Genomic DNA, 72,089 nt, shown 5'->3' on the forward strand with positions numbered 1-72,089 from the left:
TGTCAATCAAAGGCTCCTTGTTCCTGCTCCGGCTCATGTACCGCTCCAAATCCTGGTCTAACTCTGTCCCTGGGGTAGCTGGCTCCTGCTCCGAAATACGAAGGGGTACCGGAAGGCCGCTGAGCTCCCTGCTGATAGGGGGGATACTGATAAGCCTGCGGGGTCGTCATAAACCGGCGCTGCACCTCGAAGTCATAGGCCGAGCGCCTCAGCTCCATCTCATGCCAATAAGCCCAAGATTCTGCACTCCAAGGCTGGGAGCAACTCGCTCCGAAATAAGCACCACGGGGAGGCGTGAAAGGCATTGTAGGGGGTTTTTTTGTGTCAAAACTTGTTTCCCGTTCTACAAGAGGGGCGGTTCTTTAGAAAACCGTACAATTTTTGTACCTCAAAGGAGTCGCCACCAAACATTGTTTAAAGTCTCGTTTGGAAAGACCGCAAGTGACTCAATGTTGGATAAGGCCTTGAATCCTTGAAACGGATGGGTGAGATCCGGGCACGGGAACAAAAATGCATATTCGGCGAGCTTTAGAAATAGGAAAATTTGTAATTATTTATCCAACCTTTGCCCGATTTTCTTTAATTAAGCCTACCTATGCAATATTTTTAAATAATCCAACCTTTATGACCCAACTACTATTATTAAACCTAACAAGTTATTAACCTGCTATAGGCGGTATTCACCCTTACGTGGCATATAACAATTATAATTTTTTTTCCCCCTTATTTTCTTTAATTGCGATTTTAATTTTCGTTCCTCTCTCCTCTGCGATTTTCTACTTCATCTCTGCACTCCTCTCCATTATTTATCTCTACCTCTTCTCCACCATTGTCGATCCCTCATACGGTCATACCTCTGCATTCGATGTTCATCAAAATTAATCAGCAATTGTTATGGCTGGGGTAAAGCAATTTCCTGTTGGATCTGGTCTTCTTCAAATTCCATGTTTTTTTTTCTTTCTAAATTTTCAACAAGACCACAACATCCCACAACATAAAAAAAAACTATATTATTGCAACAGCTTGGGTTTTTACGAACTGACCATCAAGGAAGCCCAAAATTCAAAATTTACCAAAAAAGGAACAAAAACGCTAAGGTCCGTAAGTTCACCTTCAATTGTACGATTTTGGAGACGAAATTTGAATGCGCGTGGATGAAGTCACCTATTTCCACAAGAAAATCGTTGATGATGTCATGAACCAGTATAATTGTGGTTGAAGCAGCAGTAATGGAGGAGAGAGGAATTGGAACACGGTACAGAGAAGAGAAGGGTTAAGGGTTTTTTGAAAAAAAAATGAAATCCTTGTTTAGGTGGCAAGTGATGATGACGTGTCCAATATTTTAGGAGGGAAACCAACTTTAGGTTGTCAACGTTTTACGTTGACTTTGTAGCAGGTAACCGGTCATCTAGGCTTAATAATAGTAGTTGGGTCATAAAGGTTGGATTATTTAGAAATATCGCATAGGTAGGCTTAATTAAAGAAAATCGGGCAAAGGTTGGATTAATAATTACAAATTTTCCTTGACTTTGTAGCAGGTAACCGGTCATCCAGGCTTAATAATAGTAGTTGGGTCATAAAGGTTCGATTATTTAGAAATATCGCATAGGTAGGCTTAATTAAAGAAAACCGGGCAAAGGTTGGATTAATTATTACAAATTTTCCTTAGAAATATTCAAGTACGTTGGCACAACATTGTTTTCGAAAATAAACCCTAGATTAGACTATGTGGGTTTGTATTTAGAGCAAATTGAATCTCTAATTGTATGGTGGTCACTTTTGCTTTAAAGATTGATTTAAGGAACCTAAGGCCGGTTTGTCCAAAAAATATCTTTGTTAAGCGTGATGTAACCTTTGTATTTTGTTGTATTTAGCATGTTGGTGATGAAAGCAATAAAGCAAATAAAGCAACATCACAATACTAAATAAAGTGCGGAATTAGTAAATACAAGACCCCCTAGAAAAGGACTAGGGAGTAGGTCCACATTGCCTAGAAATGGACTAGGCAAGTAAAGATGCGGAATTGAAAGTGCGGTATTGAAATTTCGGTATTGAAATTGCGGTATTGAAATTGCGGTATTGAAAGTGCGATATTGAAAGTGCGATATTGAAATTGCGGTATTGAAAGGTGCGATATTGAAATTGCAATATTGAAAGGTGCATAATTGAAATTTGTACTTGGGCACATGAGATTCGAACGCCAAGCGGCTCCTTAAAAATAAGTGCGCCCGACACGAATTCAAAGCCAAAAATCTCAACTTGGGAGAGGTTGCTCAACCCAAATATCCTAGATTTTGCATGTTAAACTTGAACTTGAAAGCTTGAACATTGAAGTTTTGAACTTGAAATAATTGAAATTTGAACTTGAAATGATCCTAGTTTAGGGAAATAACTATGAACAACCCTAAACATGGTAAGATCTTGAAAATGGAAAACTTGAACTTGTATATTGAAAATGGAGTTTTGAATCTCAAAAGACTAAACCTTTAAATGTTAAAAGGTGTCAGCTTTGATTACCCCATGTTTGAAGGTGATTCTAGTCCAAGAGGTGATTGCAAACAACTTAGACATCCTTGAATCTTGAAAATTTTGTATTTTGCATTTTGAAAAAGTTTGTATTTTTGGAAAACATGTATGATTGTTGCAAGTGGTATTTTTTAATTATTAAAAACACCAACTTGCTAATCATTTAGAAATCAAAGCAACATGGTAGATTAGAATGGGATTCGGATTTACCTAGTTAGATTTAGGCAAGATCTCCCAATTGCTTTGGAATTTAGGAATTTTGTATGTGCTTTTGAGGAGTTTTTGAATTGTATTTTAAGGCGTAATGTCGAAATTACGACGTTGTATTGTGGTTCTCCTCCTCATTATGCTGAAAATGAGGGGTATTTATAGAAGGAATTGGTGCAAGGCACCAGCACACGTCAGCGCAGGGCGCTGGACCAGCGCTGGGCGCTGGTGACGTGGCTTGAATGCCGCCAAAGCAAGGACGGGGAATCTGTACTTGTTTCGTCTTGTAGTGTTGTACCTGTTGTACGAATAGTACTAGGTTTGGCGTTTTTTTATTTGCTTGGAGGTTAAGGCATCGTTTAGCGTCTAAAAATAAGCCTTTCTCGGGTTTTGAATTCCGGTTTTACGGGACGGGGCCCGGCATGCTCGGTTTTGTGGGTCGGCGCCCGAATTTGACTTGCCTTATTTGATTTTGAGTGGAAAAAGCCTAGTAAAACCAATTTGATGGTCTACTAGATGAGATTGTACTTGGATTTTGAAATTGAATTTGGAAAATTGTATTTTGTACCGAGAACCGAAAGGGGAACGGTCTTGGGGGTTGGATTTTGGATCTTGAATTTGGAAATATTCTTAGCAATTGGGATTTCCGCCTGGAGTTACTCCAATCGCCTAACAAGGATAATGGTATCGTCATCATCCCAAAGGGGAGACACAAATTAGGTGTTTACAGAAGCCCCCACTTTGACTGAGCCTTCGGTTAGGAAAGCGCAAGTCAAAGTATCTCGAAAGGGACGGAGAATGATCAAGATGTTCTGCAATCAAGACCACTCTTTGTACGCCGGTACTGTAGACACCTACTTTTGTCCCCATTCCCGCAAGGGAAAGGTTCGATGATGAAAGCATAAAAACTCCACTTGACAACGCATCTCCTATAAAATAAACGAATCTCGATTCCCCATTTCATTTCACCCGAAACCTGCTATTTATGGAAACCTGCTAAAAATAGTAACTGCCGTAAAAGGTAGCTTCTAAAAGTGGCAAATCATAAAGGATAGAAACCTGTCAGAATTAGGTGTTGCATTCCAACATAAATCCTAAATGAGATAGAAAACTGCGAGAATCCTATTCCTAATATGATTCGGAAATAAGAGTTACGTATTAATTAAAATCCTAACGAGCCTAGAGTTCGTAACGGGCCCAGACGCATTCCGTCATAAAATTGATACGCGCTAAAAGACTCGATTAAGTCTCAAACTCTACGGATTTCAGGAATCCGAATCTGACCAAAGAATTCTGCCAGACCCTATTTTCAACGCCCAGCCCTGGGCGCCGAAAATTCCAGCGCCCAGAGCTGGGCGTCGAAAGTACCTGGGACAGATTCTTTTCCTAATCCGTTTCGTATTCAAATTCCTGAAAAACTATCTTTCTACGCCAGTTTTTCCTATAAATAGACCCCTAAAACCGACGTGGAAGGAACACACAACAACACATAATATACTCTGAGTATTGACTCTAAACCCCTTAGCCTAAGCCTCTCGCTGCGAAACTGTTCACGCGTTCTGTCGCAATCGATCCATAAATCGAACAGAACGTATCCTGTCCCATAATCGAGATTCGTTAAATAAAAAGGAGAAATAGCAAAGTCAAAGTGGTTAGTTTTCTGAGAACCGTGACGCACCTCTCAAGGGTGCGTCGTAATGTGTCCCTTTTCGATGATTTAACTGCTTTCCTCGCCCTTTTTATGAACTGTTAAACTAACCTAATATGATTGTTCTATCACGCCTAACAAATATAATATTTTTGGGAAATCGGATTATCATGCTAGGTCCCCTTAATTCTATTTAAATCAGATAATCACGATCGAATTAGTATTATATGTTGCATATTGCTAAAATCAATTCAGCTTAGTTTAAAATTTAACGCAAGTCCCTTCAATTATTTATGCTGAGCTAGTAAGGATATCCTGCCTCTGGAGTTATCGACGAGCGAATTACTCCTCTCGGTAGTTACAGTCCCCCGAACCCTCAATCTCTACCTTGCGGGTGTATATTGAGAGATCCCCACACCAGGGATCACAAGGGAACCTACGGCCGTCGTGGTCAAACATAATTGCACTCCCTTTATGTCACGATAACCGGGTTTTGTCAGTTTTTCTCATTGTTGTTAAAAACTGAATGGAGACTCCTATATTACTAGTCAATTGGGTGTATACTCACAGGAAATCCAATTACACTTGATTGAATAAAAATAATCTTCACACCCACGAGGGACAAGGTCACGCATTAGCCTCGCGCTTTTTCGACCCCCTCACAGTGGCGACTCTGCTGGGGATAGTGAAGGAAATACTCGTGCTTGTAGGTAATCAAAATAGCCGAAGGGTGAAACGATCCTACCCCGCGTTTATTTCCCCATCAAGTTGGGACGACCTGAAAATCAGCATATTAATGTGAACGGGCAGAACATCATAACGAATCTCGGCTCCCTCGGGAGTTGGGACTAAGGATACCTTTTTTCGCCAATAGGGGGGTGCATACGCCGCGCATGTTTCCCACTCGGTACTTGTGCAGGTAGTACACCTATCCCGAACCCAATCGCTCGCTCATTAGGTCCCTCTCGCCTGCATGCCCCCTTGGCTTGCACTTGCGAGCTGGCCTCTTGAGCGAAATTCGTCTGTTGAAGACACTACCTCGACCGGGGCATGTGTTGGATCTACGATAGAAGCGGTACCAAGCCAGGCGCAAATAAACTACCCATAGAAGCCTATCATAAACTACGTGACATATTTAATTTTCAAATCCATGTTTGTAATGTAGTTATGTGTAGCGAACTATGTGACTATGTTATGATTGTGTGTACGAATAATGCTAGACAAATAATGCTAGAAAACCAACGACCTTAAAAATTGCCCAAACATTCATAGACTAATTTGCCAAAGAGTTATACCAAAATACGTGTTCCGCAAGCCCGAACGATCGCCACAAAAATAAGCGACGCTCGGGATGGCCTGTAACGAATCCCACAAACGCTGCACAACGCGTAAAGGACGTTATTAGGCAAGCACGCAAAATTAAGTCTCATAAAACAAAAGAATATACGCGAACAGAAAACGAGTACCAGTCAGGGACGCATTTTCAGCGCCCCTGGCTGGGCGCCAATATTTCTCACGCCCACTGCTGGGCGCTGAAGTTGCTGCCTGGCCTTTTGGTCAGGCACATCAGCCTCGGTGCCCACGCATGAAGAAAATACGTAGCAAAAAAAAAACAACTTTTCGTAAAAACAATTGCTACGAGGGCGTATGAAAAAGCACTCGATTCTAAAAGCGACTTGTAAAAAATAAATAACTCTTTGTGTCGTTGTTAGGCCTCCTACGACGACGATGTTCGGCACCAAAGCCGAGCATGCTAATTAAACCTTGAATGTCACATGGGCGAAGTATTCAAAAGATAAATGTTCGAATAAAGTCTTCAAAAAAAAAATATGTTCAAATAAATCCGAGTCTAGACTAGGCTATGCCAAAATACAATCCAAATCCTAAGTCTTAGTTGTCTTATCCATAGAATCGGTCCTAATGCTTGGTGTCGTTCTGCAAGTTAAAAGGTTAAACCATATTGAGTCTCCCTTCCTAACATTTAAATCAGTAAGCACCCATATGTAATTGTCATCCCTTACTAAGAGTCTACGGCCTCAATACTCTCTCACCAATAAAAAGAATATATTATAGTATTTGCAAAATGGAAACGGTCACATTCTGGAAATCATTCCACCATAGTCGCACAACCCCCAAAGTGAACCTAAGGTGTTAATACCATTGGCAAAGAAATAATTAATGGCCCCAAGGCTTATAATCACATTGGGTCACGACTATCATAGTCCTCTCGAGTCACTCGCTCCTTGAAATACTACTATAAAAATGTATTTCTAGTCTAACCGGAAACATACAAATTTAATTAAAATTTAAAGCTCATATAAATTTATAATTGAATCCAAAAGTTTAATTTAATTTCAGTCGTATTTAAATTAATTCATGATTTTAATTTTAGTAAAATAATTAGAATAAATAAAATTTATTATAATTACAATATTCAAAATTAAAATCCAAGAAAATAATTTAAATTATTAATTTTAAAATTAATTAAAATTACGTAAACTGAAAATTTCAAATTAAAATTTCAAAACGATCTAATCGTAACGCAAACACCCTACGCATCGCACGCCCATGGGCCACACGCACACAGTCATCGCTGGCCATGTGCGCGCAGCCCATGCGCTCGTCGCATAGCTGCTGCTTCTACCCTTCGCAAGCCATCGCACGAGTTGGTGCTCGCTGCGCGCGCGCCAGCGCTCGATGCACGCGAGCCATCGCTCGCTGTGCGCGCTCGCCAGCACTCGCTGCGCGCGCTCCTGCGCTCGATGCACGCGAGCCATCGCTCGCTGTGCGCGCTCGCCAGCGCTCGCTGCGCGCGCTCCAGCGCTCGATGCACGCGAGCCATCGCTCGCTGTGCGCGCTCGCCAGCGCTCGCTGCGCGCGCTCCAGCGCTCGATGCACGCGAGCCATCGCTCGCTGTGCGCGCTCGCCAGCGCTCTCTGCGCGCGCTCCAGCGCTCGATGCACGCGAGCCATCGCTCGCTGTGCGCGCTCGCCAGCGCTCGCTTGATGCGAGCCAGCGCTCGCTGCACGCGGCATCGACGCTGGGCGCAGCACTCGTGGCACGCGAGCTAACGCTCGCTGCGCGCGAGGCTGCGCGCGCTTGCGCGAGGCAGTGCGCGTTGTGGCGCAGCTCGCTTGCTGCCCACACGCGACTGCCGTGCCTTGCCTTCGCCCATGCCCATTTGTCCATTGCTCGTAGCCCACGACACAAGGCAGGGCTGCTGCCTTGTGCTCGTGCACCATGCCCTTGCTCATTGCATACGTGCCGCATGGGCGACGAGCTCCCTTGCTCGTCGTCGCATGCCCGCACTATACAACACCCCTTAAGGGTAACACGTAGCCTCCATTGCTTTATGCGTGCAAGTTATATGAACGAATCGCATAAAATTTAAAAAATTTATATTTAAAATTAATGACAAATTAATAAATTAATATTAATTTCATAATTTTAGGGCGAAAAAATCGAAAATTTATTATTCAATTGATTTCCGATTATCATGGATTCAAGCCTAGGTCATAAAAATTTAAAATTTATCATAAATTTACAATTTTTATGGTGGTTTTTAATCATAGGTATCTAATTAAATTATAATTAATTATGAAAATCAAATTAATTCTAAATTATTCTAATTTTCAACAAATTAATCATAATTACAAATTAGATTGCATAATTAACAAGGCTAGGCATTCAAACTTGTTAAACATATACAGTAGGTCAATCAAAAATTCAAGATTTATCAACAAGAATTGCAAATATTTAATTTAACATCTTAAATTTACGAAATTTTGCATTCGAAAAACTAAAACCTTCGAGAAGTCATAGTTAGGCTTCGAATTTGAGAATTCTGGGTTCGGCAGAAAAATACCCTTTTTGTCAAAATTTTAGAATGCCTTTTATATGCGGAATTGACACAAAAATCACTCGATTTGGATGAGTAACGAAGAAACTGCCGAAAAACTGCGTACGTATAATTAAATAAACGCAATTTGCAATTAATTAACAATTACGAAAATTAATCACCCCTTTTAATTCTTGCAAATTTGTAATATTTAACCATGTTCATGCAATTTAGATTATGAAAATAATAAGAGGCTCGTGATACCACTGTCAGGTTATGATACATATGACAATTCATAAATCATGCGGAAAAACCATTTAGCCATGAATACATATTATTTACACATAATCATATAGCATAGTTTAGATGCATACTCTTTGTTGCGTGCCTTCCCTAGCTGCGCCCGAACCGAACAAGAACAAGTCTTTAGGACTCCAAGTGTCGTCCCTCCGTAGATAGTCCACAGCATGTCCGGATCCGCCTTAAGATTGACCAACTAGAATCGCCCTTAAGGTACTAAAATTTCGGCACTTTTGAGCAAGGAATGTGTCTGAATTTTTCTCTCAAAAACTCACTTTGAATACTTGAAAAACTTGTTATAAATTGTGAACCCAGGCCACATATTTATAGGGGTATGGAAAGAGAATTGGAATCCTATTAGGATACGAATTAATTAAATTAGAATCTTAATGAAACTCTTATTTAATTAATTTATCAAATAGAATTAGGAATTTAATCATTAAACGAATCCTGTACGTTTTAGGTTTCGTATGCGAACACAAACACCCACGCACGCACAGCAGCCCACGAGGGGCGCCATGCGCGCGCGCGCACAGCCCGAGCATCGCAGCCCACGATTGCCGCAGCCTTGGGCGCGCGCTGGGCCTGCCTTGCGGTGGGCCTGGCGCAACCTTGGGCTGGCGTGTTGTGGCGCGCGTTTCCCTTGCTGGACGTGGGCCTGGCTTCGTGATGGGCCTTCGTCTAGCAAGCTCGTCCGATGCTAATTCGTACGACGCGCTTCCGATTAATTTTCCGATTCCGGAATTCATTTCCGATACGAACAATATTTAACATTTCCGATTCCGGAATTAATTTCCGTTTCGAACAAATATTTAATATTTCCGTTTCCGGATTTATTTTCCGATTCCGATAATATTTCCGATTCAGACAATATTTCCGTTTCCGGCAATATTTCCGATTCCGGCAATATTTCCATTTCCGATAATATTTTCCGATACGTACCATGTTTCCGTTTCCGGCAACATCTACGACTTGGATAATATTTATATTTCCGATACGATCCATATTTCCGTTTCCGGCAATATCATCGTTTCCGGAGTATTCATTTCTTGCCTGTGACGATCTCAGCTCCCACTGAAACCAAGATCCGTCGATTCCGAATATCCATAGATGGAGTATTTAATGCCATTAAATATTTGATCCGTTTACGTACTATTTGTGTGAGCCTACGGGTTCAGTCAAGAGTAAGCTGTGGATTAATATCATTAATTCCACTTGAACTGAAGCGGCCTCTAGCTAGGCATTCAGCTCACTTGATCTCACTGAATTATTAACTTGTTAATTAATACTGAACCGCATTTATTAGACTTAACATTGAATGCATACTTGGACCAAGGGCATTATTTCCTTAACATATTTCCGTTTCCGGCAATATCATCGTTTCCGGAGTATTCATTTCTTGCCTGTGACGATCTCAGCTCCCACTGAAACCAAGATCCGTCGATTCCGAATATCCATAGATGGAGTATTTAATGCCATTAAATACTTGATCCGTTTACGTACTATTTGTGTGAGCCTACGGGTTCAGTCAAGAGTAAGCTGTGGATTAATATCATTAATTCCACTTGAACTGAAGCGGCCTCTAGCTAGGCATTCAGCTCACTTGATCTCACTGAATTATTAACTTGTTAATTAATACTGAACCGCATTTATTAGACTTAACATTGAATGCATACTTGGACCAAGGGAATTATTTCCTTCACATATTTCCGTTTCCGGCAATATCATCGTTTCCGGAGTATTCATTTCTTGCCTGTGACGATCTCAGCTCCCACTGAAACCAAGATCCGTCGATTCCGAATATCCATAGATGGAGTATTTAATGCCATTAAATACTTGATCCGTTTACGTACTATTTGTGTGACCCTACGGGTTCAATCAAGAGTAAGCTGTGGATTAATATCATTAATTCCACTTGAACTGAAGCGGCCTCTAGTCAGGCATTCAGCTCACTTGATCTCACTGAATTATTAACTTGTTAATTAATACTGAACCGCACTTATTAGACTTAACATAGAATGCATACTTGGACCAAGGGCATTATTTCCTTCAGAATCACCGTCGTACGATACGATTTATTCGTGTCGCCCAGCTTACGAATATTCGCGATACGATATACGATTCCGACAAAGGTCGTATCGTATAATACGTTTCCAACTAATTCCTGAAAAGATATTAAATCAATTTCTGATTCATTTAATCCGGGTGATCTGTTACGTGTCATTGGTGTGACCTTGTAGGTTCAGTCAAGAGTGAGTTGTGAGTTCAATATCCATTAGAACTCACTGATCGGAAGCATTGCTCCAGCTAGCTGTTCCGATCACTTGATCTCACTGAATTAATTGTTCGCAATTAATCTGAACCTTGGTATTAGACTTAATGCACCTTGGGTGAAGGACATATTTCCTTCATTAGGTTCCTTTACTTAACTTTAAAGCGCAGTGATCACAATACAAGTAGCAATTCTATGTCCTAAATGCAAGTTCAAATCAACATAGTGCCATGACTAGGGTTTTCCAAAAATATTTCTTGTCATGTACTCGAATACAATTTTTAAAGCTCGCCGAATAAGCACTTCGTTCCCTTGCTCAGATCTCACCCATCCGTTTCTAAGATTCAATGCCTTATCCACAAAGAGTTAACTTTGGTCTTTCCAAACCGGACCCTTAAAATTGTTTGGTGGCGACTCATTCGAAATTCAAATCTTTCAAAACTATGTAGGGGAAATCCAAAAAAAAAGTGCGAAAAAAAGCCCCACAGTCAGAACCCCAACCAGCTCGTCAGGAGTAACTTCTGGGGTGACATTCATCTTGACAAGAGCATTAATTAGAGCAGTGCGATGCTCAACAGAGGAAGCCATGAGTTCCAAATATTGACCTCTGCTTTTGTACGCTTCAATTGTTTGATCAAGGGATTTTCCTCATTGAGTGGAGGGACATTGGTTGTCGGTGTTGTCCTAGTTGACTGGCTATTGAATTCGGCCGGATCGAGTCTTGACCTGAACACTATTTTCTGCCTTAGTGTCCAAGTACCAATTGGCGTTCACAATTTCTTGACATTCATCATCAGAGATGTTCTCCCTAGGGGGATCATGGTATATGTCTTCATCATTACTGGCCCATATCCCACAAATATCTTCTTGAGGTAACCCTGTAACAAATCCGGACTCCGAATTTTCATCGGGCTGCGCAAGGTCAAGTGCGGGCCTCTGGTTATGAAAGATTTCCTCTACTTCGAAAGGACCCACAGCATTGAAAAGAGTTTCTTGATTGTCTTTGAGAGCCGTTTTGCGAGCCTCATCTTCTTAAACATGGTCATAAAGCTCAGCTACCGCCGCTGCCAATAAAGTCATCTTTAATTAAATTTTGAGAGAATGAGTCCGAGCACCTATTTAGCACGTGATTTGAATTTAGAACTTGGACTTTCCGACACATGGTATGATATGCATGCAATGAATGAGACCTAGACTTGACTCTATATGCCACTCCGGAGATTCGAGATTTTGGATTTTGTATTTGTGTCCGGGGTTTGCAACACGTTGGAAATGTTTTGGAGGAATTACAACATTTTAGGATTTGCCTAAACATTTGTACGTGTATCGGGACTTACAACCCATTGGAAGTATTTTTGAAAGGAGCTCCATTCTTTTGTGGAGGCCTCCTCCTTGTATTGTTTCTAGAGGTTTGCGACCTAAATTAGAACTCGGAATATCGAAAGGGAATTTTGACCCATTGGATTTTGTATATTTGTTCCGGGATTTGCAACCCATTGGAACTATTTAGGGGGGATTTCAACCCAAAGTCGAGTTTGAAATATTTTTGGGGAATTACAACCCGATAGAATGCAGAGATTGGATTTGCATTATTTCAAGGGATTTTCAACCCGGGGATAGATAGAGTTTGGAAATTGGATTTGTATTATTTCTGGGGAGTTTCAACCCATGAAAAGGGAAATTGGATTTTGCATTATTTCAAGGGGATTTCAACCCGTTACTAGAACTTGGAATATTTTAGGGGAATTTCAAGCCATTGGAATTTGGAATATTTCAAGGGAATTTCAACCCAAAATAGAGTTTGGAGTATTTTAGGGGAGTTTCAACCCATGGGATCTTGTATTAGGAAATCGAATTTGTATTATTTTAGCGGAGTTTCAACCCGATAGAATTTGGGAATTGAATTTGTACTATTTCAGGGGATTTTCAACCCGTTGGAAATGTTTTTGGAGGTCGAATTTGTATTATTTCTAGGGATTTTCAGCCCGTTGAAATTTTTTTTGGAATTGAGCAACGGTAAACAAGAATTTTAGTAACTTGAAAGTAAATTTGAAACTTGAGTTTGATTTGGAGTTTGAACTTGGAATTTGAAAAGAGGAGTTTTGTATAGAAGATGAGGCTTTGAATTTGGATTTTGAAGGACTTAGAATTTTTGGACTCGAAAATTCGGCATTACGCCGCAATAGGTTTTAGGCATTTGAAATGGACTTGGAACTTTGATTTTTGAAAAGGGATTTGAGACTTGTAAATCCGGCATTACGTCGCCATGGATTTGAAGATTTTGAGGTCTAGAATGTAGAATATTGATATTCGAAAGATTGAATTGAAAATCCGGCATTACGCCATTGTGGATTTGAGACTTGAGGCTTTGAACATAGAATTTGAAATTTGAAAGATTAAATTGAAGAAAATGGATTTGGAAATTCGAACTTGAGGTTTTAATTGTTGAATTGAAAATTCGGCATTATGCCATCATGAGCTTGGAATTTTGGACTTGAGGTTTTGAACATGGAATTAGGAATTTGAACTTGAGGTTTTGAAAGGTTGAATGGAAAAGTCGGCATTACGCCATCATGAGTTTGGAAATCTGAACTTGAGGTTTTGAACATGGAATTAGGAATTTAAACTTGAGGTTTTGAGGTTTGAATGATTGAATGGACAATTATGGATTTGGGGAATTTGAATTTGAAGTTTTGAAAATGGAATTGGAGGTTTGAATGATTGAATTGGAAATTCGGCATTATGACGCCGTTGGATTGAGTTTTGAATTTGGAATTTGAATTTGGATTAGAAAATCCGGCATTATAACGCCATTGGATTGAATTCTTGAAATTTAAATTTGGAAATTTGACTCGAAAACCCGGCATTATGACGCCGTTGGGTTGGATTCTTGAATTTGGCATTGGAATTTGGAATTGTAAAATCCGGCATTATGACACCGTTGGATTGGGTTGGAAATTGGAAATGGAAACTGGACTTGAAAATCCGGCATTATAACGTCGTTGGATTGGAATTTGAATTTGGAATTTGTGCGTGAGGCGTGTTTAGGGGTTTTTGAATCGATCAAGTGGAGTGGCACTCTTAAAAGACCCTAAATCGGCGATTTTAGATGCATGAGGTTTGAATGATGCTCCTAAGGGTTAGGTTTCGTAGTTGGAGGCTAATGGTTTTGGCAAAGCTTGAACTCGAGGTTAGCCATTCACGCGTGCAAAGACGCCCACACAATGCACAAATAGCACGTTGTCACACTAACATGTATATGAATGCGACATGAAAAGTTCTCAACCTAAGGTCGGTCTAAGTTTTTATGATGCAAGTGGTCGGCTTTGGGTGTCGAAAGGGTGCTTGACTAAGGGGCGGATCCGGCAACAACCGTTCACCTCCTCAAGGGGGAGGTGTTGGTTGGCGGACGACCTCCATAGTTGACATCAGGAATGTCAAGAAAGTGTCAAGTTTCAGTAGGCGCGGAAAGGGTCATACACTTTGGTCAGGAACCGTATGGAGAATCACCATTTATTTGCCCCCGGGGCTAACCCAAATATAGAACACATTCATGTTGGGCAAGGTAGAAATTCGTTTTGCACAAATATGGTTTTCGAAAATATGTATGTCATGCCTAGAAATCACAATTGTACTCGAATATTGTACTTGAAAATCTCATTTTTCGGCATTGGTTCTCAAGGTTTGGGAGCGTTCTTCGAAATTCAAAATCTCAACTGAACTCCCACTCGAAAACTTGGGCAGCAAGGGCAACCAGCCACTGGAAGCCATTATGCTGAATGTAGGCAGCAGCGCCGGGCGCAGGTATTGCTGGCATCCAAAACTTGAGCGTGCAGTGGCAAGTTGCTCAAAGGTTGCTCGTATAATCGAATTGAAAGTTAGAACTCCCTAGTGGAGTCGCCAGAATTGTAGGGGGGTTTTTTTGTACCTTTTATAGTCCTTGCGGGATTTTGAAAGATTTTGAATTTCAAAGGAGTCGCCACCAAACAATATTTAAGGGTCCGGTTTGGAAAGACCAAAGTTGACTCTTTGTGGATAAGGCATTGAATCTTAGAAACGGATGGGTGGGATCCGGGCAAGGGAACGAGATGCTTATTTTGCGAGCTTTAGAAATACATTCGAGTGCAAGACAAGGATTGTTTTCGGATAACCCTTATCATGACACTAGAGGTTTGAACATGCATTTAAGACATAGAAATTGCTACTTGTATGTGATCACTTTGCTTTAAAGTTAATTAAAGGAACCTAAGGCCGGTTTGTCCAAGAATTATCTTTGTTAAGCGTGATGTAACTTTTGTATTTTGTTGGATTTAGCCTGTGAGGTGATGAAAGCAATAAACAAGTAAAGCGTCATCACAATAAGTAAAGGAATTATTTAAAGTGCGTACAAAACCACATCACCTTAAAATAAGGTGAGTAAAGAGTGCGGAATTGAAATTGCAAGAATAAATGTGCAATATTGAAAAATGAGATATTGAAGTGCTATATTGAAATGCGTTATTGAAAGGTGCGATATTGAAATGCTCTATTAAAAGGTGCGATATTAAATGCGTTATTGAAATTGCGGAATTGAGATTGTATTATTGTATTTGAGATCCGAACGCCAAACGACTACTTAATAATAAGTGCATTCGACACAGATTCAGTTCTAAAAATCTCAACTCTAAGATGAGTTGCTCATCTTAAAGTGTCTTAGATTTTGGTTATTGAACTTTGAACATTGAACTTGAAATATTGAATCTTGAACATTGAATCTTGAACTTAGGAGGCTAAATGCTTAAAGTCCAAACCTTTTAATGTGAAAAAGGTCTCAACTTTAATGTGCTCCACAACTTTGACATTGATTCTAGTTTAAGGAAGTGATTACAAACAACCTTAAACATCATAGAATCTTGAAATATAACTTGTATTTGAATCATGAAAGGTTTTTGCTTTTGTAAAAATGTATGATTGTTGTAAGTAACACTTTTGAGAGCAAAAGTGTCAACTTTACTAATCATTTTTGGAATAAGGATTGAATCTTGTATGACATATTTGAAATGGTGTTTTGGAAAATCATTTGGAGAGGGTTTCAAGAGTGAAACCTCCCAAAGATAACACCTTTGGCATAGTTTTTCCTAGTTAATCAAGGGTATGAACCCTAATGATAACATCATTAGATTTTGTATTTAGAAAGGTATAAGAGTAGAAAGCATTGTGAATTTAATTAGGGATTCGGAATTACCTTTGAGGGTTAGGTTGAATTTCCGATTAGTGCTCCCAATTGCTTAAATGCTTGAAATTATGTAGGAAAATGTAGTTTAGGATTTGATTTTGTATTTGATTTTGAGAGCCGATTTTGAAATTACAACGATGTGTTTTTGATTTGCTGCCCCAAATGCTTAGGAAATGAGGGCTTAAATATTGATTAATCTGCTAAAATCCAAAAGCCAGCTGCGCCTGGCGCAGGTGACATGGCCAAGAATCCGCGAAAGCAAGGACGATGGCGTCGTCCTTGCCTTTGTCTTGTATAGTTGTACCTTGGTACGGTTTGTACGACCTTGGCACGTAGTGATTTCTTAAGTATTAAGACTTGATTTGCGTCTAAAATCAAGCCGTTTTGAATTTTGATTTCGAGGTTGAACACGGTTTTACGGGACGGGGCCCGGGATGCTCGGTATTGTGGGTCGGCGCCCGAATTTGGATTGCTTAATGTCATTTCGACTGGAAAAGGCCTTGTAAAACCAATGGAGAGGTCCATTGGGTGAGATTGTGTTTGGATTTTGAAATTAATTTTCGGAAATTGAAATTTGTACCGAGTTCCGTAATGGGAACGGGCACGAGAATTGGACTTTGGATTTTGGATTTTGGAATACATTTTAGCAATTGGGACTTCCGCACAGAGTTGCACCAACCACCTAGCTAGGATAATAGTATCGTCATCATCCCATTAGGGGAGACACGATTTAGGTGTCTACACCATGCTCTTGATTTTCTTGGACAAGTCGACATTGGAGGTAATTTGCTCTACCACCCCCAAATGGTTGCTCACTGTTTCTAGAGTAGTGCCAAAGTTAGTTACCGCAACCATGAGCTGAGTAATTTGCTCAACTGTTGTTATGAGGTATGGAAGTAGGAAGTTTAGAAGTGGACTATTTGTAGAAGGACTGGCAGGTTTCTCGATTCCGGTTAATACGGAGGCTAGGACTGGTGGTGCTCTTCTCAAACTCTCTTCTTGACGTTGAAGCCATCAAGCTTCTTAGCTCCTAGATTTCACATGAAACGACTTTAGAACTTGAACTTTACCCGACTCAATGACACAATGATATGCATGAAAATGAAATGAGACCTACACTGACTGTAAGTGCCACTCCGCTAAGTCGGGATTTGTATTTTGTATTTTAGGGATCTTGCCCCTTTGGACTTGTACCGGGACTTATAACCCGTTGGAAATGTTTCTAGAAGAGCGTCATTCTTTTGTAGATTTGGACAAGGATTATTTTAGGGGATTTTTGTAGGCTTTTGGAACTTGTATTATTTCAAGGGAGTTTCAACCCATTGGAACTTTTTGGAACTAGAAGATTTGAAATTAGAAATATTTCAAAGGGATTTCAACCCATGTGGAATGAGGGACTTGTATTATTTTTGGGGACTCTCAACCCGGGATAGGACTTGTATTATCTCTAGGGATTTCCAAACCATGGGAGCTAACTAGAATTCGTACGGGGTGTATTATTTTAGGGGATTTTCAACCCGGTATCGTAGAATATGGTTTTGGCATTATTTATAGGGATTTCAACATGTTGGAAATATTTCTGAATTGTATTGTGGACCTTCAACCCGATATTGTAGAATGTGTTGTTTGTATTATTTTGGGGGATTTTCAACCCGTCATAGAATTTTGTATTTGGTATTATTTCTAGATAATTTCAACCCGTTGGAAATATTCTGAGATTGTATTTGAGGGTCATGACTCGATGGGGTAGGCAAAGATTTTTGGATTTGTAGACCCAACAACATATATAGCAGCTGGTCAACAATCGAACAACAACATAAGTCTAATTGGTTGTAGCCAGCGGAGCAACGGGAATGGTGCATGAAGCATGCATGGTGGAACATAAACAGAGGTGGTTTCCACCACAAGAGGAGAGAGAAAAATATAGTAGCAAGAGAGAGATAAGAGCAAGAATGTCTTAATGTTTGGCTTCAACTTTCAGAAAGTAATGGCGTTGAGTTCGGTGAAAATCCATAATAAATGGCCAAGAAAGTGGTGTGATGTGATGTGGTGGGTATGGGTGGCGATGGTGGCATTTGCTTAGTGTTTCTTTCACTGGAACCATTTGATTGATTTTTACCACCACCAGAGGATAGAGAAGCAAAGGAAGATAAAGATATCCATTTCTCTTATTTTCTTCTTGATATTTTGTAAATTGAATCATTAAAATAGGAGAATGGATCGCAAGGTGTCAAAGAGGCATCTTTTTGAAGATGACATGTCGAAGAAGAGCAATAAAATAGTTTTGATGTTTGATCATGAGGGTATTTCGATTTTTTGCATTGGACCAATTCTCTAAATAAAATTAAAAAATCAATTTGCTCAAATATTTTCTCTGTTTCTATAAATCAATTTCCCAAAAGTAAAAAAGGGCCAAATAGTATAAAACAGTTTCTATTTCTCATAAGTGCTCTTAAATTTTTATGGCCAAACGCTCCTGTTTCTCAAAAGTGTTTTTCTAGAAAACTACTTCTAAGAAACATAAGTTGTTTTGTAGAAGCTTGGCCAAACAGTGCACCATGGTTCACTTTACTCTTTTCAACACATACTTTGACTCTTAATATCTTGATTTATGTATAAGAAAAATTTATAAAAAGTTTTTTTTTCTTTTGGCGGGAAAGATGAGCTACGATTATCATTCAAATAAAGCCTTATCCACAAGGACAATATATAGTACATCCGAAGGGAATTTTTCCTTCACTAGTAGAAAAAACCCTTATTGCAGCGGGCTTTTAGACCCCTGTTGCAGCGTACATCGTATGCTGCAACTGGGGGGCCTGCAACAAGTCTGAACTTGTTGCAGCGTACATGTTCGCTGCAAAAAGTGATTTGTTGCAGCGGGCTTTTAGATGTACGCTGCAACAAGTGCCAAAAAATTGGCAAAATTTTGGACTTGTTGCAGCGTACATATAAAAGCCCGCTGCAACAGACCCAACTTTTTGCAGCGTACATTTATTTGTACGCTGCAACAAGTCTGAATTACTCAATTTTTTGCAGCGTACATTTATTTGTACGCTGCAACAAGTCTGAATTTTTGCGAAATTTTTTTCCCTTGTTGCAGCGTACAACATATATGTACGCTGCAAAAAAGCACTTTTGGCGGGAAAATTCTAATTTTGTTTAGGGATACCTAGAGTGCCTTGCACTAAATATAGAAACCTGTCAAAACAATAATAGAATAACGCAACCTGTATAACAAATATAAAAACAACAACTGGAGTTTTGTATACTATATATCCCAAAACCAAAGTGCACATATTACATTTAAATATATGTTCCAATTTCAACATAAACATACATTTTAATATAAAATTTATTCTATAACAACTAAACCAACTCGATCAAGCGCGCTAAAGCCAATAATAAATACTTGTTGGTAAAAAACTTAGCCCATTGCTCACGAACCACATCAAATTCCTCGCATAAGGCGCAATCCTCGGAGTGTAGACCTTTACAAAAACAGAAATTTAAATTAAACATTAGATTAAATACAAATTAAATATCACATTTTAACATTCAAGAAACTAATGACAATGTCCTAATAGTCTAAAATGAGTCCTTAGGTTCTTTAGTTCAAAGTTGGGAGCGAAAATGTCATTTTAGCCTAAATATGACCTATAACGACCCAATGAGTCTATAGGTGCATAAATAGATTGGAACGAGTCTTAGATCGTTAAAATTATGCATATTAAACATGTAATAAGTTTTAAATGAGTCCTTAGGTTCTTTATTTTAAAGTTGGGAGCGAAAATGCCTTATTTTAGCCTAGATATGACCTATAACGATCAAACAAGCATTAAATGGGTATAAGTAGATTAGAATAAGTGCTAGAAACTCAAAACTAAGCTTATTAATCATATAATAATTTAAAAATGAGTCCTTAGGTTCTTAAGTTCAAAGTTGGGAGCGAAAATGTCATTTTAGCCTAAATATGACCTAAAACGACACAATGAGCCTTAAATATGCATAAATGGAATGGAACGAGTCTTATAAAGTTAAAATTATGCATATTAAACATGTATTAAGTTTAAAATGCGTGCTTAGGTTCTTTATTTTAAAGTTAGGAGCGAAAATGCCTCATTTTAGCCTAAATATGACCTATAACTATCAAACAAGCATTAAATGTGCATAAACATATTAGAATAAGTCTTAGAAACTTAAACTAAGCATATTTATCATATAATAAGTTTAAAATGAGTCATTAGGTTCTTAAGTTCAAAGTTGGGAGCGAAAATGTCATTTTAGCCTAAATATGACCTATAACGACACAATGAGCCTTAAATGTGCATAAATGGATTGGAATGAGTACTAGAAAGTTAAAAATAAGCATATAAAACATTTAGTAAGTTTAAAATGAGTCCTTAGGTTCTTTGGTTCATAGTTGGGAGCGAAAATGTCATTTTAGCCTAAATATGACCTACAACGACCTAATGAGCCTTAAAGGTGCATAAATAGATTGGAACGAGTCTTATAAAGTTATAATTATGCATATTAAACATGTATTAAGTTAAAAATGAGTGCTTATGTTCTTTATTTTAAAGTTATGAGCGAAAATGCCTCATTTTAGCCTAAATATGACCTATAACTATCAAACAAGCATTAAATGTGCATAAACAGATTAGAATAAGTCTTAGAAACTTAAAACTAAGCATATTTATCATATAATAAGTTTAAAATGAGTCATTAGGTTCTTAAGTTCAAATTTGTAGCGAAAATGTCATTTTAGCCTAAATATGACCTATAACGACACAATGAGCCTTAAATGTGCATAAATGGATTGGAATGAGTACTAGAAAGTTAAAAATAAGCATATAAAACATTTAGTAAGTTTAAAATGAGTCCTTAGGTTCTTTGGTTCATAGTTGGGAGCGAAAATGTCATTTTAGCCTAAATATGACCTACAACGACCTAATGAGCCTTAAAGGTGCATAAATAGATTGGAACGAGTCTTATAAAGTTATAATTATGCATATTAAACATGTATTAAGTTTAAAATGAGTGCTTAGGTTCTTTATTTTAAAGTTAGGAGCGAAAATGCCTCATTTTAGCCTAAATATGACCTATAACTATCAAACAAGCATTAAATGTGCATAAACAAATTAGAATAAGTCTTAGAAACTTAAAACTAAGCATATTAATCATATAATAAGTTTAAAATGAGTCATTAGGTTCTTAAGTTCAAAGTTGGGAGCGAAAATGTCATTTTAGCCTAAATATGACCTACAACGACCTAATGAGCCTTAAAGGTGCATAAATAGATTGGAACGAGTCTTATAAAGTTAAAATTATGCATATTAAACATGTATTAAGTTTAAAATGAGTGCTTAGGTTCTTTATTTTAAAGTTAGGAGCGAAAATGCCTCATTTTAGCCTAAATATGACCTATAACTATCAAACAAGCATTAAATGTGCATAAACAGATTAGAATAAGTCTTAGAAACTTAAAACTAAACATATTAATCATATAATAAGTTTAAAATGAGTCATTAGGTTCTTAAGTTCAAAGTTGGGAGCGAAAATGGCACTTTAGCCTAAATATGACCTATAACGACACAATGAGCCTTAAATATGCGTAAATGGATTGGAATGAGTTCTAGAAAGTCAAAACTAAGCATATAAAACATTTAGTAAGTTTAAAATGAGTCCTTAGGTTCGTTAGTGACATTTTAGCCTATATATGACCTATAACGGAAAAAGAAGTCTCGAATGTGCAGAGATAGATTGGAACGAGTGTTGGAAATTTAAAACTAATCATATTAATCATGTAATAAGTTTGAAATGAATCCTTAGGTTATCTAGTTATGAATTGGGAGCGAAAATGACTTATTTTAGCCTAACTATGACCTATAACGACCAAAGTCTCAAATGTGCATACATAGATTAGAATGAGTTTTATAAAGTTAATATTATGCATATTAATCATGTAATAAGAATAAAATGAGTCATTAGGTTCGTTAGTTCAAAGTTGGGAGCGAAAAATGTCATTTTAGCCTAATTATGACCTATAATGGCCAAACAAGTCTCAAATGTGCATAAATAGATTGGATTGAGTCTTGGAAAGTTAAAGCTAATCATATAAATCATGTAGTAAGTTTGAAATGAGTTCTTAGGTTCATTAGTTCAAAGTTGGGAGCGAAAATGTCATTTTAGCCTAAATATGACCTATATAGCCAAACAAGTCTCAAATGTACATAAATAGATTGGATTGAGTCTTGGAAAGTTACAACTAATCATATGCCTATTTCCACCCAAATCCAAGAACAACCTATGCCTATTTCCAAAAAAGAAAAAGGGAGGGAAAGAAAAAGAAAGATAATACAAGAGCATGTTAAAGACCAAAAAATAAAAACAAGTAGAAACTTAGCCGATTTTCATATTAGCTTTATGACTTATTTTTTCCCCACATGGAATCCTTCTTCAGCTAATTCCATTAATTAATTAAATGAGAAAACAAATTAAATAATTAACCAACACCAAAGTACATGCAAGAAACAAAATTAGATGTCTTACTTTTTTCCTCAACCGGCTTTTCCTTGCTGCCTCACAGTTCTGAGCAAGCCTTCGTAGAGTCTATAATAATAAATCTTTAAAGATGTTACAAAAATGAAGCTACAAGATGTCAAATAGCATGAAAAGAGAAGAGTGAACAACTTCTAACCTTATGATCAGTCTCCTTCGATCTGTCACTCGAATGATAATGACATTGCTTCTGCCCTATCCCCACTAGCTTGAACTCAGGGGTCTACATTTTGCTAAAGCAGAACAATAATACTACTTTAAGTTTCAAACCACAGATAGGGTTTCCTTCCACTTCGAGGAAGAACAAACAGATAAAAACCATCTTGCCAAAGAATGACAGCACCTCCTACAAGGCATCTTATTTAAATACTCTGCCATTACCTATATATAGCTATAATAAGACAAGCAAGTACAAAACAACAAATACAGACCTACAAAGTATTGAGTAACTATAATGTTGTGGTGGTGGGGAGTATAACAACAGGGGCCAGCTTTAGATTACAAGGAACTCACCATCATCTTCTCTGACGTTGGATTGAGGAAAGAAACTCTGGCGGAAGAAGAACCATCCAACTGAACAATTTGACCATTATACCAACGCCCATCGGTGTGGCGGAATCTACATTTTGATCCAATAAAATAACTTGGGTCTCCCAATATTTCTGCCTCAACATTAGTAGAATCTAATGGTTCTACCTCTAAGTCTTCGCACGGAAGTTGGGAACCACCCAACTTTGCTGGATTTATAAGCTCGACCGCAGCGTCTTTATGGGAATATATAGAGTCCTGCACAGCTGAATCAACTTCACGTAACAGCCGGGCACGTTTTAGGTGAAAAAGTCCTTCCGCTGCATCTTTAATGGAAGAAACAAGCTCGTCTTGGACCTGCATCAACATACAGCAATGTGTTGATTCAAGAAACCAGCCAAATGAGCATGCATATACAATTTCACTTCTGCTATCCCTTTTTGTATGAACAAGAAAAAAAGTTGGAGAGGAAGCTGATATGCTGAATAAAGCAAGAAACTGGACACTCGCATCTTTATCAGTATTTATCACTCTATGAGAACAACTGCTATCACGAAGAACATTACAGAAAAACACAGATATCCTACGAAGAACATTACAAAAAGGTAACAAGTACGGAGTAAAATACATTGATCACCGACATATCAAAATGTTCCTTAAGGCCTGAGATTAGACCTGAACTCCTGGTGGTTTATTTCCTGAAAACAAAGGCTAGAAGAATAAAATAACACATGGCACCTGCCTCCTTTCACCCTATTATTCACCACAGAACCGTGCTAGAAGGGTGATTGTTGTTTTCTTAATCTCTCATAAATTATTCTCCAAATATCCATTCCCAAGCTCAAACCTCTCAAAAACCTGAGCCTTTGGAACCTAAAAACGTCAAATCAATTGTAGAACAAGTACAAAAAACCCACAAGAAATCAACCAACCAACACCGTAAAATTACACAATGACATTCCTTAGGTTTTCTGCTAAAAAATCACTTCATAAGCTTGAAGCTTGACACCAATTAATCTACAGAGTAACGGAATGCAATTGAAAACACAACGAAAGCTAATGTGAGCTAATTGGTATTCACAAAACCCATTTGTCTCCAGATTAATGTTGCATAATGAGCATAGTTTATGACAAAACAAACAAAATTCTAGGTTAATCCCAAAAAAAAAAAACAAGAAAAAGGGTCATCTAACATCTATTGCAAACAAATGTTCAAGGGTAATCCCCAAATAACCAATATAGTCATATTTACAGACCATAAATTATTAGCAAGATGGATTTTAGCTTAATTAGAGCGTCAAACATGCGATTCAACATGATGAATTGAAGCAAATTTATAAAAATAGAAGCAGAAATCGATCATATTAGGAATACCCTAAATTAAACCTAATAATAAAACATAATGGTAATTAAATTGAAGGATAGAGAAAAGGATTACACTAAGAAGCTCAGAGCTTTTTCCCTTAAACGAAAATCAAAACGAAAATCAAAACGAAAATCAAAACAAAAATCAAAAACGAAAATCAAAACGAAAATCAAAACGAAAATCAAAAACGAAAATCAAAAACAATAATCAAAACGAAAATCAAAAACTAAAATTGAACCCTAATCTGAAAACGAAAATAAAAAACGAAAATAAAAATTGAACACACCATAGCAAAACCACCGGAACCACGACGCCGAGCAACCACCGGAACCACGACGCGACGGGGAAATGCTGAACCCCCGGCCGACCAAGAATATAACCTTTCAGTGACAGGCCGCGCGAGAATTGAACGGGATGGGGGAGATGAGGCTAGAACACCACACACCGGCGAAGACAGCGACGCAGGGCTGAGCAACGCTTGGGTTCGACGGCGACGTAGGGCTGAGTTCGACGGCGACGCAGGGCTGAGTTCGACGGCTGAGTTCGACGGTTTGTTTGGATATTTGTTTAAGGGAAAAATCTTGGAGCAGAGAAAGAACAACGTACGTTTGAGCCCGCTCGTTTGAGCGCGGTTTGTTGCATAGGAAAGTAAATTTTTTTGAAACGCGGACTTGTTGCAGCGGGCAATAACATGTACGCTGCAACAAAGTCGGGTTGTTGCTGCGGGCTTTTATTTTGTACGCTGCAACAAACACATTTGCTGCGAACAACTAAAATGTACGCTGCGATAACCCTTTAAAGGGTTTGACCCGCGTTGACCGACTGGTTGTTGAAGCGTATTTATACATGTACGCTGCAACAAGGGGGCTGCAACAGGGGTTTTTTCTACTAGTGCTTCCATACTAATTCTTCCTCTAAGAGGAATGAAGCTTTAGCCATGGAATGGGCAGCTTTATTACATGATCGTTTAACACAAGTAAAACTACATCCATCAAAAGGTCTAACAGTAGCAAGAATATCATTTACAAGAACTTGCGTGGTTGACTTTTCCATAGCTATAACTTGCAGCAGGGCCACAAGACCAAGACAATTAAGCTCTACCTCAAATGTTCCTAAACCCACAATCATACGCTAGCTTCAGTCCAAACATAACTGCAGAAGCTTCAACTTGCATTATGGGCAACACACCATTTACTCTCCTTCCTGCCGACATTAGAACATCCCCACACCATCCCTCACTATCATTCCTAGTCCCGGCTTACCGTCCTTTACAGCAACGTCCGTATTGAGCTTGGTCTTTCCTTCAAGGGGTGGCTGCCAATATAAGGGAGATTGAGCAGAAGCTACATAGAGGTTGTCATCCCTTGTCGTCGCAGCATCAAATTCACCTAGGAGGTGGACTGTCTTACTACAAAGAATAGTTGGATCCACCCTTTTCTTCTCAAAAACCCACAAATTACGTGCATTCCAGGTTTGCCACACGAACATCGTCACTATCTCCCATGATCGATTAAGCTGTCAGGTTTTGGAAAACATATCACCCCAATCCACAAATTCAAGCTCCCATTCCCTTACCTCTAAGCGGATAAGCGACAAACGCGAAAATACTTGAGCTTCCTTGCACAACAATATCATGTGTGGTAGTCTCACTCTCTCACCACACCTAGGACAGACCCGATCAACATTGATCCCCCTACTAGCAAGTGTATTCATGGTAGGTAAACCATTTCTCAGCGCTCTCCACACAAGGTTTTTAACCTTTGGGGGTACTTTAGCTTCCCAAATCTTCTTCCATAGCCACTGACTTGCACTAGAATCCGAAGGGCCACTGTCTCTATTTCGCCGTTGAAGCTCGTAATTGTATGCACTCCGTACTGTAAACTCACCCTTTTTGGTATAAGGCCATGACAAGAAGTCTTATTGATCGCTCTGCGCAACATATGTGGACCTTATTGCCTCCATCTCTAGATTTGTCAGATGCTCTTCAAGCTCATGGAGCTTCCATCTAGTGTCATCCACGTTCCTCCAATCTGCCACCACACTACCAGCTGCCTCCACTGAAGGCAGTAGAGAAAAAAATGTCCCCCAGGTAAACCATTTACCCATGCATCCTTCCAAAACCGCACCGTCCACCCATTTCCCACCATGCATCTCGACCCTTCCTTAACCATCACCCTTGCCGACATAATAGACCTCCATGTATAACTTGCATTTGGAGGGATGTTTACCTCCCATATAGTCGACCTCGGGAACTATTTTCCTTTCAAAATAGTAGCTGCAAATGAAGTTGGATTCGCTGCAAGTCTCCAAAATTGTTTCGCCAACAGTGCTAAGTTGAAGGCACTTAGGTCTCTCATACTCACTCGTGTAAATAGTATAAAGAATAGGCAAAATTGTCAAAAAGTACCTTCTTTTTACCTCACTTTGTGAACTAGTACCTTATTTGTTCAGTTTTGTCAAATAGTACCTTGAATTAAAAAATTATATTAAAAATGACACCTTAGAGTAACAATCCGGCCAAATTGTCAACTTTCCGGCCATTGACTCCGTTTGTTGGCACACTTTGAGTGGGAAAAATACGCGTGTGAACACTCTCTCAGCAATTAACCACATTCAAAATTTTGGTTGAGAATTCCAATGCTCTTTCTTCTTCCCATTTACTACACTGCTCTCATTCCTTCACTCAACCACCATTTTCAGTAAAAATAAAAACTCAACTCTACAATTTAGCTCTTTCATTCTGATTTTCCTTTCACAATATTGATAAACTTGTCATGATTCAACAAAAGACGATGACAATTTAGCTCTTTCATTCTGATTTTCCTTTCATTCTGTTGGTTGGTAGTGTTGTTCCCACCAAAAAAACCAGTTTATTTTCCCCCAAAAAACTTGAGATGAATATGAGATTGTTGGTTGGTAGTGTTTTTCTTAAAAGAGTTCGAGAGGCGCGTGGTTTTTTGGTTTGTTTGTTTCACACGCACAATGTTTTGGAGGGAAGCATGAGTCAATGGCCGGAAAGTTGACAATTTAGCCGGATTGTTGCTCTAAGGTGCCATTTTTAATGCAACTTTTTAATTCAAGGTATTATTTGACAAAACTGGACAAATAAGGTATTAGTTCACAAAGTGAGATAAAAAGAAGGTACTTTTTGACAATTTTACCTAAAGAATAAGATGAATATACTTTTAACCATTTATTTACGAAAATATCCCTTATTGCTCTAGCCCGATTGACCATGCGGATCCCCAGTTCACGCAGTCTGCACTTTAGGTTCCGTGAAATCACCGAAAATCTTTTCATTTTACTATAAGCGCAATGTTAACTAACAAAATGAGACATCTAGCCATAAACTTTTTTACAACGGGCCCTAGCCTAACTTAATCTTAAATATCAAAAATAATATTTGCCACATTCTCATTATCATAATATTTTTATACGGAGCCGGATAATAATTTATTCGCTCATATTATTGAAATCTCAAATGCATGTTGATTGAAATTTTGGCTAATATATCATAATTAACTATATTTTAAATCATAAGATCTAGATGATTATGTTTCCTTATTATTAATATCTTTGCAACAACAAAGTATTTTTTATATGTTAATGTAAATGATTGCATATCACTTTAAAATTTCGTGCAACATTTGATTTATACATGTAGATGGTGCATCACACTTGATGATGATACGATTTTGGATTTTAGATTGGGCTCAAGATGATTCACTAATGTCGATTAAAAATTTAAAGTAGTCTACTGATTTGTACTTACATAATTAGAATACAAATAAATTAGAAAATCAATCAAGTATAAATAAGAGTATATAAAAACAATTGCTATAGGCCCAGTGTTAACTAACAAAGTGAGAGCCCTAGCCATGTACTTTTTTTATGACGGACCCTAGCCAGTAGCTTATCATAATCTTAAATATCAAATTTAACTTTGGCTACATTCTCATTATTGTAATATTTTTATACAGAACACGGATAATAATTTATTCGCTCATATTATTGAAGTCTTAAAGGGATGTCAATTTCAGGGGGGTGGGTTTTGTGGGTGACCCCCTTGTGCATCTGTTCCAAATGGGCGGGGATGGAGGAAAGTTTTGTAAGTGATGGGTTTTAAAAAAAAAAAATCACGGGCGCTGGGGCGATGATGGATTTAATTAGATTGGACCCACACACGTCGATAATTGTACATCTAATTGATTATGAATTATAAAAATATTTACTACTAACTTACTTATTATAATGTTTTTTATTTACTCAATTACTCTAATCAGGCAAACGAATTCTCAAAGACTCCATAATAGAGTTTTGATATTCAAACTCTCTTACAAAAAAAAAATAGTTGAGCCTATGAGTAGGTTTGAGATGTGTGTGTATACGGGGAATGATGAAGAGCTAGGGGATGCATTTTACTTTGTACCTTTCGAAACATGGATTTGGAGAGGTAGGTATGATCATCCCTATCGTGGATGGAGGGGATGAGAATGAGAATTGAATTACAGGCAGGTACGGGTGTGCAAGCCTCGCACTGCCTCAAAGTCATCTATAACTAAATAAAGTAAATGGTGTAGGTAGGTGTTAAGTGATCGGGTAATGAGGTTGATGAGGCGACTGTGCAAGTATTAGGTGGGTATTACTATTTAAGTAAAGAGTGGATGAGATAACTTTATGCTTGACAAAGGTGGTTGAAAAGAATGAAAATAATTTTATCTACGTACTCTTATTTCTTTTAATCATTTTAATTGTTTAATAAGACACCGAATAAGAAATAACAAATGTATCCATCATTAATTTTAATTTGGAGAATATCTACAAACTCTTTTTTTATGATAATTCTCTAACATATTTCATACAAATTTATATTTAGATTATAAATCATGCATCGCACGGGTACTATACTAGTTTTACCTAAAGAATAAGATGAATATACTTTTAACCATTTATTTACGAAAATATCCCTTATTGCTCTAGCCCGATTGACCATGCGGATCCCCAGTTCACGCAGTCTGCACTTTAGGTTCCGTGAAATCACCGAAAATCTTTTCATTTGCCTTAAAGCAAGGAGTATTTTTTTTTACAGACGGTGATCGACACGGTGTGTGTGCCTTACACAGTTTTGACGGTTTTCATAAGTTTCTCCCCATTTTCTTAGTTCTCTGTGAGTCTCTGCAACTACGCATCTGCTTACCAGGTACTGTTTGTAAATATTCAATCTCACGCATATGTTTCACTTTCTCAAAATTTATGTTCTTAATCCGAAATCTTCTTTCTTGCTTAATGTGTTCATAGTTTTTGAACTACTTTCACTAATTATTGTTGATTTTTTTTGCTTAATTTTGCAAGTTTCCCATGGTTTTGTTATATGTCCTTTTGAATTTTGATTTATGTTTTCAATATGAGTTGGGGATTTTAGTTGTTGATTTATATGAGTCCAGAAAGTCATATCCCTGATTTTAATTTGATGGGGTTTTATGAAATCTTTGCTCTGAATGATTAGCCTTTTGATGATTTATCTTTAATTATTTGGAGGAATTTGTCTGTGGTATGTTCTATATTACTCCGACCCGTCATTTCTCTCCAAGTGTTTGTGTCGGATCCTTTGATTTCACAATTTTGTTCCTCGCACCCAATCACCAATTCACCATATGATGATATATGTGCTTTAATATTCTGAAGTTTTGATTCAAGAAAATGTATTTTATGCTAAACCAAAATGTTGAAGAATTGTTAGAGCTCTTAGTAAATGGTTTTATGGAGAGTGGGGTTAATCTAAGGTTGCTCAAATTTCTGATATTCTTCTTTGGTGCTTCCAAATCTAGGATTTCATGCTTTATATAGATAGGAGCTTCTGTTTGGCAATTAGAAATGAAAGGGTCTGCTCTTTAGCAAGGTTACTTCAGTTCTTTGAGGATAAATGATTGTTTACAACAACTGAACTCAACAAAATACATGATTTTTAGTATACTTTATGCTGAATGTGGAGTGAAGACTTAGACTTTGTTTGTTTCTCTACTCTTGAACTGATTTTTTTCGAGGGGCACTGTAGACACTAAAAAATTGTAGTGCATAACAATTAAATTAAATTAATTAATTTGGACCGATATCATAATATTAATCCATTTTAATTATTTTGGCCCACCTAAATTAAACACCCAAGTTAATCAAATACAATTTGAGTCATAAATATTTGGGCTATGTCGTATTGCTAGCCCAAAATAAACAATTCGAGTGGACCAAGTTAAAGACTCTCAAGTCACAAAATGGGCCCGAGCTCAAACCTTTCAAGTCCAGTAAAGGAGTCTTCATCTCCTATAAATATTACTCTTCTACTTCAGTACCGGGACCAGAAATTCATTATTCTCAAGAGCTCATAAAATTCTCTTGGAATTCTCTCTGAAAGTAGTCAATAAACACATCAAATTTGTGTCTAGTCAACCTCAAACTCAAACTCAGGTTGACATCATTAAGCGGACGTCACCCTAAACTCAAACTCAGAGACGTCGTCAGACGACTGTCACCCTAAACTCAAACTCAGGTTGACGTCATCAGACGACTGTCACCCTAAAACCAAATCCAGGTGTCATACACTTGTCACCGTCAGCTGCAGAACAGAATCAGAGGACTTAGTTTATTTTCTTGTAAACTGTAAAATACAGAGATTGTACCCAAATATTCAAATATCAATAAAATTATTTTGTTACATTATTTTTTATGGATTTTTCATGAAATACCCCTGAGTTTTTGCAAAATTCACCAAATGCCCATCGACTTTCAGAAATTCATCAAATGCCCTCCACTTTTTAACAAATACACTAGATACCCTTAATGAACATCTTCTGTCAATTCTGTTAGATTTTCGCCAACTTTACCCTAATTAACTCTATTATTCCATACTTATCTAATTACCCTAATTAAATTTAAAAATAAAAAGTCAAACAAAAACTTTATTTTCCTTTGTTTTTTCCCCTTATGTTTTGTTCTCACCATCTTCCATTCTTACTCCCAGATGAACACCATGGCAGCGGGCAGCCATGGTAGCTCACCATCATGGTCATCCCCTTTCTCTCTTTTCCTCCCCTTCACTACCCCTTATTCCTCTCTCCTCTTATCTTCACCACCATCAGCTCGGAACCCCCTGCCAACTGCCGCCACCACCACCCGCCGGCGCGCCCTTCCAATCATTGCAGCCCAATCTCTCTCCTCCCCCCTTCATTCTTCCTCTTCTCCTCACTATTGAAATCTGAAGATCAATTGCCTACTTGGGTATTCCATTCTTTGGTCAATCCCCCATTTTTAATCTAACCAATTGAAAACAAATCGATTTCAAATGTATTCAATTCAAAAAAAAAAAGTAAACTAACAATAAAAAATAAGGCTCAAAACAAATAGAAAAATTCATTGTTGATTTACTTCCCAAATATGTGATTTCTGTGGGTGGTGTTCTTGAATGGTTTGCGGTGGTTTGATGATAAAGAAAATCAAGGGTTTTTGAACAAGATCTTCAACCCCATCTTCCTGATTCAAAGAATTCGTAGAAACTTGATTAGTTTGAGGTGGGGTTTACAGTTTCGACTTTCAAGGCAATTCTCCTACTTTGGGTTGGCAATTTGTTTTTTTTTTTTTTTTTTTCTAAATAGTTAATTAGGTTAACTAGGAGTTAATTAGTTTAGTTAAGGAAAAAGTTAACGGAAAAGTTAACGGAGCTAACGGAAAAATGTCATTAAGAGCATCTTGTGTATTAAGTTTATAAATAAGGGTGTCTAGCATATTTGTTAAAAAGTGGAGGGCATTTGGTGAATTTCTGAAAGTCGAGGGGCATTTGGTGAATTTTGCAAAAACTCAGGGGTATTTCATGATAAATCCGTAATTTTTATCTTATTTACCTATATTAGAAAATTTGTGTATACGCACTACTCTTGAACTTATTCGACCTTACCTGAACTTTTCTCGAAGTATTCATATGCTTAGTTATTTTAAAGCAACATGATAATCTAAAACACTATTTCTTTTTGTCTTTTTAAGTCTTCATGCATGCAAAATGTTCTCATCAGGGAAACCCATTTTCCTTGTTCAGTGTCGGGGATACAATTGTGCCATGACTGTGGGCCTGTACAATTTTTCAAAATGAGGCCCACTATTGTTTGTGACAATGGAAGAACTCTTGTAAATTGCATATATTGAGAATTAGGGAGATAAGCAACGGCTCAAATATCAATTTTTTGATGACATTTAAGGTTTTGCCGCTGAAACAAGTTTTGGTAAAGATTTAAAGGATGGAATTAATTTGGGAGATGAAAGATTTTTGGAAAATTGTATGAGAAATGGGCGAAGAATGGCTGAATGGGTCAAAAAATAAGATTGTCGTGTCTCCGTATATTGGTCTCCCACTCCGTTAAAAAAAATAAAGGAAAGAAGAAGATAGTTAATAGCGTCCACCATCTTGTTGTGAATGATAACAAATGTTCAAAATCAAAAAGTAATTACTTGTTAGGATTCGAACCCACGGCTTTGGGTATTATACAACACCTTAACCACTACTCCAGTTTTATTTTTGTTTATATTTAAGAAACTAATTATACTATATCTAAATTTGGTCCCTGCTCGTTTGCTCACCCCGCGCCTGAACCACCCCTGTCCTTGTCTTAGTTTAAAAAAGCGTACCCAAGCCGCGCCTAGGCTCAAGGCTCACCTAGGCTCACCTAGGCGCAGTTTTCGGCTCTCCACGCTCACCGATGTCAAGGCGCACGCCTTTTGTGCGCCGGGTGTAAGGCGCAACGCCTTGTGTGAAGGCCCTTCGGGCACAACAGGGTGACGTGGATCTTTTATTTACTTTTTTTTCTTTTTTATTGATATAAACACACCCCGTGTGACTTATCAACGGTCATATCTTTAAACCTAAGCTTTTTGGGTAGTGGCAGTAGCATAATTTGAGTTAATGTTCATGTTTCGAGCTTGTAATTACCATGGAAGGTTTTAATTCTGGCACTCCATCGGTGGGATCACGTGATGCTTATGAACCCTTAAGAAAATAGGCACTCCAATAGTATTATGTTGTTTTGAGTATAAATTGTGTTGATTTTGTTCTATAGCGACTTTTAAGGTTTATTAGGAAATTATGTGCGCCTTGCACCTAGGCTCCATGACCCTTGTGCGCTTTGCGCCTTTTAAGGTTCTTGTTAAACTTCCAATTGCATGGTAAATTTCTGTTGCAGCACAGTTATGCTAAAAAATAATTATGTGTTAGGTTCTAGATGTTTTTTTTCCCAATGTTAGGTTCTAGATGTTTATTTTCCCAATGTTAGGTTCTAGATGTATATTTTTCATGTTAGATGTTTATTTTCCGCTTTAGTAGAGTATACAAGCATTGAAATAGAGGCCTCACCGAGTTATTTCATCGTGTTCATTGAACTTTCTCCATGTTAGGTTCTAATGCCATGGTTAAGGGACAGAAAATGATAAAAAAATTATTGGGACCATGCTATTGATAGAAACGATGCATGTAAACTAAGACGACTTTAGAAGGAAAGCGGGACGAGCAAATCGGGACAAAGGGAGTAATATTTATTTGATAATAATTTAAAGGATGATATTAATTTGGCAGATGAAAGGTTTTTGGAAAATTGCATGAGAAGTGGGCGAAGAATGGCTGAATGGGTCAAAAAACAAGACTGTTGTGTCCCCGTGCATTGGTCTCTCAGTCTCTCCAGAAAAAGGAAAAAAAGAAGATAGTTAATAGTGTCCAACGTCGGTTGTCAATGATAACAAATGTTCAAAATCAAAAAGTAATTAATTGTTAGGATTCGAACCCACGACTGTGGGTATATACAACACCATAACCACTACTTCAGTTTTTTTTTATTTATATTTAAGAAACTAATTATACTATATCTAAAATTTGGGGTCCTTGCTCTCCCCGCTTCGCCCCTGAACCGCACCTGCCCTTGTTAAACTTCCAATTGCGTGGTAAATTTCTGTTGTAGCATGGTTATGCTAAAAATTAATTCCATGTTTCAAGATATTTATTTTCCACATGTTAGGTTCTATATGTTTATTTTCCATGTTAGGTTCTATATGTTTATTTTCCGTTTTAGTAGAGTATACAAGCATTGAAATAGAGGCCTCACCGGGTTATTTCACTGGGTTCGTTGAACTTTCGTGTTAGGTTCTACTGTCCATGGTTAAGTGACAGAAATGATATAAAAAATTAGTGGACCATGCCATTTATAGAAACGTTGGAAGTAAAATGAGACGGCTTTATAAGGAAAGCGAGAGTAAATCGGGACGGAGGGAGTAGATATTTATTTCCCGCTTTACAGAGTATACAAGCATAGAAATAGAGGGCTCATTGAGTAATTTCACTGTATTCGTTTAACGTTCTCTGTGTTACCGACCGTAATCAGTCATCTCTGTTTTTTCGTCAATGCAAGTTACAAATTGTGCTATTTGTTGATTGCGAATTCCATTTTATGTCTTGGAGTGCCTCATTTTTCATCAAGTGTTTTTTGCCAAATTATACTTTTTGATACCCTATTGAATTATAGGTCACTAGCAGGTCTAACTTCCATTGGATTGGTTCTACAATAAGCTCCCGAAATTATTTTACTAAGAACAACCAATGTATCCTGGTGGGTATACTGTTGAGGTAACTACACTGTCCCCTAGAGCAACGGAGAAAGATGTGCGTGACTTCTTCTCGCATTGTGGCGCAATTGAACATCTTGAAATAATCAGGTATCTGTTTTTTATATCCTCTGCTAATAAAATCTACCGCTGATTGCTTGCTTTGCTAAATCACTGCGTGCATTATTGTTAAGCCTATTTGCTATATATTTCATTGAGTGCAATCTTGTGTGTTCTTACTGAAAAATATCATTTACTTCTACAATATTATGTTAAATGTTTTTGGCTCTTTTGTGTTCTTTTCATTAACTCTTATTTCTGTGTCTGGTATTGTTACATCTTAATATACCAATGAAGTCTATGGTGTATATGGCATCCTTGGAATTCGCATATCAAATAAATATTTAGAACAAGTCAGGAATTGAGCAAAGACACCACAACCGTTGTCAGGCTTCTGCTTTCAGTTTCCAAATACCCAATTAGACCGGGTTCTGATCCGCACAAAGATACTCGATCTGAATCTTCACACCGTCTTGATACAAGATGGCTCTTTCAATATCAGCAACTGGTGTAGGGTGAACACAGTACTCAGCCATCTGTTGTTCCTGCTAGGCTGCTATCTCTATAGTTTTTTTATTTCCTGTACTGTGTGTTTCCATGTTTACTCCTCAAATTTTTTACCCTTGCTAACTTCACGAACCAGTTTATCTCATAAACTTAACCACAACATCTACCATGAATGCCTGCTATTATGACAAGGATTGACAAGAGAAACCAGATTGAGAAAGATGTATCTACAAAGGAAACACACGCTTTTCAGAACCATGCCCTCCTTCTGAACACTTCTTGTTTGTCAACTTTTTGGAGCGGAAAAATTAAGTTAAGGAATGCATTGCTGAACATGAAAATTTTTGTGAAACAAAAACACGACAGACTGAATCTGAAGGTAACCATGCATTTATAAGACACCGATATTGAAGCAATTGCAATCAATTTACTTAAGAAGAAAGGCACCCTCTATAAACGCAGTGAAATGTCAGGTAGCATTATTTTTGGCACTATTAGTACTGATGAGAAATATGGATGCGAATGTTGTCTGTGGTTTGAGGATATGCATGAAGAACTTGAAGCACATTATAGATATAAATAGCGTGCAGGAGACCCCTCAGTTGAAGGAATTCCAAAATTCCACATGAAAATCTAGCAGTTCGCCTATAAATGTGAGTTGAGACTTGAGAAAGCCGTATCCTCTTGTGTCTTGTTTGGAACCGGGAATTAGGTAGCAAAGTTGCCATGTTGAACGTCTTATCTGAACCTAAATCCATAACCCAAACCAATAAGGAAATAGAGAATTCGGTTGCTTCAACCGTCTTCCCTTCAAATACCGGTTAGGGTGTGTTTTGTACAAGTGCTGGAAACGGAAAGGAATGCAAACAAATTAGAACACGCCAGGAAAAGCCAATAAGCCAAATGAGTAGAAAACTTAACACCCGTTAGACAACTTGGTGTAAAAGTTGTCAAATATGACAAATTAGTATATATAACTTAGTTTCATGTGACAAAGATACTTTGAACATTAGTATATAAAACATAGTTTCATGTGGAGCTGATTCTTTGAACAAAACATGATCCAGTCTCCTGCCTGGATTGAAAAATCCAACAGAAATTACAATATCCTCAATAGAAAGAAGAGAAATGCGTAAGGATATAAAGCTGATTCAAAAAGATTTAACTCCCATACTCCATAACAAAGGAGGTATCAATTATTGAACCACTTCATCTGTGTAAGCAAACTAAAAAGATTATTCAAAGATTTAACTCTCATACTTTTAAATAATGATTAAAAGTAAACAAAATTAAGTAAGCAAATGGCATCCCCCCCTCCTCTTCTGCCACTTCACCATGTAACAAAGCCGTGTTTCTTTTAACTCCCTCTCCCCAATTACAAACTAAAATAAAACAAATAAAGTTCGTTTTAATTTTCTCCATGTTTTTATTCTCTCTAAGGTGCTTTTGTTTATAGCATTTCTTCTCTACTAACTCGCTAATCTTTCTCCTCAGGATACTCTTAACTGAATTATACTGCACTAAATACAATGCCCCTTCTCATTACAGTTTTCATCCCTTGCTTTTATCTTAATAAACAACAGTGGAGATAACAAACTCCCAATGTTAGTAAGCAAAAGAACTGGCACAGAATTGTAAAATGTATGACACTAGCAGAAAAATTTCCTTGAAAGAGGGATATAATTAGCATATAAACAACAAATAGTGTGTAAGAAGATGAAACAATTTGAGTGCAGATTAGACCTGTTCAACGGGCTGGAGGCCCAATAAAAGCCCGAATCCAGCCCGTTTCATAAAGGGCTCAGCCCTTTATTTTTATAAATAAGCTGGGCTCTTAACGGGTTTGTTTTTAACGGGCTTTTAAAGGGCTGCGTTTTGAGCCCTTACCGGTAATATTTTAACAGCTTGATGGGTTAGGTTTCTCAATTTTTTTGCTTCCCCGTCTCCCTCCCCTCTTTCTCTCTCTTCTTTCTCTCTCTCCTCCGTCCATCTCCCCCTCAGGTAATGGGAAATTGTTCGTCATTTTCAGCAGAGTATTATTTTGGTGAGGAGAGGAAGAACGAGAGGAATTAGAATAGCATTGCCGACGAAATTCTGGAGTTATTGGGGTGGAATGACCACGATTTGCAGGAGAGAGAAAATGATATGAGCTTAGGTATTTTTGATTTACAGGAGAGAGAAAATGATGAGGATAGGTTTTTTTGATTTGCTGGAGAGAGAAAATGTAGGTATTTGATTTGCAGGAGAGAGAAGTTATGGAGTTATACGGATGGACATAAGCTGCTAATACACATTGTTTGTTCTTTTTCTAAATATAACCCGTATCCAGCCCAGCCCTTTAAGGCCTAGCCCAGCACGACCCGTTAAAAATACAAGGTTGGCCCAGCCCGGCCCGTTTAACTTCGGCCCGACCCGTTGAACAGGTCTACTGCAGATAGAGAAAGAGAGGAAAAATCCACAAGCTAGTGTGATTGAGAGCATACTATATTTCCGGAAGGTTTTTGCACATTCCACTCTGACCACTCCCGTAGCACCTCCTCAAGTTTCAGTTTACTTGAAACAAAACTAACCCATAAGACTCTAACCAACAAAAATGCAATCTAACACAAATACAATTTAGAGTTGTTCCATTTTACAAGTGAAGATTTATGAGCAACACATCACTACCAAGATAAAATAGCCTTCACTCTATAGTGAGTATGCTAATTTCTTTTAGGTATGAGGCAACATCACCTTAGGATGCTCTTTACTAACTTATGATCTCGCAGATGAAGAAGTGTACCAGAACTCTTTGGAGACCTGGCATTCTTATTAAGACTTTAGTTTTCAAGACCATACCTTCACCCTTAATCCACCCTTTCCAATGAACTCTCCTCAGTAGTTTATTCTTTTACTGTTGTTAGTATGCTAAAATATTTCGTGCGACTGTACCATATAAATATGACCCATTGACTTACTAAGTTAGAGACTCCTTTATGGCTTATCATGTAACAATAAAAAGAAAATGACAGACGTAGAAAATCTAACTTAATTTTTTTTTCCGATAAGCATCTGAGCAATCAAAATTGACCAACCCCTTCTCACTCTGACGAAAAGAAAAATCCAAGAACAATGTATTAGTATTTAATATACAAGACCTCATAATGAATAGAAGTAATTGCAAAAACATTCAAAGTTTCCATTGTTCAAGAGATTTGTTGCAACAAGCTATTATTTTTGGACGCTACTCAATGTAATAGATAAAGTTTATGCAATTCTAGGTAAAGAGGCATATTAACTTATCAAGTAAGATATAGCCAAGTTCAACAATAGGTTTTCTCCATCATTGAAACCTAATAATTCTATGTTATCTCGATCATTATTTTTCTTCAAAATTATTACAGAAGTAGACTACCACTGTTACAATTGGATATGAAATACAGAGTACTAAAAATGCTAGATATTCCAATTAATATATGCTTAACTCTATGCTTTATAATTAATGACTTTGATTTTTATAACATGCAAGCATTATATTTTTTAACTAATACTCTATACCTCAACTTATTAAGAACAATTCAATGCAATGAAATAAAAAAAAAAACAATTCAGATTCAAAAACCATCAATAATTAAAAATGGTCATTAATTTGTGCATAATTCTACACCAAACACCCCGTAAAGTCACACACGAATCATTATCAATCCCCTAGTTTATACCATAACCTTCGAGTAAAAATTTAACGCAATCATAAAATTTGGTGCTAATTTTATTCCAGTAATCCAGTTCTCATCTAGCAGTGATGTATAAGAATTAAGAAGGGCGTGTATAATCGAAAATTCCATACTCAACATCATTAATTAAGAAACAATTAATTGTTGCTAAATTGCAAACAAGATCGAAGAAAAATGCAACAATCAGATAGGAAGGATTTTACCCGTTTGAGAAGCGAAGTGAGGAATAGAGCAAGATGGAAGAGATAAACCATGTGAGAAAATTTTCAGAAACTTTTCAAGCAGATGTGTAATTGAAGATCAATAGGGGAAAGAGGAGAGAGAAATGGCAACATGAGACAGTTGGGGACAACAAAAAAAAATTCTAAAAAAAACAATTGGTACTCACAGGTGGGAACCGGCACATAAGAGTACTGTTCATAAGCTACAGTAAAAATCTCTCCCACTTTTTAATTATTATTAAATATTTTTTCTTTAACTAGGTGAATATAAAGTGAAAATGTAATAATATAATATGGAGTAAATGAGACGACAGAAAATGGAAAACAAAATAAAAATTGTACGTTAGGGCAATCCTTCGACGAGAGGTAAGGGGTAAATCTTGCAGGAAACTAATTTTTATACTCATTTGTGACACAGAGCTATGTTCTATACGCATTTGTCAAAATTGATAACTTTTATACCAATACGGCAAATCGATAATAGTTATTGTTACTTTGTTCTTGTGCTTGATTTACATTGTGGAATGGTATCACTTGTCTTTAACAAATAATAAAATATTTTTGGCCAATTGACCACATGGGTTTATAAATTAACACTCTTTGACACTTTGGTATCAAATATAAAATTTAGCACGGGCAACATTTGAGTATAAAAGTTAACACGACATGTTAACCTTTATTTTTGCCGGAGTCAGCACATAAGCTTATTTTTGTTATTTACCTCATTTTTATTATATTTTATTTGTTTTTTTCATTTTAATTTGTTTCTTTTGTTGTAGATTAATAATTTTTCTCTCCACTCTAATCTAATTTCATAGCAAAATAAAGGAGGAGAAATAAATTATAATGAAATAAAAACTTTTTGTTCCTTTGAGTTTTAAATTTGAACGGAACATCAGTGTTTATTTATCGGTTAATTATTTTACAAAAATTAAAAAACAAGAAAATGAGAATGTATAAAACCACTATCATTTTATACATAATAACTAAAAGATAATATATTTTGCTAAAAGTTAGATTTTAAAGTTCAATGAAAACATTCAAAATCCTCTTTAGCGTTTTCTTATTACCCTTCCCACATAAATTCAAAACAAAACTTGTTATAAATAATTTATTTTGAGGCGATTATTATAAATACATGTAATAAAATGTGACTTATCATTAAAATCCATTCAGTTTTGAATAATCTAATTTAATTGATCTTAATGAATTTTTTGTAACATGGATATTCTAATCCTCTTTAGCGTTTTCTTATTATCCAATTACATTTTAATATCACAAGATTCATAACCGAACTTATGAATCCTTAATATCAGTACTGCGTAAAACCGTGGTTATTAAATTCTCGATCCGGATTTTACGATCCAACGACTCTACGATCCAAAAATACGCCACCGATCCGGATCTCAGGTAGGATCTTAATGTGTGTAGGATATTACGATCTTACCTCGATAAAATTTTTGAGTGGTAGTATCTTAATCCGATCCTACGATCCGATCCTACTATCACGATCCGATCCAGCGTACAATATTTCAAGATAATAATTTTTTTTGAATTACTAAATAGTTCATAATCACATATCATTAGAAAAGTGTTACTTTTCTATCAATGAATTAGTTACAAAACAAGAAGTATAATTTTTACTAAAAATTAAAGAACTATTTGATTATGAACTATTTAGTAATAAAAAAATAATTTTTTTACCATCCGATTCTACCGATCTGATCCTACCCCCTCATCGATCCGAGGTAGGATTCGGATCCTGACAACCTTGCGTATAACATAAAGATGTATAAAAAATTGGGCAAACAAAATTTCTTTCTTGATAATACCAAGGCATAATTCATGATAATTTTGTTCCTCTCCCTTTCTTTAATTGTCATACTAGGTTAAAGTAGCTAGATGATTAATCATCAATAAGTGAAACAAAAATGATATTAGTTGAACTAAAACATTATACAAAATATGAGTACATGCTAACGTGCTTACTCTAGCGAAAATTAAGGCTAATATGTTGCTATGTGCTGCCTTTTATATCCAAATGTCGCTTGTGGTAAGTTTTATACTTAAGTGGCTTAAGGGTGCTATCTTATATACCAATATGGTCAATTGACCTAGTATTTTTTATAATCATAAACGTTAATGCAAAGAAATTTACAATATCTGCAACCAAATGAAGGCAAACAAAAACTGAGAATTCCACTTTGAGTTACTCTGTAATTTAAATTCAATTTTCCAGATCAGAAAAGAGAAATTTTGAAAAATGCAAACACAGCAATTTTTACCCAGACAATTGAGGCAAATCTATGCTTGGAGAGAGAAATTGGATACTTTGTGGTCCAAAGAGGAGACACATTCACCATCACAGTTTGAAATCAAAATGATTATCAAACTATGAGGAGTGAGATGTTGATGCTATGGCTGGCATTTGTAGAGGCTGTATATAAATAGAGAGAGATAATTCATTTGAAGGATGCAATTGTTACTGCTGGGTAGGGCAGGGTAACAAATCAGGAAAATGGGTTATTCTCAAGTAACGGATATCCTATCAAACATAAAGTAACATATTCTCTTATTTGATTCAGTTTCTGGGCCTTCAAATGCGACAACCAAACACGCACTTAGAGAGTTAGAGTATTGGTTGTATGAATGTGAGGAAAGAAAGGACAAGTCATTATTAACTTGGCATAAGGGGAGGATATCGAATACATGTAATGTAGCCTTCAGAAAATACTATTTTGCTGAGATTTAGTTAATGGAAAAGCGGGAATTGAGAAGAGCAACGTTTTGTATTTCCATTGATTCTGTAAGTTACTTTATTTTGTTTAACCATTTCGCTGTTCTGCATTCATAATTAATTGTCACTTTTGACTTGTTTCTATTGTTCGCATTCCTGAGAGTTACAGACCGCCTTTGGTTTGTGTACTTGTCCTTATGCTAACTGTAACGATGGTCCAGGACTGGTGAATATGGATGTACTGCTTATGTGACATTTAAAGATTCTTATGCTTTGGAAACTGCTTCCTTACTCAGTGTACGTACAACTTTCTAAAGCTTCCTAGTTTTTCATTAATGGTGGACTACTGGTTGCTTATATGCTTCATGCAGTACAGAACTATGTGCTTAATAGTTGCATTGTGGAAGTGCTTAATAATAAGTAGCTTCTAATAGTAGTCATGAAAATCATGAGTATTGGGTTTTAACTTCTATTGAAACTCATCTCAAAAATCTTAGACCATTGAAGATTGTAGTTATTTTCCATTGCATACTGTCTCATAGTTTTCTTCTTTATCCATCATTCATTTCTGTCTCTGCTTTATTGTCTTTTTAGTTTATTTGGTAAGTGAAAGTGAACAAGGTGACTTTTGGATGTCTAGAAGGTGGGAAGGAAGGCACACTGGTGCATTTCCTAGCCAGTTTAGATATCTGTGTTTCTGAGCTTGTTTCATTGGTTTCCGTTTATAATTGATAAATTTCTTTTAATTGCAAAAAAGGAAAAGAAAATAGTCAATACAATCAAAATGGCTATCGTGGAATTGAAATGAACTTCACGTCTAATTAGTTTTTCATGAATATTTTTCTCTAGTCGCTCAAGATCTTTACTAAGACAATAACCTTACTGATTGCCCAAATAAATTAGGTAAAAGTTCTACATTAATTAAGCTGTTGGTCAACTGACTTATCTTTATTGGGCAAGCAGTAAAGGTGATGTGATGGGGTGAGAAATTAACAAATTTGATGTATTTCTAATTGCTTGGGATAATAGGAATGATTATGATGCTCCTGTTGACAACAAATGAGACTTTGTGCCACTTTTCTGCTTGTACATGTCGAGCTTCCTTTATTTGGTTATTATTTCCTGTATTCTTCTTAGGTTGATAAACGAAAAGCATAGGAATGGAAATTCAGGAATAATTGAAACACAGACAGATAAGGGCTGTAAAGGGGTTAATTTTTTCATTCATTTGAAACAGGGAGAGTAGAGCGATATACAAATCACATGGGGTTGACTGATTCTTCCACTCTCGAAGGTATGGAAGTAATTGTGCACAATCCAATTGTGACGTGATCATATGAAATTATACTAAAACATGACGTCTAGGTGTGTCCATGATGGTGCCTATGTCAAGAACTCCAAAATATACTGTAATTTTACATGGTGTGCATAGATAGACCTATCCGTTCATAACGATAGGTGTATGCTTCGTCAAGGTTATAAGATTGAGTACGTATACTAGAGAAACTCTGATGTGCTTAAGGGAGAGTATTGTCAACCCAGAAAAAAAGACCACCTGTCGTCCACTTCTGTCTATATTGCTTCTGTGTGTTTGGGTAATAGCTATTCAAATGTTACTGGTGAAAGTTCAAGAAAATAACCAATTGCATTTATCTAGAGTTGCTTACTTAAGTAAGGGTCTGTTTGGCGAAGCTTCTGGAAAGTAATTTATATTTCTCACAAGTAGTTCTACAGAAACTGTTTCTAGAGAAACACTTGTGAGAAGCAGAATTGTTTAGACACAAAATTCTGTAGTACTTCGAAGAAACATAAACAATTTTACATTGTTTAGTCTATCGTATATTTGAAGAGTTATTCAACATTTATTCTCAAACATAAAATGAACTGTAATACTTTGTGGAATTATTCAATATCGTCACAAGAATGTAAGTTTTTGTTATTACGGAGTATTATTCTTCGATAAAAAACAAAGATGAAGACTACCAAACCCAAAATTAAATAAAGTTGTTTTACTAGGTGAGCTGGGTTTCACTTTTTTTATATGCTTGGTTAGTTTACTGAAGAACTTCAACTTTAATTTTTAAAAACTAATAAACCGAGCTTAAATTTGATGCAAAATTTCAGTTTTGATTTCTGGGTTGGGTTTCTCATCAATACTTGTAAAATTAATGCTGCAGAGTTTGAATTTATTGTTATTTATAGTGAATTCCAGTTTAATTTTGGAGATGAAAGAGAAAGGTCTTGGGTGAAAGGAAGGGAAGTACGAACTACGAAGCATGTTTTAATGGGATGTAGGTGGCCATACTTTTCCAGTGACAGGTATTATTGGAAACTTAAAATTTCATTAAGTTGGGCAAAACGGCTCGTTATAAATAGTGAATTGTTTAAATTTGGAGATGAAAGAGAAAGGTCTTGGGTGAAAGGAAGGGAAGTACGAACTACGAAGTATGTTTTTAATGGGATGTAGGTGTTCATACTTTTCCAGTGACAGGTATTATTGGAAACTTAAAATTTCATTAAGTTGGGCAAAACGGCTCCCTGAGAAACCGAAAAGAAGAAGCTAGGAATTGGAGCTTCTGTTTCTAAGGGGGTAAAACCGTAAGAGCTGATTTTGGCTTCTCTAGAAAGTAGAAACATAAACTACTTTCCCATATACCCTTCTTTGGCCCAATTTCTATTTTTTTGTCTATATACACTTGTAGAAGCTTGGCCAAACAGGTATTAAGTAATTTTATGAGGAATCTGAGGATCAAATAATCTGAAAAATCTTCGTTGTACTGTATATCCTTGTCAATAACCCTCCATATGTAAAAGGTAAACTAATCTTTTCTTAGGCAGTTCTAGGGGAGTCTGTTTGAGTTATAGATAAGACTTCGTAGTATGACTCTGTTTTGGCTTCGCAATCTTTGGCTTCTGAGATCAAGATACGTGACATTTTTAAGGCACATATCCCATTGAAATAAGGTTGTGTTTGGTTCACAAAGGGGAAAGAGAATAACATAAAAACAGGAAAGCAAAACCCTAAATTGTCATAAGTTGTTTGTTTTGGAAAAATCAAAAGTAATCAAACCACCAAAGCAGAAACCGCCCTTGTCAACTCCCACTCCCACCAACCCTGTACTTCAATTTACAAACAGCATTACCTCCCCTCCGCTGCTGCCTCCCTCCTCTACATCTTAGCGTTGTTGTCCCCCTCCGCTGCCTCTACTCCCCCAGCCCATGAATCGCACGACACCGTTGCTCTCCGCTCTGCCGCCGTTGCTCTCCTCTTCGCTGCCTCTACTCTACCAGAATCTTCTGCGACGTGGCATTTCCCCTCTCCTCTACCTACTCTACTCACCTAGGCCCGTGCGCCGCTGCGCCTTCCCCTTCCCCTTCCCCTCCTCTCTCTCTCTCTCCCTCTTCTCCTTTATCTCATCTCTCTTAGATCTAGTGGTTAGAATTGTTTCCGGCGAGTTTAAGGTTTATTTTTGGGGTGGTTGGGGTGAATTTCGGGGTATGGTGGTTGGTTTTCGGCGATGGTAAGGTGGTTTCGGTGAAAGGAAGGGTAGTTTTTGTGGTGGTCGGGTGGGTTTTAAGAGGTTTAGTAGTCTTAATTCGGCGGCGCCGATGGTTGGGGTGGTGAGTCAGGTGATGTATTGGTGGAGGTGTTGTCGTCAAGAATGGTCAAAGTGGTAGTTAAATTGATTGGGTGAATAGGAGTTTCGGGGGTTTAGATGATTCCTTGGAAGGGTGGGGAATCATGGTAGAGGGACGTGAGGGAATCATATGGGTAAAGGGAATGATTGAATTGGTCTATCAAACAACATAAATGGGAATAAAGGAACTTGATTCTTTCCCCCTTTGTTGAAACCCCCTAAACAAACGCTCCCTAAATATATTTAACGACTATTTAACCTAGTGAAAAGTGAAGAACCTGTGAAATTAGTTTGATTGCTTGGCAGCAATGTTCTACTAGATTTTTCAACTTATTCAAGTACAAGGCACAGTGCTTTTGTTATTTTCTTATCTTGTAGTTCCGGAAGGAGCATAAAACAATCTGCACAGCTACAATTCTGTATGTGACAGTTCAAAGTTTAATGCACACTGTATGTTGACTCCTCGTTTGTGTTTGGATGAGTGTTTTGCTACACCATGCATATGTCTTCTGATCTCTCTGTTGAGTGAACTTTAAATTGTCATCCTTCTTCCTAACTTGTTCACGCATTGTTATCTCTAGGGAGCCACAATTGTTGATCAACGTGTGTGCATCACTCGGTGGGGATCTTATGTTGATGAATATGATCCTTTTAGTGATGCTTCATGGAGAAGAGCAGATAACTCCAGTGACTCGGTATGTACTATTGGTTGGCTGTGACTTGGTACTATAATATCCCCATTTATTTATTTTTGGCTGTTATTTCTTGACGAAGTACCACAACAATTATTCTGCAATTACCTTGGCTGTGTTTTTCTGACGTCCATTCTTTTGGTGTCTGAGTTAAATTTAGCTATTTCACGGTTGGCATATCAACCTATGATATCTAGGTACTCAATATTTGTCTTTTGGTTTCTTTTGCAATCATACATTTCCCTCCATCCCACCATATTTAACATCCCGCTTTCCTTTTGGGATGTTTTGGGAAAACTTCTCAATGTTCTCTAAATGTCACTTTAATTCTCCATCATGTCGACACTTCTCTCTCTGTATTCCTACACTTTCTCTTATGAGTACTACTTTTACTCTCTATTCTCGAACCCACCTATAGGATGGAGGGAATAATCAGTTTACCGTATTGAGATCACAAATTCTGTTTCATCTGCGAACTTGATAACAATGATAGCAGTTTCCCACTTTTTATGACCCAGAAATTTTAGTTTCTGCACTGGTGTTAGAAATTTGTAAGTGTATAAGTATAACATTCTCAGTCAATCTGGTCAGGCATCTCAGAGCAGTCCATTTGTTTCGACCCCTGGAGAAGCTGTAACAGTAGCCCAGGAAGTGGTCATAACCATGATAGCCAAGGGTTACGATTTAGGCAAGGATGCGCTGACCAGGGCAAAAGCATTTGACGAGTCTCACAATATGTCAGCCACTGCAGTTGCCAAAGTAGCTGAGCTGAGCAATAAAATTGGGCTTACACCAAAACTTTATGCAGGTATGGAAGTTGTCAAGTCTGTAGATCAGAGGTATAATGTGTCTGAGACAACAAAATCTGCTGCGTTCTTCACTGGAAGAACAGCGGCTTCTGCTGCCACTGCTGTTGTCAACAGCAGTTATTTCTCAAAAGGAGCTCTTTGGGTATCTGATGCTCTCAGCCGAGCAGCCAAAGCAGCAGCTGACTTGGGTACACAAGCTGGTAGTAAATAAACCTATGTAAAAATGTATATCATCCCATATTGGATTGAGGGACTGCTAGTCTATCACTGAGATTTGTGAATTATTTGTGAATTGTGCAAATCACATCTCCAAATATCCCCCTCCCTATTCACATATCTTAATGATTAACCTGTCATATTTTATTAGGACGGCAAAATATTGTGCTTACTATACTACTGCTTGAGTGTTAAACGCAGCATTTCGGTGTAGCGGTCTTCCCAATGAGCTTATGCTTAAAACAGGTGTAGTTTGGTTTGTGTATTTTTTGCTCTTCATCCGCCCCCTCCCCCACCCTCCACTGCTTTTGCACAGCAACAACACCCTTGACATGGAGCTCGGGGCGCTGATAACATAATTACTTTCGGATACTGTTGAAACCTATTTGCGTTATTAGAGTCAAAATAGTGCATTAGCAAGTCATTAACTTGCCTGCCTACTATAAGGATATGAATAAACAATATTTGAGCAGTAGAAGAAGATTATATGTTAGGTAAAACACTCCAACCATCAGGTTCCTATTAGATGATGGTGGGTTGGAAGAAACAAGGTGAGTTTTAAGTCCTCTTTGAATGGGCCGTTGTTGCCTACTGACATTTCTTCTCTTATTGATCCGCATTCTTATGCGTGCTTGTTGGTTTTCAAAAGTATCTTTTTTTGTGTGAGCATGCTTAACCAGAAATATTGATGTTCGCGGTTCGCGGTTCTTCATCCACTGATGTGCAAAAAGTTTATTTTATTAACAGGTGCAAGCGATTTGGGTGCATGATAGGGTAGTTTTGCTATTGTACTCTGGACCCGAAAATTCTTCAAGGTTTACCTTATTTTGATTGCTTAGAGGGAAATCAATAAAATTTGAGTCTGGCGGGATGTTACGGTTGTTCGTTGTTGTTTTGATAACGCTACTAAAGCTCTTATGGATGATTTTGACTACTGAAATATGCAAGATCTAGTTTGTTTATTGCGCGCTCTTCATTTTTTTATGCGGAATGTTGGGCCTACGGATGGCAATCGGGCGCGGGTTTAACTAAATCCTCATGCATACCAACCCTACGGTTTCTTGGGTTGTTTCCGACACGCGGGCTCGTCTTCAAAATTTGGATTCCGTTCGGGTTTGAAACGTGGCTAGATCAATGGTTTCTCTTGCACATGACTTGGATGCTCGTGCTCGTCGCCTAGAGCCGCTTTCTTAGCTTTTACTTTAATTATCTTTTGTTAGTTAGTTTTAATTGAAAACAGAAAATGCGTACACGGTACATATACTACAGTAAAGCCCCAGGTGCTATAGAGCCCGTCCCCGTACATGGCAACACGGTTGTCACACTCACTGCTACACTGTCCATGTGAAATTTGGAGTCGCCGCCCCCTAGTCGGAGAAGAACCCTTCTTAGTACTTAGTAATTACTATACATATCGGTATGAGTGGCTCCAACCTGGTGCATTGATATGGGAGAAATCAGTTTAAAGTGATCATTTGTGATCATTGGTTTTGGCGGGAAAAACAGTTAGAAAAGTTAGTTAAAAGCTTTTCGAATATTTTATTAGGAGGTTGTTATTTTTGTTAAGCTGAGTTTGTTACAGCATATAAACAATGTGGTGCCTTGTATTTGGCTAACCAATGAATAATACAACTCCTTCTAAAAGAATCTTTCTCTCTCTATTCTGTTTCTCCCTCTCTATTTCTCCCTTCTTCTCTATTTCTTCTTCTGCAAGCTACTGGAAATCACCATTAGTAAGGTAGCTTCGAGCTCCCTTATCATTGGTATCAGAGCCACCCGTTGCCAAACTCTCTCGATCATTCACTGTGAAGCTTAGAACTGGCTCCAGCTGCTACTCGAAGGAAGGCTGCCATGGAAGATCAGTTCAAACATCTGGAAAAAAAGCTTGAAGAGCAGAATTCTAAGTTGGAAGATCAGAACAAGAAAATGGAGCAGAAATTTGAGGAGATGATGAAGTTCATGCAGACACTTAAAGATTCTGGCAATAGTCAGGAAGACACATCTTTCTCAAGCCAAAGATCCAATCATACCAAAACACTAGGTATGAATCCGAAATTAACTTTTCCTAAGTTTGATGGTACAAACCCTAGGATTTGGGTAAAGAAATGTTGCAAATACTTTTCTCTGTGTAAGATTTCTGAAGATCAGAAGGTTGATTTGGCCTCACTTAACATGGTAGATAAAGCTGAGAGTTGGGTGATGAACTACCTAGCTGAGAGGAAAAGTATAGTAGTAGACTGGAATGACTTTGTGGCAGACCTATATGCTAGATTTAGGGATAATTCTGCACAAAATGTGGTGGAAAATTTTAACAAATTGCAGCAAACAGGTTCTCTAGAAGATTATTTGGATGAGTTTGAGAATCTCAGATCCATTATGATGATGAACAATCATATACTACCTGAAACTTATATGCTTGAAAGTTTTGTTGGTGGTCTTAAGTCAGCTGTTAAGCCATTTGTCAAGGCATTCAAGCCTGATTGAATTTCTGAAGCCATAGATTTGGCTAGATTGCAGGAAGAGAATCTGTTAGCTACCACTCATAAAACATCATACAAACCACCCTATTTCAACCCAAAACCCTTACAATCTGTACCACTCATCTCCAATACCAAACCACCTCTTTTGCCTACCCCACAGAATAAGCCAAACACTAGCCTCACCTTGGCTAAATACCCCCAACAACAGCAAAGAACCAGAAATTTTAAATACATTCCAGCAGATGTGAGACAAGAGAAAATAGCTAAGGGGTTGTGTTACTATTGTGATGCACCCTATGACAGAAACCATAAGTGCCAATTTAGAGAACCTCAATTGTTTACAGTTGAAATTGGTGGTGATGAGATTGAGGAGCTTAGTGACAGTGAAGAGTTGGAGTTGGTGGAGAAGGATGTTAATGAGCCCCAAATATCCATGAGTGCTCTGTCAGGTAGCCAAGGATTTAGCACTATGAGAGTTAAGGGGATGGTTAAGGGCAAACCTATTCACATTTTAATAGACTCTGGGAGTACACATAACTTTGTGGACCTCCACATAGCTCAGAAACTAGGCTGCAAGCTAGAAACCATACCACCTCAAGCAATCACTGTTGCAGATGGGAATCACTTAGCATGCTAACACAGTTGCAAAAGTTTCACTTGGGCAATGCAGGATCAGGAGTTTGTAGCTGATGTAATGCTCATTCCATTGGGCAGCTGTGATATGGTGTTGGGTATTCAATGGCTTAGTTTATTGGGACCCATTACATGGGACTTTCTGCACCTTCAGATGGAATTCTTCTTGGATGGGAAACAGATCCTGTTGAAGGGTATTCAAAGTAAGAAATTGAAAGTAGTGGAGGGAGAACCTTCCTCTAAAATCTTTACTACTGCTGCTCAGCTGTATGTGATACAAGTCCAAGACCAGACCAGTCACACTGAGATACAGCAAGCTTCTCATGTTACAGATGAATTGAGAGAACTGCAAAACACCTATAAAGTGGTATTTGAAGAACCTACAGACTTACCTCCCTTGAGAGGAGTGTTTGACCACTCTATTCCTTTACTTCCAGATGCTGCCCCTGTGAACATAAGACCTTACAGGTACCCTTTGAAACAAAGAGATATCATTGAGCAGCTTGTTCAAGAAATGCTAGACAGAGGTATTATACAAGCTAGTGCATCTCCTTTTGCTTCTCCTGTGGTGTTAGTTGGGAAAAAAGATGGTACATGGAGATTGTGTGTTGATTACAGAGAGTTGAACAACAGAACTGTGAAAAATAAATTTCCTATTCCAGTCATAGATGAGCTATTGGATGAACTTTCAGCAGCTGCTGTATTTTCTAAACTTGATTTAAGGGCTGGATATCATCAGATGAGGGTGAATCCTTCTGATGTTTATAAGACAGCTTTTAAAACTCACACAGGTCACTATGAATTCTTGGTGATGCCATTTGGACTCACCAATGCACCTGCCTCTTTTCAAAATTGGATGAACCAAGTGTTTAAGCCACTTCTCAGAAGATGTGTTTTAGTCTTTTTTGATGACATTTTGGTCTATAGCAAGACCATGGAGGAGCATTGGACTCATCTAGCTATGGTGTTTGAGTTGATGAAAAGTAATCACATGTTTGCAAAATTGAGTAAATGTGTGTTTGCCACAGATAAGATTGAGTACTTGGGGCATTTTATTTTCATACAAGGAGTTCAAACTGATCCAAACAAAATCAATGCTGTCCAGAGCTGGCCTATTCCTTCTTGTGTTAAAGATTTGAGGGGGTTCTTGGGTCTGGCAGGATATTATAGAAAATTTGTTAAGGGATATGCTGTTATCAGCAAACCCTTGACTGAACAATTGAAGAAAAACAGTTTCTCTTGGAATGATCAAGCACAAGTTGCATTTGAGAATCTTAAGAAAGCTTTGGTAACTGCACCTGTATTAGCTGTCCCAAATTTTGAAAAACAATTTATAGTGGAGACTGATGCTTCTAAAAAGGGAATTGGTGCTGTGTTGATGCAAGAAGGGCATCCATTGGCTTTCATCAGTAGAGCTCTTGGTCCCAAATGGCAAGCTTTGTCAGTTTATGAAAAAGAATTGCTAGCCATTGTTTTTGCTGTCCAGAAATGGGAGTAATACTTGATGGGCAGCCACTTTTTAATCAAAACTGATCAGAAGAGCTTAAAGTGGTTGCTGCAGCAGAAAATTTCTACCCCATTTCAGCAGTTTTGGCTTTCTAAATTGATGGGCTTTGATTATGAGATACAATACAAGAGTGGCAAAGAGAATTTAGCTGCTGATGCTCTTTCTAGGGTACATGGTGCAGAAGTGTTATGCATGGCATTGTCAGTTTTAGATTCTAACTTGACAGATCTCATTGTGGCTAGCTATCAGCTTGATCCTACACTGGCAGAAATGTTTCAGTCACTCACTGAAGGGCAACAGGTGACTGGTGTGACTAGTTTTTCTCTGCAAAATGGTCTCCTCAAACACAAGAACAAGATTGTGGTTGGTCCTGATATGGTACTTAAGAACAAAATCATTGGCTGGCAACATGCTGCACCAGAAAGTGGGCATGGTGGAAGGGAGCTAACCTTATCTAGGGTCAAGTCTATTTTTATTTGGAAAGGTTTGACCAAAGATGTTAGACACTTTGTTAGACAGTGTGTGGTTTGTCAGGCATCCAAATATGACACAGCTGCTTCTCCTGGATTGTTGCAACCACTACCTATACCAGAAGCAGTTTGGGTGGATGTATCTATGGACTTTATTTCTGGTTTACCTAAGTCTGGGGGCAAAGAGGTGATATTTGTAGTGGTGGATAGACTTAGCAAGTATGCACATTTTATGGAAATGGCTCACCCCTACACTGCTGTCACAGTAGCTCAATGTTACTTGGACAATGTGTTCAAGCATCATGGTTGGCTAAGAACCATTGTTAGTGATAGAGATTCTGTGTTCTTGAGCACCTTTTGAAAGGGTTTGTTCTCCTTACATGGCACATAATTTTTGCTGACCAGTGCTTATCATCCCCAAACAGATGGACAGACTGAAGTGGTCAATAGATGTGTTGAGAATTATCTAAGGTGTATGACTGGAGAACATCCAAAAGATTGGCATATGTGGTTGCCCTTAGCTGAGTGGTGGTACAACACCCATTTCCATACTTCTTGTCAGATTACTCCCTATGAAGTGGTTTACAATCAACCACCACCACTGCATTTGCCCTATCTTCCTAATGAGTGCAACAATGCTGAAGTGGATAGGAGTATGGTCAGAAGGGAGGCCATGATTGATACTCTCAAATTTCATCTCTCCAGGGCTAAAGAGAGGATGAAGGTGCAAGCAGACAAGCATAGATCTGAAAGGAGTTTTTCTGTTGGGGATTGGGTGTGGCTCAAGTTGCAGGCTTACAGACAGCAATCTGTTCAGAAAAGGTCCAATCAAAAGTTAGCTCATCACTTTTATGGTCCTTTCCAAGTTTCTGCACTCATTGGTAAGGTGGCATATAAGTTGAAACTGCCTACAGATGCCAAGATACATGATGTTTTCCATGTATCTCAGTTGAAACAATTTAGGGGCATCCTTCCTATTGCTGCACATATACCTGAGTGGTTTCAAGGGACTGATTCAGCTAGCAACAATGTCCAACCTGCAGCAGTTTTGCAAACCAGAGTTGTTCAGTTTCAGAATACCCCACAAGTTCAGTACTTGGTTAGTTGGAAGGGCTTTGAAGATCATGAAGCCACCTGGGAGATAGCTGCTGATTTTGAAGCCAAATTTCCTTCTTTTATTGTCCAGACTTGAGGACAAGTCTGTTAAAGGGAGGGAGCTATGATATGGGAGAAATCAGTTTAAAGTGATCATTTGTGATCATTGGTTTTGGCGGGAAAAACAGTTAGAAAAGTTAGTTAAAAGCTTTTCGAATATTTTATTAGGAGGTTGTTATTTTTGTTAAGCTGAGTTTGTTACAGCATATAAACAATGTGGTGCCTTGTATTTGGCTAACCAATGAATAATACAACTCCTTCTAAAAGAATCTTTCTCTCTCTATTCTGTTTCTCCCTCTCTATTTCTCCCTTCTTCTCTATTTCTTCTTCCGCAAGCTACTGGAAATCACCATTAGTAAGGTAGCTTCAAGCTCCCTTATCATGCATTGGCAATGAGTTATTCAAGTGATGTAAGTCATATCACTAAGACACCAACCAAGCCTAAAACTTTGTCTACACTGGCATAAGGACCCAAAGCTATTCCTGTACTCAGTATTTATCTTCTACGAAACATATTACTTGCAGTGTTAACGAGTTCAACCGCGATCGAGCTTACCGACAACAGCCAACTTGGACTCGGTTTGACTCAAAATGTGCAACATATGAAAATCACAAAAAGTATTAGTTTTATGTTTTTTTTTGAGGAAAATATGTGAGAAAAGACCTTTAATATGGTTTACTTTATGAGAAAAGACCTTTAATATGGTTTATTTTGTGAGAAAGTGGCAAAATAGGACCTTAATGAACACATATTTTTTTTGTTGACCGGGACCTCAGGTCGGAAAATGAACATTGACCATGATTTCCAGCATTGACTTTATCACGTGATCTGCACGTATCCTTAAAAAAACAGAAATCTTAACTTTTAATTAATTTCTCCCTTTTCCCTCCACTCGCACCCCATCCCTTATTATTAACCTAAAAAAAAAAATCATACTCTTCCATCTCATTGTCATACTTCTTCCTTCACCCCCACTTACATATACGGAGTATTCCATTATCACATTTTACAAGCAACAAACTATGACAATGAAATTATGAATGACACTTTAACATTTACGTAATGAAAAAATATTCAGCTCTAAACTGAAATTATTTCCTCATTCAGCTCACTAGTAGAAAAAACCTCAATTACTTGGGATAAATGCCTTTAAATACTGGTGATTATTCCCCTATCACTTGGAGGTGAAACACTTTATAATATTTCAAGTGCTTGAGGTTGACCCCAATCACTTGACAAATCAAGTGATCGGGTTTCTTGGGGTTTATAGAAAATCCTAAGCACTTGACTTGGAGTTTTCCATAAACCCCAAGTGATGTAGCCTAAACTAAAAGTCTCCCTAAGGGTGACATGTGCCCTTCTTATGATGAAATGGATACTTAAGAAGCCTACTATTTGAGGGAATAAAATAGCAGCCCAAAAACAGGCCCAACACAAGAAGGCACACTAAGCCATATAAAACCTTTCTATGAAGGACACATGTTTCAAATCACAGAGGTGAACCAATCATGCAGCTAGGGTTTTTTGGATCAATTACCAAGAAACCCTAGTCCTATAAATAGTTCAGATCCCAAGGAAAAAGGGGGCATTGAATTCATTCCCACCTATCTTAAACTATCTTTGCACTGCCTTCTCTCTACAAATTACTTCTCTCTCTAGACAATACTTACTTAGGCATCGGAGGGAATATTCCTACGGGAATATTCGTGTTTTGCAGGTTGCAGGAAGATCGTGCCAGCGCATACTTGATACCTCCGAGGAACGCGTGACACGTCATCACCACAAAAGATCCCACAATATTTGGCGCCGTATGTGGGAGGTATAGTATCATGGAAGAACTGCAATCTGAAGGCGAAGAGCACAACGACGGTTCAGGGGAACGACGGTCCCGAGAAAGAAGTCAACATCATATAGAGGAAGAAAATCGAGTCGCCAATGCTGGAAACACACCTCGCCGAGTTCAGAAAGCCGAGGTGATTGTTGAGGAGGAACCGGACGTGGAGGCACCCCCCCCAGGCGGCCATCTTAGTCCCAGCATAAGGGACGCCGTGCTGGATGAGAATTTGGACCTACCAGTCTCGGTAGGATCGCTGCGCGAAATCCTAGCAGGGTTCCAACGACAAATGAATCAAACTTTCCAACAGTAGATGAGCACCACATTGCAAGATGAAATGGAGGAACATGCTAATATACAACACCGAGAGGACGGCCCCACAAAGGCCTCTCAGCCTAGGCGTCAATCGGATAAGAAGAATGCCGTTCAGGTGTAATGTCTGGAGAGCAGGAGAAAGTTCCCGTCCCCAAGCTAGCCGGGGAGCCAGTCCATTGGCAGAGCGCCTAGAAACGGACCACGACCATCGAGCCCTTCCACCTCGGCGGGAACAGGCAGCCCGACCAATCTCCCGAGTGAATCCATCGGCCACCCTGCGCCCACTATTAAGACGACAAGAGCACTATGAAGCTGAGTCTGAATTATCAAACACTGGATCCACTCTTGTTATGGAAGATCATCCTTTCTACCGCTCCACTCGAGGACAAACTCAGATGACACCACCCAGAGTAAGTACGAGTCCCCGTATGGTCTCAAGTCGCCGTGAACCCACTTATCACATCCAACAAGGATTGAATAGTCTGACGTTGAGGCATATGAGCACTTCCTTCCGCGAGGCTATAATGAACCCCCAAAGGAACCTAAAGTCAAAACTCCTACCATTGAAACTTATGACGGTACTACAAATCCAGATATGCACCTAGTTGCGTACCGCCACCACATGTATGTTCAAGGAACCAACGAAACCACATGGTGCAAGTACTTTCCCGCCACTCTCAAAGGAGTAGCGTCCAAATGTTTTGAACGGCTGCCTGCAGGATCAATCGCCTCCTTCAACGAGCTACAGACCCTGTTTTCCACCAGGTTTATGACATATAAGGAAGAAAGGAAAATAAGTATGCACCTAGACCGCATTCAAAGGGGAAGGATGAGTCTTTGCGAAGCTATGTTATACGCTTCAATCTGGAAGCTGGACGAATCCCAGATCTTCCCGATGGCGTCTCCTTCGACAATTTTGTCAGGGGTCTAAAGAAGGGATCATTCAAGTTTGACCTAGTTAAGAAGAGTGTGCGAACGATGGCAGAAATTCTGGACGAGGCCGAGGCCTTTATTCATGCCACGGAAATATGCATTGTGTCCAAAGATGGAAAGGCTGGAGAGGTGACAGACTCATCCGGGAAAAAAGAGAAAAATGATAGGAAGGTCTAGCGGGTTAATGGCACTTGGGCTCTCTCAAAAGAGCATGATTCCAATTCTCCTAAGCAAAAGAGAGGGCGGTCGCAGGAGAGAGAATATTTTGAATACAATACAGACCTTCTCACCATTCTAGTAGACGTGGGGACCAGGTTCGACCTTGAACGGCCCTTTCCAATGAAGACTCCTGCTGAGAATCGAGATCCTAAGCTGTACTGCCAGTTCCACGAGGATATAAGTCATGATACCAAAGATTGTAGGAGTCTGAAGAGGGCCCTGGATGACCTAGCTTCCAAGAAGCACCTGAAAAACTACCTTTAAAGAAGCACTCACGACACGGGAAAAAGCCAGTACAAGAAAAATAAGTCACCCATCTCAGTTGCAGAAGGAAATCACAGCGAATGGGATTCGTAGCCGTCATATCGGGAGGACCAGCTGCTGGAGGACCCACCATGAGGGGACAGAAAGATTAAGCCCGCCGGCTAGCTAGGTCAAGTGATGTTATCAGGAAAGTCACCAATGGATCCATTCCCTCGAATAGAAATATGTGAATCGGATGGAGGACGCGTAGCCACCCCGCATGACGATCCTCTCGTTGTCGAAATCATGAGGATAAAACGCATATTGATAGATACAGGGAGTTCATCTGATATAATGAGCATGAAATGTTTAAGCCGTCTAGTCCATGACCCTAAGACAATTGAAAGCATCCACTACCCTATCATTGGTTTCGAAGGAAGCATTATACACCCTGTAGGCGTCATCACCTTAACAGTACGGATAGGAGTGTTAGGTTATGATACATATGACATTACATAGATCATGCGGAAACAACCATTAACCCAGGACAACATATTATTTACACATAATCATATAGCATAATTTAGATGCATACTCTTTGTTGCGTGCCCTCCCTAGCTGCGCCCGAACCGAACAAGAACAAGTCTTTAGGACTCCAAGTGTCGTCCCTCCGTAGATAGTCCACAACACGTCCGGATCCGCCTTAAGATTGACCAACTAGAATCGCCCTTAAGGTACTAGAAAATTTCGGCACTTTTATGAGCAAGATGTGTGTTTTAATTTTCTCTCAAAAACTCACTTTTGAATACTTTGAAACTTGTTATAAATTGTGAGCCCTAGCCTCATATTTATAGGGGTATGGAAAGGGAATCGAAATCCTATTCAGATACAAATTAATTAAACCTAGAATCCTACAAGAACTCTAATTTAATTAATTTATCAAATAGAATTAGGAATTTAATCATTAACCGAACTCTGCATGTTTTAGGAAACGTGCACGAACACAAACACTTGCACACACACGCAAGGCAGCCACGATGGGCCCCCATGCGTGCGGGCGAGCAGCAGCCCACGCAGCGCCCGCGCGCGCTGCGCGCTGCGCGTGCTGTGCGCGCTGCGCAGCCTGCTGGGCCTGGCCTTGCGCTGGGCCTGGCGTGGCTGTTTGTGCGGCGCGCTTGGCTTGCTGGGCGATGGCCTGGCTTCGTGCTGGGCCTCGTCCGGCAGGCCTCGTCCGATGCTTATTCGTACGATGCGCTTCCGATTAAATTTTCCGATTCCGGAATTCATTTCCGATACGAACAATATTTAATATTTCCGATTCCGGAATTAATTTCCGTTTCGAACAAATATTTAATATTTCCGTTTCCGGAATTATTTTCCGATTCCGGTAATATTTCCGATTCTGACAATATTTCCGTTTCCGGCAATATTTCCGATTCTGGCAATATTTCCATTTCCGATAATATTTTCCGATACGTACCATGTTTCCGTTTCTGGCAACATCTACGACTTGGATAATATTTATATTTCCGATACGATCCATATTTCCGTTTCCGGCAATATCATCGTTTCCGGAGTATTCATTTCTTGCCTGTGACGATCTTAGCTCCCACTGAAACCAAGATCCGTCGATTCCGAATATTCATAGATGGAGTATTTAATGCCATTAAATACTTGATCCGTTTACGTACTATTTGTGTGACCCTACGGGTTCAGTCAAGAGTAAGCTGTGGATTAATATCATTAATTCCACTTGAACTGAAGCGGCCTCTAGCTAGGCATTCAGCTCACTTGATCTCACTGAATTATTAACTTGTTAATTAATACTGAACCGCATTTATTAGACTTAACATAGAATGCATACTTGGACCAAGGGCATTATTTCCTTCAGTCTCCCACTTGTCCTTAGGGACAACTGTGCATTTCCTAATTCCTTTGTCGCTCGATGCTTGCTCTTGAACATAAGGTAAGAGTTGTCATCCTTATTACGTCCAGAGGTGTTCCTCGGTTTCAGAGTTCAACTGATCAAATAAACAGATAATCATAGCCTATGATTCATCCGAGCACGGCCATGCATTTCACAGTTTCTAGCTCTCCGAGTGGCCTTGTACAACTTTTAAGCATCTCATCCCGATTTATGGGAGGACAATCCCAATCTTGCGATCTTGAGATTAGACTTCGTTTGATAGGTGATTACCTGAGCGTTGCCTTTATAGCCTCCTTTTACGGTGCGACGGTTGGTCAACGTCAAAGCAACCAGTTCTCAAACAAGTAATCTCAAATCACTCAGGTATTGAGGATTTAGTGTCTAATAATTTAATGAAATTTACTTATGACAGACTTTCATCTCTTACAGTAAAGTTTCATAGGTCTTGTCCGATACTAGTCTTCCCAAAGTAAGTATCTATGCAAATGATTATGACATTGCCATGTCCACACAGTTCAAGAAACAGAACTACTAGTCATCTTGCATTCTAATCGTCTAACGTTTTCTATGCGTCCAATTTTATAGAAAACTCCGATTAGGGACCATTTTCAACCTTTGACATTCAAGTTCACTTGATAGACATTTCTTAGTCACATGACTGGTCCTGACAGTCTATCTTGAATATATCGTCAAATTGAAGGGACTCATCATTTAATAAACCACAAATTAAATGGAAAAATGAATTCATTTCATTTATTGTGAATGATTAACCAATAATGTCTTACAAAGATTTAAACTCTAAAACTTTAAAACATTAAACAGAGACATCAAAGCCATTCTCCAATATGCTTGATTCCCATAGCTGCAGTGTGCGAGTTGTGCTTCGCCTGCGGCAGAGGTTTAGTTAATGGATCTGATATGTTGTCATCAGTTCCAATTTTGCTTATCTCGACTTCTTTTCTTTCAACGAACTCTCGTAGAAGGTGAAATCTACGAAGTACATGCTTGACTCTCTGGTGGTGTCTAGGCTCTTTTGCCTGTGCAATAGCTCCATTATTATCACAATACAGGGCTATTGGTCCTTTAATGGAGGGGACTACACCAAGTTCTCCTATGAACTTCCTTAGCCATATAGCTTCCTTTGCTGCTTCATGTGCAGCAATGTACTCCGCTTCAGTTGTAGAATCCGCAATGGTGCTTTGCTTAGCACTTTTCCAGCTTACTGCTCCTCCGTTGAGGCAGAAGACAAACCCAGACTGTGATCTAAAATCATCTTTGTCGGTTTGGAAACTTGCGTCCGTATAGCCTTTAACAATTAATTCATCATCTCCACCATAGACCAGGAAGTCATCTTTGTGCCTTTTCAGGTACTTCAGAATGTTCTTGGCAGCAGTCCAATGCGCCTCTCCTGGGTCTGACTGGTATCTGCTCGTAGCACTGAGTGCGTACGCAACATCCGGGCGTGTACATATCATAGCATACATTATTGAACCAATCAATGATGCATATGGAATCCCATTCATTCGTCTACGTTCATCAAGTGTTTTTGGGCACTGAGTCTTGCTTAGAGTCATTCCATGAGACATGGGTAGGTAGCCTCGCTTGGAGTCCGCCATCTTGAACCTATCAAGCACCTTATTGATATAAGTGCTTTGACTAAGTCCAATCATCTTTTTAGATCTATCTCTGTAAATCTTGATGCCCAATATGTACTGTGCTTCTCCTAGATCCTTCATCGAAAAACATTTCCCAAGCCAAATCTTGACAGAGTTCAACATAGGAATGTCATTTCCGATAAGCAATATGTCGTCGACATATAATACTAGGAAAGAAATTTTGCTCCCACTGACCTTCTTGTATACACAAGATTCGTCTGCGTTCTTGATGAAACCAAAGTCACTGACTGCTTCATCAAAACGTATATTCCAGCTCCTGGATGCCTGCTTCAATCCGTAGATTGACTTCTTTAGCTTGCATACCTTTTTAGCATTCTTTGGATCCTCAAAACCTTCAGGCTGTGTCATAAACACAGTTTCTGTTAAAACGCCGTTTAAGAAAGCAGTTTTAACATCCATCTGCCATATTTCGTAATCGTAATATGCAGCGATTGCTAACATTATTCGAATAGACTTTAGCATTGCAACTGGTGAAAAGGTTTCATCGTAATCCACACCGTGGACTTGCCTGTAACCTTTTGCGACCAATCTAGCTTTGAAAACTTCAAGTTTCCCATCCTTGTCCTTTTTCAGTTTGAAAACCCATTTGCTTCCAATGGCTTGGTAGCCATCTGGCAAATCGACCAAATCCCATACTTGGTTTTCAGACATGGAGTCTAATTCAGATTGCATGGCTTCTTGCCATTGCTTGGAGCTAGGGCTCGTCATAGCTTGCTTGTAAGTCGCAGGTTCATCACTTTCAAGTAATAGAACGTCATAGCTCTCGTTCGTCAAAATACCTAAGTATCTTTCCGGTTGAGATCTATATCTTTGCGATCTACGCGGGGTAACATTTCTAGATTGACCATGATTCTCACCAGATTCTTCTAAAGATCTCTGAGTTTCATCCTGAATGTCATCTTGAGCATTCTCTAGAGTTTGTTGTTCGACTCGAATTTCTTCGAGGTCTACTTTTCTCCCACTTGTCATTTTGGAAATGTGATCCTTCTCCAAAAAGACACCATCTCGAGCAACAAACACTTTGTTCTCAGATGTATTGTAGAAGTAATACCCCTTTGTTTCCTTTGGATAGCCCACAAGGATACATTTGTCAGATTTTGGATGAAGTTTGTCTGAAATTAATCGTTTGACGTATACTTCACATCCCCAAATCTTAAGAAAAGACACATTTGGAGGCTTTCCAAACCATAATTCGTATGGAGTCTTTTCGACAGCTTTAGACGGAGCTCTATTTATAGTGAGTGCAGCTGTATTTAGTGCATGTCCCCAAAATTCTAATGGAAGTTCGGCCTGACCCATCATTGACCTGACCATGTCTAGCAAGGTTCTGTTCCTCCGTTCTGACACACCGTTCCATTGTGGTGTTCCAGGAGGAGTCAATTCTGATAGAATTCCACATTCTTTCAGATGGTCATCAAATTCATAGCTCAGATATTCACCGCCTCTATCAGACCGCAGTGCCTTAATCTTCTTGCCTAATTGATTCTCTACTTCACTCTGAAATTCCTTGAATTTGTCAAAGGATTCAGACTTATGCTTCATTAGGTAGACATAACCATACCTACTGAAGTCATCAGTGAAAGTGATAAAGTAGCTGAAACCACCTCTAGCATTTGTACTCATTGGTCCACATACATCTGTATGGATTAAACCCAATAGTTCATTTTCTCTTTCTCCAACTTTAGAGAAAGGTTGCTTTGTCATTTTGCCAAGTAAACATGATTCGCATTTACCATAATCCTCTAAGTCAAATGGTTCTAGAATTCCTTCCCTTTGAAGTCTTTCTAAGCGTTTCAAGTTTATATGGCCTAATCGACAATGCCACAGATAGGTGAGATCTGAATCATCCTTTTTGGCCTTTTTGGTATTTATGTTATATACTTGTTTGTCGTGATCTAATAAATAAAGTCCATTGACTAATCTAGCAGATCCATAAAACATCTCTTTAAAATAAAACGAACAACTATTGTCTTTTATTAAAAAGGAAAATCCCTTAGCATCTAAGCAAGAAACTAAAATGATGTTTTTAGTAAGACTTGGAACATGGAAACATTCTTCCAGTTCCAAAACTAGCCCGGAGGGCAACGACAAATAGTAAGTTCCTACAGCTAATGCAGCAATCCGTGCTCCATTTCCCACTCGTAGGTCGACTTCACCCTTGCTTAACTTTCTACTTCTTCTTAGTCCCTGTGGATTGGAACATAAGTGTGAGCCACAACCTGTATCTAATACCCAAGAAGTTGAATTAGCAAGTATACAGTCTATAACGAAAATACCTGAAGATGGAACGACTGTTCCGTTCTTCTGATCTTCCTTTAGCTTTGGACATTCTCTTTTGTAATGGCCTATTCCATCACAATAAAGACAGCCTGATGTGGACTTGTCCTGCTTTGATTTAGCATTGCCCTTGGACTTTCCACCTTTCTTGAATGGTCTCTTTCTAGCCTTGAGTAAATCTTTGGCTTCACAGTCCAGTACTATTTCAGCCTTTCTGACAAGGTGAATAAATTCTGCAACTGTTTCTTCTCTTGGTTCACTTAGGTATAGTTGCTTGAAGCGACCAAACCCACTGTGTAGTGAATTGAGCAAGACAGAGACTGCCATCCTTTCGCTTATTGGTGTTCCTAGTAGACTTAGGCGATCAAAATATGAACACATAAGATCCACATGGAACCTCAGTGGGATGCCTACCCTCTGTTTAGTGCGAAGGAGCTGAACATGTGTTTCTTGGACCTCCATCCTATAACACCTGTTGGGAGAACTAACCTTTAGACCAGACATTGATTCAATCAACTCATGGACGTTCAGGTCCCTGTCCTCCGTACTTCCACGACAAATATCCCTCAGATTCTTGATGAGCGTAAAAGGTTCATAGGCTACAAACCTTTTAGCCCAATCATCAGGGATATTGTTCAGCATGAGACTCATAACCTTTTTGAGATCCGCATCCCAGGCGTAAAATCTCTCAGGGGTCATGTCTCTGGCATAGTAGCTTGGCATGGGATGTGACAGTACATACTCAAGTCCATTGAGTTTGACTATTTCAACTAGCTTAGCTTCCCATTCAAGAAAATTTGTCAGGTTCAGCTTGACCATAAGCTCAGAACCCATGATGATGTTTTGATTGTTGTTTGCCATATTAATACTACAATTGAAAAGAATAAACAAATAAATAACCATTCACAGTTTCTCTTAATAAACTTAAATTCTAGCATGCATGCATAATTCAATGTTTATTAAGCATTTTATTCAAGTTATGTGTTCCGGCAGGTGTGAATAAAATGATTCCAAGATCCTAAAATCATTGAAGAACTAAGCACAGTTTGTCGACTTAATCCTAGAACATCTTAGGTAAGCAAAAGCCTTTTGCTAATAGTCTAGAAACTATTCTTGGTTGATAGGCACGTCTAAGAACTTATTAGGTAAACCTATCGAATTTGCCACGACATAAAAGGACTCCTTACTTATATCGTTGAGTTTCACCAAAACTAACATGTACTCACAATTATTTGTGTACCTTGCCCCTTTAGGACCAATAAGTAACACCTCGCTGAGCGAAAACTATTACTAGATTGATGTAAAGGATATCCAAGCAAGTGTATATTTTGGCATGGCACCTTTTAACTCAATTTTTAAGTTTGGAACTTAAGGCTCTTACTATGTTGGTTAGATTTTAAGTGAACTAAAATCCTTAATCATGCAACATAATCAAGCTTTTGATCTCATGCATTTTAAGACATATTTAAAAGCAATAAATAACTTAAAACATGCATAAGATTAAATGTGATCTAGTATGGCCCGACTTCATCTTGAAGCTTTGACTTCAAAGTCCGTCTTGAAAATCTCCGTGGGAGGCACCATTTTCTTCAAATAGGATAAGCTATAACTAATTACAACTATTTGATGGTTCGCAGACCATATTTGAATTGAAAAATAACTTTGGTACTTTAGACCAATTACATTCAAATTAATGGTACGCAGACCATATTTTCTATCCTATTTGGGCCATACTAGTCACTTCATAACCTGCAAAACAGTACATATACAATATATACCATTCACCCATTCATTATCATGAATGGCCCACATAGCTGGTTAGTAAAACACATTATGCATCACGTAAACATTTGCAGCAATTAATCAAGGGCACCAATAATCTACCAATTATTCAGTCCTTATTAATTCTAATCAAGTTGTTTTAACCTTAAGGATTTGTAGACCTAATCAAGAGTTTATGACTAAAAAGCGCTCCCACTTAAACCAATAAATTTATATGCTTTACTAATTTTAAACATAAAAATGTATTTCTAGTCCAACCGGAAACATACAAATTTAATTAAAATTTAAAGCTCATATCAATTTATAATTGAATCCAAAAGTTTAATTTAATTTCAGTCGTATTTAAATTAATTCATGATTTTAATTTTAGTAAAATAATTAGAATAAATAACATTTATTATAATTATAATATTCAAAATTAAAATCCAAGAAAATAATTTAAATTATTAATTTTAAAATTAATTAAAATTACGTGAACTGAAATTTTCAAATTAAACATTCAAAACGATCTTTAATCGTAACGCAAACACCCTACGCGTTGCACGCCCATGGGCCGCACGCACACAGCCATTGCTGGCCATGTGCGCGCAGCCCATGCGCTCGTCGCATAGCTGCTGCATCCCCATCGCAAGCCTCCGCACGCATTGGTGCTCGCTGCGCGCGCCAGCGCTCATCGCACGCGAGCTATCGCTCGTAGTGCGCGCGCGACATCGCTCGCTGGGCGCGCGACATCGCTCGCTGGGCGCGCGACATCGCTCGCTGGGCGCGCGACATCGCTCGCTGTGCGCGCGAGCAATGCTGGCTGTGCGCGCGAGTCCTCGCTCGTTGTGCGCGCGAGCAATGCTGGGCGCAGCGCTCGTGGCACGCGAGCTTGCGCTCGCTGCGCGCGAGGCTGCGCGCTCTTGTGCGAGGCAGCGCGCGTTGTGGCGTAGCTCGCTTGCTGCCCACACGCGACTGCCTTGGCTCGCCCTTCGCCCATGCCCATTCGTCCATTGCTCGTGGCACACGACACAAGGCAGGGCTGCTGCCTTGTGCTCGTGCACTACGCCCTTGCTCATTGCATTCGTGCCGCACGGGCGACGAGCTCCCTTGCTCGTTGTCGCATGCCCGCATTATACAACACCCCTTAAGGGTAACACGAAGCGTCCATTGCTTCGTGCGTGCAAGTTTTATGAACGAATCGCATAAAAATTTAAAATTTATATTTAAAATTAATGACAAATTAATAAATAATATTAATTTCATAATTTTAGGGCGAAAAATCGAAAATTTATTATCCAATTGATTTCCGATTGTTATGGATTCAAGTCTAGGTCATAAAAATTTAAAATTTATCATAAATTTACAATTTTTATGGTGGTTTTTAATCATAGGTTTCTAATTAAATTACAATTAATTATGAAAATCAAATTAATTCTAAATTATTCTAATTTTCAACAAATTAATCATAATTACAAATTGGATTGCATAATTAACAAGACTAGGCATTCAAACTTGTTAAACATATGCAGTAGGTCAATCAAAAATTCAAGATTTATCAACAAGAATCGCAAATATTTAATTTAACATCTTAAATTTACGAAATTTTGCATTCGAAAAACTAAAACCTTCGAAAAGTCATAGTTAGGCTTCGAATTTGAGAATTCTGGGTTAGGCAGAAAAATATTATTTTTGTCAAAATTTTAGAATGCCTTTTACATGCGGAATTGACACAAAAATCACTCAATTCGGATGAGTAACGAAGAAACTGCCGAAAAACTGCGTACGTATAATTAAATAAACGCAATTTGCAATTAATTAACAATTACGAAAATTAATCACCCCTTTTAATTCTTGCAAATTTGTAATATTTAACCATGTTCATGCAATTTAGATTATGAAAATAATAAGGGGCTCGTGATACCACTGTTAGGTTATGATACATATGACATTACATAGATCATGCGGAAACAACCATTAACCCAGGACAACATATTATTTACACATAATCATATAGCATAATTTAGATGCATACTCTTTGTTGCGTGCCCTCCCTAGCTGCGCCCGAACCGAACAAGAACAAGTCTTTAGGACTCCAAGTGTCGTCCCTCCGTAGATAGTCCACAGCACGTCCGGATCCGCCTTAAGATTGACCAACTAGAATCGCCCTTAAGGTACTAGAAAATTTCGGCACTTTTATGAGCAAGATGTGTGTTTTAATTTTCTCTCAAAAACTCACTTTTGAATACTTTGAAACTTGTTATAAATTGTGAGCCCTAGCCTCATATTTATAGGGGTATGGAAAGGGAATCGAAATCCTATTCAGATACAAATTAATTAAACCTAGAATCCTACAAGAACTCTAATTTAATTAATTTATCAAATAGAATTAGGAATTTAATCATTAACCGAACTCTGCATGTTTTAGGAAACGTGCACGAACACAAACACTTGCACACACACGCACGGCAGCCACGATGGGCCCCCATGCGTGCGCGCGAGCAGCAGCCCATGCAGCGCCCGCGCGCGCTGCGCGTGCTGTGCGCGCTGTGCGCGCTGCGCAGCCTGCTGGGCCTGGCCTTGCGCTGGGCCTGGCGTGGCTGTTTGTGCGGCGCGCTTGGCTTGCTGGGCGATGGCCTGGCTTCGTGCTGGGCCTCGTCCGGCAGGCCTCGTCCGATGCTTATTCGTACGATGCGCTTCCGATTAAATTTTCCGATTCCGGAATTCATTTCCGATACGAACAATATTTAATATTTCCGATTCCGGAATTAATTTCCGTTTCGAACAAATATTTAATATTTCCGTTTCCGGAATTATTTTCCGATTCCGGTAATATTTCCGATTCTGACAATATTTCCGTTTCCGGCAATATTTCCGATTCTGGCAATATTTCCATTTCCGATAATATTTTCCGATACGTACCATGTTTCCGTTTCTGGCAACATCTACGACTTGGATAATATTTATATTTCCGATACGATCCATATTTTCGTTTCCGGCAATATCATCGTTTCCGGAGTATTCATTTCTTGCCTGTGACGATCTTAGCTCCCACTGAAACCAAGATCCGTCGGTTCCGAATATTCATAGATGGAGTATTTAATGCCATTAAATACTTGATCCGTTTACGTACTATTTGTGTGACCCTACGGGTTCAGTCAAGCGTAAGCTGTGGATTAATATCATTAATTCCACTTGAACTGAAGCGGCCTCTAGCTAGGCATTCAGCTCACTTGATCTCACTGAATTATTAACTTGTTAATTAATACTGAACCGCATTTATTAGACTTAACATAGAATGCATACTTGGACCAAGGGCATTATTTCGTTCAAGGAGGACGTAACGACGGAAGGAAGATGGGTGTGGACTTCTTAATTGTCAAGTACTTAACTGCATACAATGTCATCTTGGGACGCCCCACTCTGAACAAGATCAAAGCAGTGGTCGTCACCCATCTCATGCTCCTGAAGTATGTATGTGATGACGGAGCAATAGGAACTATACATGGAGATCAACAGCTAGCACGGGACTGCTACCTCACCACTCTTAACCCGTCAGCATGGAGGAAGGAGCCGACCGGAACCAAAGGCAAGAGAAAGTATGAAGAGAAGCCACCAGCAGCTAACGAAATTATTCCAATTAAGCTAGAAAAAAGTTGCTAAGATATAGGATTTCAATAGACTAGTCAAGGTATTTTATGTAAGGAGCCTACAAAACGGCCGAAAAAGTATGTAAGAGCCAACAAAACGGCCTGTATTATGCGCCTACAAAACGGCCAACCTACTTTGCGACTTATCTAAATATGAACTAATTTTATGACAATATTCTTACTATCAATTTTGAACTCTCACCATCACTACGGCACAACGAGCCACACGTCGGAACACTCATAACCAAGACGTAAAAAACACATACAAATTGACTCGATAAGACGGTCAATCAGAAACTGACGACTCCTCATCGGCAGCGTCAGAAAAGACTAATCGGTTGACTGCCTAAGGATTGGCCTAGATTAACTCCCCAAATTAGACTGATCACCTAAAACACTGGGGTTACCGTCCACACCTGGGCAAAGAAAACTTGTTCCTAAGAAAATCAGTATGAAACTGAGACAGAATAAAAACGTATGTTCATAGAAGGCACAAATATTCATACATACGCTCACGGCGCAAAAACCCAAATAAAGAATGCCAAAAGGCACCATTGTTAATACAAGCGCCTACGGCGCCATAAAAGCCAAAAGTAAATAAAAAACCTAGGGACAAGGGGTCGTCGAGCTACCATCTTGGACGTCCTGATCAGCTGGAGAGTTCACCTCCTCTTCCTCCACGTCCTCATCCTCCCCGTCACTAACAAACTCAGGAGGATCAAGCCCGAGGCGCTGAGCGGCCAGGAAAGCTATCTAGTACGAAATCCGACGTCTGAACTAGGAAAGGTCTTTCCCTTCCATTGCCTGATCCCATGCTCGCCGAGCACCCTCCATAATGGCTTCCTCTCCAAGCTTGAAGGAACAGGCGGCCTGACCCCGAATAGCTTCAACCTCAGCTTGGGTGGCCTTGAGCTTCTTCTCCAAGGCCTCCACCTTGGTGGAGAAATTTGTAACCCGCTCTGAGACGGCAGTATACCCCGTCCTAAGAGCAGTCGGCTTCTCCTCATGCTCCTTCAGCTTTTCTTCGTAATCCAAGGCATCTGCCTCAGCCTTTTTAAGAGCGTCATCCTCAGACTTGATGACCACGTCCATCTCCTCATTATTCATTTTCGCCATGTTCTCGGCTTACTTTTCATGATTCTCGATTTGGTCCTTGTGGTTCAACATCTCCTAGTGCATGTTGACACGGTACCGCCTAGCCTCGGCAAGTCGGATGAAAAGCTGTCAAAAACCAAAATAAACTTAAGTCAATTCCATCCTTGGGAAAAGAATAAAAAGAGTTAAATGAGGAACTAGTAGTGAACTCACGTCCAGCACGAGGGACTGCATGGCCCTGGAAAACCCTTCTTCAATCCCAGGAAGAGATTTCACATAATCCCTGGGGATAGCCGCGTAGACGGAAGAAAGGATTTTGTCCTTCTCCTCCGAGCTAAAACCACCAGGCGGGGGAATCTGAGCCACCTCGACCCTCTTCATCCTCTCGAAGTTTCCACCACCTGTGTCAACACATAAATACCAATCTGTAGCAAACTACAAAGCTAGCAAGTCGTCCCAATTATTACGAAGCTTGCCCGCTGGCGAAGCAGGTGGGGGCATCGACGTGTCCCCAGCCTGAGAAGCGTCTCTTGACTCCCTGCTCACCTTCTCCCTAGGCAATGGGTCAGCAGCACGGTCAACACCCACAACCGCCTCGGCAGAAGCCTCCTTGGCCACAGGACAAACTTCATCTGCCACCTGGGGAGACGCCTCCTTGGCTACAGTAGCCGCAGAAAGATCCTCCACTCGTGGGGAAGAAACCCCCACACCCCCAGCAGGTGTAGCCGACGGCTCTGGCCCAGGCGTCACCACAACATCCGCGCTGCTCTTCATCTTAAAGAAGGGACGCTTTGCTTTAGGGGCAGTCGACAAGGGAGCAGGACGCTTCTCTGTAAACGACGCAGTGGGCCCCTAGAGAGGAAGAAACCAAAGTCAGTATAAACCCAAAAGACTTCAGAACGTGGTCAAACAAATAGAAAGTACCTTAGGGAGGTCACCGCAGGCCGCCTCATCATATTTCTTACAGGATTCCTTCCTCTTAGCCTCTACGGCTTTGAGAACATTGTCCATACACCTGGGACAACCAATCAGGTATCTTCCCCAACCCTTTGTCTTATGGGGACAGACGAGCCATAGCAGATTCTGCACAAGCCAAAGAGATCAGCGAAGAACAGAAAAACATTATCTACACTATTCACACAAAAAGGGAAGACTACCTATATGTAAATATGGACAAAGACCAACGGTCGCGAGAAAGACCCTATTGGTAAACTGCCACACATGGGGAAGCCAACTGTTGGGAACCCAAGCATGGCTCTTGGCAGACAGCCTATACATTTCTGCCTGGAATAAAGGCTTTACAAGCCTCCATTCCCTTGAAAGAAGGCGAGGGAGGGCGTCAGTCCCAGACAGAAAACGTGGTCTGTAATTCCAGCGATTAAGACGCCTCGAGAGAGTGAGGTCCTCCATTCATTTGAACAGGTTTAATATAACTTTGAGCAGGTTTCATACAATTTTACAGGATTTATATAAATTCGTATATATACGATAATATATCACGATCACGAAATGATATTTGCATACAAATTTACCAACCACTACAGGTAGATTAGTGACCGCAAAAATAAATCCCAGCAGAAATTATAATACTTAAATAGCGACTAAACTAGTAAGATCTCGACTACCTTAGGCGGTTGCTAATTTAGAGACCGCTTTGGCAGTCACAAATTTAGCGACCGCTCAGGCAGTCGGTAAATTAGCAACCGCCTATGGTAGTTGCTAATTTAGAGACCGCTTTGGCAGTCGCTAATTTAGCGACCGCTTTGTCAGTCGCTAAATTAACGACTATCATGCAGTCGCTATTGCAGACGGTAAAATTTAGCGACCGCTTTACAGTCGGAGTTTCCTTAATTACCGTCCAGGTGAACACTAACCGCCTTTTTTACGACCGTTGGCGGTCGCTAAACATTTTACCAACCGTATTTCGTGTTTTACCGACCACTTTTGGCGGTCTGAAATTATTCCATTTCTTGTAGTGATAGTGACCCTTAAACAAGATAAACTTCCATTTTGAATCGAAGTAACCTATTCTCCCTAAGTTGACCTTTTTTACATACTTCGTATATAGCGATCCTCTTATTCACATATTAACCCTCAAACAACTTAAATAAACACCCTTTTTAATCAAAGTATCTCTAAACTTCCTACAATGACCATTTTGACTAAAAACAATCACTATGTCTGAAAAGAGAGACAAAACCAATATTCAGTTACAATCACACAACTGTAGTCC

The 72,089-nt window shown here is 38.8% G+C and overlaps 2 protein-coding genes and 1 long non-coding RNA gene across 4 annotated transcripts; 1 reads left to right on the forward strand and 2 right to left on the reverse strand.

Moving 5' to 3' along the window:
- Positions 1-19,245: 19,245 nt before the first annotated feature.
- LOC130470561 (uncharacterized) lies at positions 19,246-25,263 on the reverse strand. The gene is made up of 5 exons (XR_008931219.1): positions 24,745-25,263; positions 23,078-23,449; positions 22,704-22,797; positions 22,556-22,615; positions 19,246-19,494 (listed from the first exon to the last, which is right to left on the reverse strand). It is a non-coding gene; the product is annotated as an uncharacterized lncRNA (long non-coding RNA).
- An 83-nt stretch (positions 25,264-25,346) lies between these two features.
- LOC130464784 (uncharacterized) lies at positions 25,347-26,609 on the reverse strand. Its single transcript, XM_056833996.1, has 4 exons — positions 26,415-26,609; positions 26,034-26,345; positions 25,688-25,973; positions 25,347-25,570 (listed from the first exon to the last, which is right to left on the reverse strand). The coding sequence occupies exons 1-4, from the start codon at positions 26,607-26,609 to the stop codon at positions 25,347-25,349; spliced, it is 1,017 nt and encodes a 338-aa protein (XP_056689974.1).
- Positions 26,610-29,443: 2,834 nt separating this feature from the next.
- LOC110776976 (binding partner of ACD11 1) lies at positions 29,444-47,945 on the forward strand. Of its 2 annotated transcripts, none has more exons than XM_021981545.2 (5): positions 29,444-29,658; positions 35,009-35,198; positions 42,547-42,622; positions 46,545-46,658; positions 47,247-47,945. In XM_021981545.2, exons 2-5 carry the CDS (start codon positions 35,083-35,085, stop codon positions 47,673-47,675), a joined length of 735 nt encoding a protein of 244 aa, XP_021837237.1. In that variant the 5' UTR covers positions 29,444-29,658; positions 35,009-35,082; the 3' UTR covers positions 47,676-47,945. The 2 variants fall into 2 exon arrangements, with proteins under 2 accessions (XP_021837237.1, XP_021837238.1); XM_021981546.2 differs by having other exon boundaries at positions 29,484-29,658; positions 35,020-35,198.
- Positions 47,946-72,089: the final 24,144 nt, after the last annotated feature.

The sequence above is a fragment of the Spinacia oleracea genome, chromosome 1 (assembly GCF_020520425.1).
Source record: "Spinacia oleracea cultivar Varoflay chromosome 1, BTI_SOV_V1, whole genome shotgun sequence".
Classification (NCBI taxonomy): domain Eukaryota; kingdom Viridiplantae; phylum Streptophyta; class Magnoliopsida; order Caryophyllales; family Amaranthaceae; genus Spinacia; species Spinacia oleracea.

Bases quoted from the DNA above. Each gene is read 5' to 3' on its own strand.
- LOC130464784 (XM_056833996.1), bottom strand. From the start codon at position 26,609: ATGCATGGTGGGAAATGGGTGGACGGTGCGGTTTTGGAAGGATGCATG. The intron at 25,974-26,033 runs GTAAGGGAATGG...AAAACCTGACAG, and splicing joins TGTCGCTTATCCGCTTAGAG to CTTAATCGATCATGGGAGAT. The intron at 25,571-25,687 runs GTGTGGGGATGT...TTGTGGGTTTAG, and splicing joins AGGAATGATAGTGAGGGATG to GAACATTTGAGGTAGAGCTT.
- LOC110776976 (XM_021981545.2), top strand. From the start codon at position 35,083: ATGTATCCTGGTGGGTATACTGTTGAGGTAACTACACTGTCCCCTAGA. The intron at 35,199-42,546 runs GTATCTGTTTTT...ACGATGGTCCAG, and splicing joins GAACATCTTGAAATAATCAG to GACTGGTGAATATGGATGTA. The intron at 42,623-46,544 runs GTACGTACAACT...TGTTATCTCTAG, and splicing joins AAACTGCTTCCTTACTCAGT to GGAGCCACAATTGTTGATCA.